At 35.0% G+C, this 72089-nt stretch overlaps 2 protein-coding genes across 3 annotated transcripts; one reads left to right on the top strand and one right to left on the bottom strand.

Moving 5' to 3' along the window:
* Positions 1–46354: 46354 nt before the first annotated feature.
* Positions 46355–58992, top strand: LOC145247268 (prokineticin Bm8-c-like). 2 transcript variants are annotated; one of them, XM_080108873.1, is made up of 2 exons: positions 46355–46459; positions 49261–49580. In XM_080108873.1, the coding sequence occupies exons 1-2, from the start codon at positions 46418–46420 to the stop codon at positions 49489–49491; spliced, it is 273 nt and encodes a 90-aa protein (XP_079964999.1). In that variant the 5' UTR covers positions 46355–46417; the 3' UTR covers positions 49492–49580. The 2 variants fall into 2 exon arrangements, with proteins under 2 accessions (XP_079964999.1, XP_079964998.1); XM_080108872.1 differs by lacking the exon at positions 49261–49580 and adding an exon at positions 58643–58992 and having other exon boundaries at positions 46356–46459.
* An 8326-nt stretch (positions 58993–67318) lies between these two features.
* LOC145247240 (sarcoplasmic calcium-binding protein-like) lies at positions 67319–67942 on the bottom strand. Its single transcript, XM_080108862.1, has one exon. It carries the CDS (start codon positions 67940–67942, stop codon positions 67319–67321), a length of 624 nt encoding a protein of 207 aa, XP_079964988.1.
* Positions 67943–72089: the final 4147 nt, after the last annotated feature.

The raw sequence follows: 72089 nt of genomic DNA, 5'->3' as shown, positions 1-72089 counted from the left end.
GTACGAACACGCAAACAAGCGAACTCGGCCTTTGTATTTATGATTATTTTTATTATTATTTTGCATTCTATTATTTAAATGACACCTTAGACACTTTTATTTACGTTAAGACACGATTATTTACGTTTATTTCCACGATTATTTACGTTAATAAACTCGAACTTATAAAAGAAAATAAAGTTTGGAAAATCATTCTAAACCCCTTACTCAAGCTAAATTTTTTAGAGAGTATCTGGTTATATATATATATATATATATATATATATATATATATATATATATATATATATATATATATATATATATATAAAGAATTTTCTAAAATCATAATTAAATTAAATTTAATTATGATTTTCTATGTTTATTGTATTTAGCAAGTTATGTATAAACCATTATAATATTTGCTAATATTTTCTTCTCTGAGATTGGTTCTAATCGTGTTATCTTGTGCGGCTATTAGTAGGGATTCAGTTTCTCTGTTTATATTTTTAGTAGCCATGTTCAAGTGTTTTCTTTAGTCTCATATTTTTTCAGCCCTATGAATCGCCCGCGTACTTATTTTTCTTTCGTTTTTTTATTTTCTAGTCTTATTCTTTGTTTCTCTGTTTTCTGTCTTGTTAATTTTTCAGTCTCCGTTGCTGCGGTAAGTATTCTTTCGGTATTCTGCATTATGTATTTTTCTAATTCTTTTTTCGTGTCATTCACAGGATCATACTTTTTTCGTGTCATTCACACAGTCTATTATTATTATTATTATTATTATTATTATTATTATCATTATCATTATCATTATTATTATTATTATTATCATCATCATCATCATCATCATCACCATCTTCTTCTTAGCGCCTGTCTATTTAAAACAATTTATTGGGTGTTTTTCTTTTCTGTGTTGTTATATTATAAAACATCACGTTTGACCATGTTTTAACAACTCTCAGCGACTTCTGTTCGTCGATTTCTCAGTATATTTTCTTCTTGTCTATCAAAGGTTAACATGCCGTCTGATGTCTTGATACTTTAATGCTAAAATATTTGAAAGATTAACCAAGTAAAGATGTCGGCCATGAAAGATTTCATCAAAAGAAAATAGATGTTGAGAATATCGGCTCTCTTTTGATCAGTTTAGTTGAACAATCTTATGTTCGTTCATTGCATTTCAAAGTCTTGTAATTTTGCTTATTATTGGCATCAACTGACACCAAAGACTGAATCTGTGACGTGCGCTTAGTAGAGTTATTTTTATAGGACTTCTTCAGGATTTTACCTAGAATCACGCCGACAATTAATATAAATTCGAATAAAATATTATTCTATGTCGAAGGAAGGAAATGAAGGATATTAAACATCGTCATACATATTAAAATGGAAATCAAACAACGATTGTGGAATGTTTGGATCACTATTTCAAAAGTGCTAACTATAAAAAGTCAATCGTGTTTTTTATATTTAAAGTTAGGCTTCTTTTAATAAGGAAACGTGCCAGACTTACGTGTAAACCGAACGTCACTGGCTACCTGCCACACAGCAGTTTCGTTTTTCATTTCTTTCTTCTATCCCTATCTTTCCTCTTTCTTACTCATGATCGTTTCCCTCCTTTGTCGATATTCATCCCTATAGATATATACGTATTTGAGTCTGTTACGTCATACTACGCCACGCCCCCAAATGCTAACGTGCTTATGTTATAGTAACAATTAATATAAAAGAATGATTTACACTATGCAACATACGAATATCTGTGCATGAGGTCGTAAAGCTAATCAAGAACCTTGATTCCAGTAAAGCAACTGACCCAGATGACAGTCCAATTATAGTGTTGAAAAAGCTTCAACCAGAACTTGCCCCCATACTTACAAAACTGTTTCAGCGTTGCCTTAAGAAGTGCTTTCCAACACCCTGGAAAACCTCGTCAGTACACCCTGTATTTAAGAACTCAGGTGATAAGTCATCTTCCTCTAAGTACAGACCAATAAGTCTCCTGTGTGTCATGAGTAAGCTGCTGGAATCCATATTAAATAGAGATGTAGTCAACCACCTCAGCAGAAATAACCTTCTTAGTGACATGCAATATGGTTTCCGTTCTGCTAAATCTACAGCAGATCTGCTAACGGTTATATCTCATAGGATTAGCGAATTTCTCTACAAAGGCTTCCTTTCTAGGGAAATTGTTCTTGACATATCGAAGGCCTTCGATAAGGTATGGCATAAAGGCCTACTTCACAAGATTTCCAGCGACGGTATAACTGGAAATGTTTTCTCTATCATTAAATCATTTCTCACTGATAGGTCAATCCTGGGCCCAACTCTCTTCCTGATCTACATCAATGATCTCCGAAAACACATACTTAACTAATTCGTTGACATCTATGCAGATGACACGACCATCTATGGCAACACATCAAACGCTGTAAATGACAAAGTTCTCTCTGATTCTCTCTCTTCTGATCTTGGGCGCGTGGTACAGTGGGGGAAGAGTTGGCTGGTTACCTTTAATGCATCTAAAACCAAGCTCCTCTCTTTACATCATCAACTCTCCAATCTCCATCTGGCATCAATTGAAATTGATGGCTCTGGTCTTGAGGAGGCTCCATGTTTTGAAAAGCTTCTGGGTTTGACCTTTACTCCTGATCTGAAATGGAACACGTACATCAAGTCTGTTGCCAAGGTCGCTAGGAAAATGGTAGGCTCCTTCTACCGCTCCAGGAGATATCTCACTACTGATACAATTCTCTATCTATATAAAAGCCAAGTACATCCAAGAATGGAGTACTGTTGCCACATCTGGGCTGGAGCTGCTAAATCCTATCCTGTTTTGACAGAGTGCAAAATAGACTTTGTGGCTTCCCTGCAACTTCTCACACAGAAGAGACATTGCGAGCCTGTCTTTGTTTTATCGTTATTTCCATGGCAAGTGCTCGTCCGAGCTCCAATCTGTGGACCCCCTCGCCAAGCTTTCACGAAAAACACGCGTCTAGCTGAAACCACTGTCAGTAATTGTCCCCACTCTTTATCTGTGCCTAAATCAAAATGTAGATTCCATGAACAAAGCTTCTTTCTTAGAAGTGCACGCCTATGGTACTCTCTTCCGTTTTCCTGTTTCCTACCTGGCTACAACTTGGATGTTTCCAAGTCCAACATAAACAAATTCCTGATGAATCGACCCCTTAAGTAAGATACTTTATCAAATCTCCAATACTAACGATCACTACGATACTATCCCATTGATTACTGTGCATGCAATAACCCTTATCCCGAGTGACTTCCGGGCCTTGATAAGTGGTGACCTCCATGTAAAAAATAAAAAAATGACTTGCTGCTAATTTTTAAAAAATAAATATACAGTAATATAAATGAGCTAATGTTCTTTATTTTGACTTTCCATTTCTTGAACATGGTTTTCATCAAGTGTTGTTGCTATACTACTGTTGTTTTAACAACTAGCTAGATTTGACTGGTTGAATACTGACAGTCATGTGTAGTATAGAGCTTCCAAGAAAACACTAATTCCGGACAACAATAGTGACCTTGCTAGGCTAAGACGAAACATATTGTTTTGATAAAATAACTTTAGCTGAAAGTTAATTAAGTAAATAGTTAAGTGATATATTTATAGATTTAACTGTACTTAGATATAAACGTAGAAATTTAGAAATTCAAAACAATAATTGATAAGTGACATTGATCACTCCGCATTTAGTTAGGTGACCGGAGATCACGTTAAGGAGGCGTGTCTTTTAATCGGCTACGTCAGTGGAAAAGAGAAAACAAGAAGTTTAAGACAGTCTAGGAGTTTTCACGTAGTTTGTAAACACACAGTTTGTAAACACATAAGGCAGCTCCTGGGGAAACATGAGACAATTGGAATGAAAATATATATATAATATATAAATGGTTGTACGTGTGGTCCCTTAGAGACACTCGTCAATATTCCAGTATGTTTCATTGTATGTTGTAAACTGTTGTACGCATGCATTTCATCTCACATCCAATAGCTGTGATTGACACCAAAGAAGACGCCGGCCTATATAAAGAAAGATATGAATTCTCCTCTCGTATATTCTGATATGAACCCCCTATTCAACATAGAGGTCCTGATCTATACAAACCCCGATGCTTTTTTAATCTATTTCTATCATTATATAAAAGTCACTTTGTATGTGTGAGAGTTAATTCTTCATAGGTTCAAAAATGGCTGAGTTTATCTTTTGCAAATTTCACACAAAGCTAATTTATATGTCTGACAGTGTTCTTAGATGTGTTTTATACAAGAATGCATCCGATAAGTATCGAAAATCGAAAAGGTCCGATCTTAAAAATAAATTTGTTCTCTCGTAGATTAAAATCATTTTTACGGGAGAATATTTTACGTTACATTGACTAAGCGAGATAATAAAATTTCAACAAATCATTTCATTGAAAAAGCAGATTTGTTATAATCTGGAGATAGTGATAGAGCACTCAACTACATATTGAATGATCCCTTGTTCCAGCCCGGGTGTACCACACCATTTAATTTAATTTTTTTTATTATTATTATTATTATTATTATTATTATTATTATTAATGAGTTTAATTTGCGATAATGCAGCTACCATTTAAAATTGCCGCAAATCATTTCTTCGCTTGTATATTTTAAAACTGAACATTAAGTAGAAGTTACTTTTCTATGGCATTCATCGTTAAGTCCAAATATCAGCGTGGTACTGTGGGGGGGGGGGGGCTTCCCTTGTTCTGTTAGTGTGTAGGAATACGTGCGCGAGATGACAGTGCTTGTACACGCAGTTGCATTGACCAAACCTTTTTCCACAAAAACAGTCATTATCCACTACGTCGCCATCCGCGCAGAGCACTGACTAAAGGCCTCCAGTGGTATCCCCACTTGTCTTCATCACAAGCACTCCATCGACAGGGGGTCTTTGTTAGATTGAAATATTGGCTTGACTACTGTTTTTTTCTGAAAGCAGTGATAAAATTCATTGGCTATGCATACAATGAGTTGTTTAAAATGGTAATAGCTTGTGCAGAACAATACAAACTCACTGATGCAATTAATTACGTTAATTTCTGCAAAATATGCCACAGAATCAATGAACACGTACACGCTTCTGCTAAGAATTGGACTTTTCTTTTTTTAACTTTAGTAACTGTAAAATAGATACTAGAGACATTCAGCTGAGAGTGGAACATTATTTAAACAGTTCGAATATCAATTTACAATAATTGCATTAATTTCTTAATGTTAAATTCTAACTTCCTACATAAAAATCTAATAGTATTTACTTCGTTACCAGAGCATGGAAATATGTCGATTATCATGTTATATAACAGAGTCATAATATTAGAATTTCTTTCTTTAACATTAAAGATAATATTGACGGTAATCCAAGGACCCTCACAAAACATCCTCTAACAACTAATAATATCACCGACTGAACAGGAGAAAACACGCAATTGAAGCAGAAAAGAGAAAACAAATATTAGTTACAGCCCAGTGCAATTCATTTTTTCTTTCAAGGTGTCACTCTTATTTTGATTAATTCTTTCTTACTTTCTCATAGTTTCCGTCTTGGCTTGAACCGATGTTAAGTCTTTTTTTTTTTTTTTTTTTTTGCGACTGCATTTTTCCGTCGGTACTCCGGTTCGGACACTGGTCACAGCACTAAATAATCTTCTGTAACGTACGTTTATACAGGCGTTAAAATGTAGACACCCAACATGTTGTAGACTTCGTGGCAAGACAAATAAGAAAAAAGGGGAAACAACTTTAACTCGATGTTTCAGGTTTTTAAATAAATAATCTTTATTACTCATTCGCAAGCCACGCGTTACCTTACCCATGCCTCTAGCATAACTGTGATCGTGAGCGTATCTATTGTTCAAAATTATAACTCTCGGCCCATAACTCTGTCCCCCTGAAGTGCTTGGTTATCATTCCGTGCATATGTTCGTTTTTTTATAATTTTTTCCTTGCCGTGATGTCACTTTAAACACAGCTCGGTCATTTGCATACAACTGCAATAAGCCCGTCCGTGCTGTGTCACAGTTATTTTACACATCACATAGTGCTGAGTGCATGGAGAGCAGTCGCGGAAGCTACAGAAAGCTAATACGGAATTGAACAACTGCTCTGCAAGACCCCTTATATATATATATATATATATATATATATATATATATATATATATATATATATATATATATATTAGAGGTCTTGGGCATAAGCCTGAAGAATCCTAGAGTGGATGAAACGCGGAATATTCAGTGTAGCTTAATCGGCATACTATGTGTGTGTGTGTGTGTGTGTGTGTGTGTGTGTGTGTGTGTGTGTGTGTGTGTGTGTGTCATACTTTAGGGTAATTGCGCCAAGTCCGTGATAATTGCGCCAACTAGCGAAAAATGCTTTTTTGCCAACCACGCATATTAAGGGCCCTTTTTATTAGCGCAATTACCCCCGGATTTGGCGTACGGTACATATATGTATTTGTATATTTGTTTATTTTGGCAGCAAGGCATTATTCAAGAGTCATTCTTTTTTCGATTTTTCTGGATATCTTTTCGATTCGTCGAGCAGTCTGTTTTATTTCAGCTGGCATGTTGTATAAAATGGCACCAAAAGTTTTTGTTCGGCCATATTCTTCTTAAGCGCTTTCTATCGGTGCATTCGATTATCATCAGGAGCGATTGTTGTTGTTATCGTTTTCTTCTTTTTTTTTTTTTGCTTTGATGCTTGGTGCATTTATAGTTTTTTTTTATTATTATTTATTGGTTATAAAAGGTGGGTTCAGGAAGGTTAGGAGCGAATTACTTTTGTTTTCAATTTTGATTTTCTTATTTTATAGTTTATTTATTTAGTTTCTTGTTGGTTATTAAATACTGTTAGTATATAACATCCGGACAAATATACTAACAGTTTTTTATAACTAACAATAAACTAAATAAACTATAAAACAAGAAAATCGAAAAAAAAATAATAATAATTCGCCCCTAACCTTCCTGCATCCACCTTTGTAACCAATAAAAATAAATAAATAAATAAATGAAACTATAAATGCATTAACCCTCCAAGGAAAAAAAATAAAGCGATAACAAAAACAATCGCTCCTGATGATAATCAAATTCACCGAGAGAAAGCGCTTAAGAAGAATACGGCTGAACAGCAACTTTTGGGTGCCATTTTATGAAGATGCCAGCTAAATTAAAAAAAGACCGCTCCAATCGAAAAGATAGCCAGAAAAATCGGAAAAAGAATAACTGTCGTGTTCAATTAGACGTGCTTGAATAATGACTTGCTGCCAAAATATACAAATATATATATATATATATATATATATATATATATATATATATAATTTATACAATCAGAAAAAACAACACCTTTTTTTTAGTAGTACACAATTTTTGTTTTTATTATTTTTTATGACATGTTATTATATATTTTTTCTTAGTCTGACAGCTGTTTCGAAGGGTAAAAGGACAAACGATTGTTTTAATTATAACATACCGAATTTTCATTATTTACCGTTCTCTTCGGAGACAATTAAAATCAATTAATTACAGTCAAAAAATTGTTTTTAAAACTCACATGGGGATGGAATTTTTTTATCGAGGTTGCCATCTTTAAAAATTTGCCATGGGTTTTTTATAGATCTATATTTTCATTTTGTTAGCCTTATTTTCGTATTTTTTGTTTTTTAATTTCTTTCCAATTTATGTATCTAATATCAATTATGTTAATTCTGCATTCTTATTTTGTTTCTTCTTTTATTACGTTTGATTTATTATTTACGAAATTATTTAATTAATTTTTTAACTTCTTCTTAAGCTAGTAATTTTTTCCTTTTTTTTCCTATCTCTTGGGTGTTTACGTTACATTTTATTTTTTAGCCGTCTATACGTATTTTTTTCTGTTATTGTTTTTTTCGTATTTATTTTATTATTAGGCTAAAATGGTTATCATTATGTACATATTTATTATTTCTTTTTCTTATATTATGTTTTTTGTTAATTATTTTCGTTATTTCCAATTTATAATGTTTAGTGTCAAGTTTACGGTCTTTTCTGATTTTGCGATTAAAGGGAATTAACTCTATCAATTCTTTGTTTCTTATTTATTCAGTCATTAACTTACATCTTTTAGAATTTGTGCATTTACCTTATAATTTAGTAGTCAAAGGGAAATAACTTATTTATTTTTTGTTTCAATTATTAATCTTTGTCATTTTTGCTATTTTTTTTTATTTATCATATTATTATTTATATTGCTCTGAATTCTCATCGAGCTAAACCGAGGTTAATATTGGTACAATAATCAATATAATACCATTTAAAAGGTATTAAAATTGATTGTTAAAAAAATCCATATATATATATATATATATATATATATATATATATATATATATATATATATTAGCATTGATAGGTGGTGACTTATGGGCAAATCCTTCTGAATTATAATAACAACTTTGAAGATGCCGCAAATCGTTAATCAAAGCTTCTAAAATGGGAATTGGGGGTGTTTGACCTTATGGCAGGAGGGGCGGGTGGCAAGTGAATCCCTTTGCAACTGTTCTTGACATTTGTAAAAGTCGCTGTTTTATGTCGCTTCTTTATCCGAGTAAAATAAACATGTATATTTGAAAACTTATGTTTATAATTTCATCTTACTTTTAAAGGGAACTGAAAGAGTAGAAAACTTAAGCAAGAATTAATCATAGCCATGCTTTTGAGTATTAAGATACAGCGTTTTATCCTGATTAGAAATGTTTAAAATTCGCCAAACATTTAAAATGTGTTAATTAAATTTCAACGTGTTATTCAAAGAGAATATAATTAACTTTTTTTTCATTCAAATGCACGTCGAATATTGAAACGCTAGTTTACAATAATGAGTATTTGGAAGATGTTTAAGGAATAGTCTTCTAATGAGTTTCAGATCATGGTATGCAAGACTATGAAATCCCATGCCATGTGGCGCTTCTCAATTTAATATAAACGCCATGGGCAATAATAATGAAATCAATGTCTCTAGGATATTTTTAATGGATTAGATTGCTTCGTACTAGAAAGCGTTCTCTCTTTTTCTTTCCTTTTCCCCGCTTTCTCTTTCCTTGTTTCTTCCTTATTTTCTTTCTCTCTCGCCCCCCCCCCCTCTCTCTCTCTCTCTCTCTCTCTCTCTCTCTCTCTCTCTCTCTCTCTCTCTCTCTCTCTCTTCTTATGTGCAAATTACATTCTGGATTGCATATAATCACTTTAAAACTGTGCCCAATAAACGGACAGTAATTTAAATTAAAGCAAGAGAATACATTTTTTTAATTTAATCTAAAATTGAAAATTCTTTAATCGTTAATGCTTTTTGGTTGTAATCTCATAAACGATAAAAATGCAAATAATCGATATTAAGAATAAACATAAAAATACAAATAAAATGTGTACAACTAATGGAAATTACTTTTTTTTTCCACAGTGATCACCACTTATCAAGGCCCGGAAGCCACTCAGGGATAAGGGTTATTACAAGTACATTACGTTAGTGTGGAGATTTGATGGAGTGTTTACTTAAGGGGGCGGTTCATTAGGAATTTGTTAACATTAGACTTGAAGACATCCAAGTTGTAGTCCGGAGGGAAGCAGGCAGACGGAACAGAGTTCCACAGGCGTGCAGTTCTAAGAAAAAAGCTTTGTTCATGGAATCCGCGTTTTGATTTAGGCACAGATATAGAGTGGGGGAAATTTTTCACAGTGGATTCAGCTAGACGGGTGTTTTTCGTGAAAGATTGGCGAGGGGGGATCAGAGATTGGAGTTCAGACGAGCACCTGCCATGGAAATAACGATAAAACAAGGATAGGCACGCAACGTCTCTTCTGTGAGAGAGGGGTTGCAGGGTAGAGAAAAGGGCATCCCCCACTAAGCCACGAAGTCTATTACTTGCTTATAAAACCCAAGTGAATATGATTTGTCTCTTTTACAAAAGAAACCGTTCCTTATATTACTTAATGATAAAACATTTTAGGTTATTCGATAGGCGATACTGTTAACATGTAATCCAGTACTTCCTTCTGCATGATCGAGTAATCGGCGACTAAAAGGTTTATCCCACTAGATTTTAGTGACGATGAAAATAGCTTGTCATCCAGCAGGATAAAAGACAAGAGCGGATAAAGGGTGAATGATCAACTTTTAGTTTCAACAGCCACTGGAAATAAGCTATCAACACGTTTGGTGGCACACAATAGGCATTAATTTGATAAACTGAAGTTCTAACATCGTAAATATGATATAACAAAGAAAGATTTTATAGTAAAATTAGAACTGAATAAGAAAAGGATTAAGACTTGAATAAAAAAAAAAAGGCTTGAATAAGAAAAAGATTAGAGCTTATGGGGTTTGGATTTTTTATGAATTGAACTGAGAAAAATTGTTTACATACTAACACTTTATATTTCAAAAGAATTTCTCTTTGGTGTGTTATTACGTGTTAAGGGTTTCACGCATATAGGTACTACCTTTCTGAGATGGCCTAGGTAGTGTGCCTTGAAAAGAGCCTGTAGTTAGCTTCTTTATAATTAGTAACCGTCGGTGTGTGGCAAAGAGTCACACCATTCGCTAGGTAACTTTGTTAATGTCCATAAGTATAGTTAGAACAACTGTGTATCTGCTGCCGGTTTTTTCTTGTATAGTAGGCGGCGTGGATAACAATTAGAAAGGAACTCGTTGATAACTGAGTTATGACCGATATGATAAACCAGACGAAGAACCAATTAGAAGAATAAAATACCAAAACACAATATTTGTTGCAAACTATTCACTACTATACGATTGATTAAACAAACTTTGGTATTTTTATTCATAGCTTGGAGAGGATTATAAGTTTATACTATTCGACTTATATGGCTGTGCGTTTGAAAAGCAGCTTTAATGTGATGCTGTCTGTTCAGTAAACTTACGGACTTAATTTTATATTGAATATGGAAAATGGGCATCGTTGATTAACAAGAATAGACAGTATTATAGTTTTGTCGTTTCATAAATACGCTTTAAATAGAAAATGCAATACTCCACACTATATGAACAGATCTTGAGCAAATCAGTTTAATACCGCGGCAAATAAAGAAAATAGTACAATTTCGCGACTAATACATTTCCATAAAATATCTTTTGCGTAAATGGCAAATAGATGAAAACTAATAATAATATTTTAAAGAACAATGTCACATTAATGATTGAATATGGATGGTCAGAAGTTAGAATGAAGAATTAGATCAATTTCTAATCGTCACATGTTTGTGTTAGTTTTCTGCATCGCTGTATGAAACGCACATTAAAAAAATCAACATATTTTTATTATCTTATTGTTTCCACCTTCGTCCAGAAACAATCTTAGTCATGCACGATCATAAAGCTGGATTAAGATTATACTACAAATTACCAATCAATCATAAAGAAATTTACTAGTATTATGGACAATGTCAAGTTCTAATAATGATTAATGGTGGGTGCTGTGAGTGAAGAATTGGATCAATTTGTGATAGTCAAACATTAATCAACTTCTCAGAAAAGGCTATAAATAAAAAAAAATCCATTTTTGATAAGACTTGTGTCCTTCTACTCAAATACAAAGGTATATACATATATACGTGTCCCTATACGTGTCCCTATAAATATTGTGTATTTACAAGACAAGAGTGGATAAAAGGCGAATGGTCAACTTGCAGTTTCGGTAGCCACTTGAAACATAAACTATCAACGCACTTTGTGGCACACAAGTTGTGTTGTCTAGTGTGTATACATATATAGATAGTGTATGTATATATATCCATGCCTGTATGTTACGGGACCATATCATCTAGTATTTCTTTTAATGTATTTTTTTTACACAGTGATCACCACTTATCAAGGCCCGGAAGCCACTCAGGGATAATGGTTATTGCAAGTACATTACGTTAGTGTGGAGATTTGATGAAGTGTTTACTTAAGGGGGCGGTTTATTAGGAATTTGTTAACATTGGACTTGAAGACATCCAAGTTGTAGTCCGGTGGGAAGCAGGCAGACGGAACAGAGTTCCACGGGCGTGCAGTTGAAAGATAAGAATTTTTGTTGTCAAACAATGCCATTTATGAGAAGAAGAATAGAATGGTCAGAAGTCAAAGTAAAGATTTGAATCAACGAACATATTTACTGTCTACCGGATGCTTCATCTCGGCTAATAGAACAGTTTTTAACAAAAATATTATTGTAATATCATCATTTTATTATTATTGTTTTCCCCGCATTTATCCGAAAACCATCTTAAAATTATCTTTTCATTCCAGTTCTTTTCGAATGAATGCGAAACAACTTGGTATCGCTTCTGGTGCCATATTTATCTACGTGCCAGTATATCTTCATGAATTTGAACGAATCAATAAACACACGCGCCGAAAATTAAAATTAAGATCTGATTCCGGACTTCCTGGTGTGGAGTTGGCCTATCGATCGATAAATCTTTCCTATGTACAATGCATCGCGGATGTAAATAGAATAGCACAGGATGGACGACGCATATATTACCAAATAATGAATGCATTTGTTACTGGAACATCTTGTAGAACATTATGTATAAAATAGCATTTGTATTTGGGGGAGGATTAGTCAGACTATTATCCACATATTGGACATTATTCCTACAACGTGTCGGCCGATGTAGCCTCCAATTTTCTTTAGATGCATATTGTCGAATTCAGAAATCCTAACCTAGGTTACACAAAAAAAGATTGGCGAATATAATTCGATGGTGTCGCATCTGGAATTAAAATCGTGTTCGTTTTGACAGTTTATCAATAATGAATTTCTGTAGATAAATTTTTAAAACAAACATTTTTATGTTGTTTAGAAATGAATGTATAAAACCAGTGCAGGCATTTCATAAATACAATACACTCATTAGAAAAGTTAACAGGTGCTTATTTGCTTCGACACGTGTTTTCCGTTATGAAGCCCACTTGACATGCAGAAATGTTCCGTTATGAAGCCCAATTAACATGTGTGTGAAAATAAGGTGATGCTTTTAATCAAAAATAATAAATAACAATGTAAAATCATTTTCGTTTCGAGTCTTCATTCTGTTCAGAAATGCTGGAGAAAGCAATCCTCTAAATTCTAGAAAGATTGTCTGACTGATGAAATCAAGTAAGTGCAGATTTTCGATTTTATGTAACATAGAATTTTAGCAAATTACAAAAAAAAATCCTCTCAACGAAGATAATTGCTACATAACGCATTCGAAATATACTGCACACACTAATTTGGAACGGCAATAATAAAGCATTAAAATAAAAAGGCAACTTAATGTGATAAATACTTGAAGCCATGGTACGTAATATATTTCCTTTTAAAAAGATAATAACTAAGTTACAGTTGTTCAATAAGATTTACCGAGGTAAAATCAAACTTAGTTTTATTAAATTTTGTTCACACCTTTCATACACAAAGATAAGCACGTTATACGCATGTCAGTATATATCCATATATAAATACATGCTTGTAAACATGCACATATACATATATACACAAACAAACACAATGGATGCATGCACACACACACACACACACACACTTTTTCTCTATGCTTATTTATTTATTTGGGGGACAGATTTTTCTTTGAAATAACCTTTCTAATATAAGTATAAACGTTTTACTGCGCTTTTAGAATCTTGCGTGTTTATAAGAATAATCTACAAATGTAAATTCTCATCTAAGTGAACCATATACATTACTAAATAAGTAAGTTTACTATATTTTAAAGGTGAATATTTAGATTGAACTTCATCAGTATAAGTTACCTGCGTGAGCAAAGATATTTAAAGTAGTTACACATGCATGTGCAAGGTTGCATCACCCGCAGACATTCGTAAACATTTATGATTCATTTATTCCTACGTTTCTAGTTTATTTGTTACAGTGCGTTATTGAAAGTGTTATGTATAATTGATTGTTCAATGCCATATAATCCAAGCACACAGTCTCACTGAATATATATCTATATATGCGTATAGAATAACTATATGCTTGGAAAGTTATATACAGTACATAAAGACAGCTTTATAAACACTTGTTACATTGGCTTAACATTCGCAAGCAACATGAATTGGAACAAATACATTGAGGTCATTGCCAAGGCTGCTGCGAAGGTGGGCTCGCTCTACCGTGCTAGAAAGTTACTCACGCATGAGAGTATCCTGTACGTCTACAAGACCACTATTTGCACATGCATGGTGTATTTTTTGCTACTAGTCCCTCAGTCCCAGAAAGGATTCAAAAAAGAGTTGCCAACTTAATAGGTTCTGCACTATCAACTAAACTCCACCCTGTCACATCGACGAAATGTCGCATAACTGTGCTTGTTTTACAAGTATTTTAATGGAACGTGTTCCGACGATCTCAAAGCACGTGTGCCCCTTCAACGTAATTACCCCGACTGGTTCGACAAGAAACTAATTTTCACCGCTACACTGTAAAAGTCCCCAGATTCTGAAAAAACTACTAAAATAGTTTCTTCGTTCGAATATCTAGATTTTGGAGTTCCCTCCTGGTTTCTTGCTTCTCTGACTGTACTGACATGCAGAAGTTAGAATGTAATGTGAACAAACATATCGCTGCTAAACTCTCTACTTAGTATCCCTGTAAATGTCTTTCCAGCTAGTAACCTCTTACGTCAAAGTCGTACACTGTCTTGTTTATGGTGAAATAACGATAAAAAAATAAAAATAAAAATACCGAATATAAAAAGATGCCTAAGCAAATGTGCTATCAAGTATCCTTAGGTTAACCCGGTCATATAGATTCATTTGATTTTGATACGATTACCGGAAATAGGGTTATAGGTACTTTTTGCGTCTCTGTGAGAAACGAATGTTTCCATTTACTTGTTTTAACTTGTTTCTTTAAGCGATAGTATAACACTGTGGTGCATAGCACCCTGAATTTAAAAGAGAATTTTATAATTAAGATATGGATGAGAGAAAATAATAATGGCAAAAGCAATTAAGAGGTTGTGAGCACTTGAACGAAATTCAAACTCAAAATTTACGCAGTAAAATATCATAAAAAGAAATGGAATGAAGGAAATAGGAAAAACCGTACACATTTTTTTTCAAGCCGAGGAAATGGATGTCTAAAATGCTGGGTTAAAATAATAAGTGGAAAGTTTAACTGAGATTTTTTTAACAATAGAATTTAAAGACGGGCTATAGGTATCTTATTTGTAATAGCGATGAGGAACCTGGAGGTGCCTTGGAATTATTGTTGGCAGAAATGACACCGAGTTAGTAATGAAATATTCAGAGCTACATGAGATCAGAGATTATAAGAAATAAACAATAAAAGAGAAAATGAAATACACTAACTGGAAAAGTTTAATAAGGTGTATTTCTGTATTTCAAAACCCATTTCTTCGTCAACATGTTTTGATAACTGGAGTCATCAGCCTATCAGAAAAAAGCCAGATTCAATAAATAGAGAATGGAATTAACAAAAAAGCCCTGTGACTCATTCATACCGAATGTATGTGAAAGGTAAAACGTCAAGTAAATTAGAGTCTAAGTGATAGAATAAATCACAGGCGACTTAAATGTTGACTAAATAATTTTCTCCAAATAAATCTTGAATTTCACAAAGTTAATTAATAAGATCTAGGTAGGAGGATTGGTATTTATATAAGTGATTAAACTAAGCCCAATATCAGCTTATCCTACACCTGCTTAAAGTTGGTCTCAATATAAGCGAGAGATTTAACCATGGAAAGATTTTCACCAGTGTTACTGTAATCCACATCTCTTAGATAACCATCTTGTGGTGAGGATAAGGCAAACCAGTGCCATGTCTACTGTTCAATTCAAAGAAACATGGGAACACGTCTTTCCCCAGCTATGAGTAAACCAGCAACTTATGTTTAAAAGAATCATTTAAATCTATTGTCTTCAATATGTTTCGGCATTAAATATACCAAAAAGAGTTTATATTCTGTAAGACAAAACAAACCTTTAGCGGACAACGTCGTATTCATTTCTTGTTTACTTTTATAATTGATCAAGAAATGCTTTGAAACACACAAACCATTTTCGTTTCATTCTCATGTTATTTTCCACTCCCCTCGCACAGTTTTAATAATTTCAGATGCACATGCCATATCTTCTGCAATAAATTAGCCATATTTGCCTTAACTGGCATTTTTACCGCCAACTCTAATCTGCATCCCAACCGACCATAAAAGGTGAACTCCAAATATGACTGTGAATGCGACTACGTGATAACAGTGAACTTGTCTAAAAATAGACACGTTGATAAGTTCTCTCGTGGTTGTTATAAAAAGCTTTAGTTAAGTGTTATACTTTTTCATATGCGTGGCTGTTTATGCATTTTTTCAACATTACTCGTGTTCTTTTATTCGAGATGGCAGGCAAATGGCGAGCCAAATAATACAGATTTATCTCTCCTTATCGACTTCATATATTACTGTTAGAAATACTCAACATTGCCCGGTTTGAAAAATTGACTGGATGTGATGTGTTTGTATAATATAAGTGAGGAATATGGAAAAATCGGGAGAGGTGAAATATCTTCCTATGTTGGGTTGCTGATTTTATCTCTCCGAACTTTCATTGTTTTTCTCTATGGAACTTTCTTCGTTCGACTTTATAAAAAACAACTGAAACCAGCAAACGCTGCTTAAAAGTATGGACTCTCGATCGAACAAAATCTTCATCGACAACTACTTTCAGTTCATCATATAAGCAGAAATATTTACCACCCCATGTTACGATTTCGCGCATAATATAAACCCTAAACACTAGCAGTCTCTCTCTCTCGCTGTTGTTATCTATCTATATCTATCTCTCTATATATATCTATCTATCTATGTCTCTCTATCTTCCATCTATTTTTATATCCAACGAGCGGAGTGTATCCCAAAATCCAGTTTTGACCTCTGAACCGAAAGGACCTGTCACACGCAATAAAAAAAACATTCACTCAACTACTCACTCACGCACAAGTTCACACATATACTTTCACACTAATTAAACAAGAGAACGTCTAGTTTTACGAATTTACACAAACGCAAATAAAAATATCTATTTGACATCTCACGCATACTAAATCGTATTTCTCTTCACTTGGAAATTTGAACGCTCATTCACTACTAACTCTTTGGTTTTTAGATATATTTTGTGTTGATAAATCGGTAATATTTTTTTATGTTACTTATTCCTCTGCAAACTATATTTGTCATTTATGTTTGTTCATTTAAATAAAAAAAAAATCTACATTTTAAATAGGTATAGTTTTTGTGGTCAGAAGCTAAGAAAAACAGAAGTCTTACCGTGGGTGTGCAGCGAGTGAATTCAGGCCGAGAAAAGGAAAAACAAAAATGGTGGCCAACATTTTATTACGTGCTTTTTCGCAAAATCTCGTGTGCGCGTGAAGCTGGAAACTACAAAACGAGCTTCATTTTTCGGTGCTGGAGAGATTCCAGATCTGGCAGGAGAGTGGGTGCAACGGGAGTGGAAGTTCTACTTTCTCGGATTTATTCCCTTTTGTGTGTTTGAGGTGACCTCACCTCGGGAGGCGCACTGCAGTTTAAGGACCGTGCGCCCCTTTTTTTTTAAAGATAGTATTTTCAAGCTATTTCAGCGATGGCCAATGCTGGCTTTAGCAACATGATTAAGCCTTTTAATGGCGACGGTGAAGTGGCGTGGCTTAAAAAAGTGGACCTTGTGGCAAGAATTTAAAAGTTGGACGATGTGGCCGCAGTAATACCGCTGTTTCTAGAAGGGGACGCGCTGGCCCTCTGTTTGGAGCTCAGCAAGCGAGATCAGGGTGACGCAGACGCCATCAAAGGTCGACTGATCGAAGTTTTTGCAGAGAGGCTTTTCGAGGCCTTTAATAAGTTGAAGGAGAAGAGATGGACTGGTGAATCTGTTGATGTCTACGCGAATGAGATAAGGAGATTGGTTGAGTTGTCGAGCATCAGAGGACACACCACGAGTCACGTAGTCAAAATGACATTCATTACCGGGTTCCTGGAAGAGATATCGAAACGTTTGCAGCAGGTCTCGGGAGTGGAGACGCTGGATGTAAGTGAGCTGCTCAAAACTGAAAAGATCTTGGTGAGCACCCAGCCCATGGAGTCTGGAGGGATAACAGCAACGGTACAGCAGGATGTGGGCAGGAGTCTGCCGAACCCGAGGGTGGCATGCTTCGAATGTGGGGGACCACACACGAGAAGAGACTGCAGGAAGTTCTTGCAATGGACAGTGTGTTATAAATACAATCGGAGAGGCCATTTAGCGGTGAAATGCACGAGTTCGGGAAACTGGTAAGGGGAAGCCGAAGCGCCAGCGGCCGCCCTGATTCGCGAATAGTGGCGTACACGGAGCAGATGCCCAAGCAGAAGATCGCGGTGGAAAGACGGGGAGTTATGGCTCTGATCGACACTGGCTGTACCACACGACCCTGGTCGGAAAATGGAAAGGGAAGAGTGATGTAGTGGCATTCGATGGGTCGCGAGTGAAGTGTCGAGGGAGGAAGACCGTCACTATTGATATTGCTAAACACCGGATGAGGTCCATGCAATTGTCACCGATCATCTGGTGCCTGGCGTCCAAGCCATCATTGGAATGGATGTGATATGCCGACTTGGAGGCGTTACCATCACATGCAACAACGTGAGGTTCGGACTAGCTGAGTGCGCAGCGACAGAGCAAGCTCCCGGAGGGACCATCAAGGCCGGGGAGGAAAGAAAAAATGTCGATCAAAGATCAGGACTTCCGAGCCGAATTCGACGGAGAGCAGTGGACTGTGGAGTGGGCATGGAAACAGGATGGCGTGCTATACTAATTTGCTCAGAGGAAGGGCAAGAAAGGAGTTTGAACAAGAAGTGGACCGATGGATTGGGGAGAGTATACTGCTGCCTTGGATGTATGACGTTGAGTCAGGCATTTTGCCGTTGATGGCCGTTCTGAAACCAACTAAAGAGAAAGTAAGACCGGTCCTAGATTTCCGAGAACTGAATCAACATGTTGAGTGCCATACTGGAGGCGACACCGTAGATGTGGGCAGTGAGACCATTAGAGAATGGAGGCAGATGAATGGAGCGTCTACGTTGGTAGATCTAAAATCTGCCTATTTGCAGCTACGCATCGCCAAGAAGCTCTGGAAATACCAGTTAGTCAGGTACAAAGGCAAAACCTACTGCCTTACGCGAGTGGGGTTCGGGTTGAATTCGGCACCCAAGATCATGTCAACCATCCTCAGGAAGATTCTGGAAACAATGGGAAAAGGAGATGGGGCAGTGAGTTCATACATAGACGACATTCTTGTGAATGAGACTCTAGTAACTGCCAAGGAGGTGGTGGCTCATTTGAAGACGTTTGAGTTGGTCGCCAAAGTGCAGGAAAAAATAGACGGAGGGGCTGCTTTGGGGCTAAGGCTGGAACGAGCTTCGAAGGGGACGAGATACCGCAACAGAAGCAAGAGCTCAACAGACGGGAACTTTTTTCCATATGCGGGAAGTTGATTGGACATTACCCCGTTGCTGACTGGCTTAGACCAGCATGCAGCTACATAAAGAGGCATGCCGAAAGAAGAGGATGGGATGATAAAGTGGGAGGAAGAACGGTCGCCATGATGGAAGAGCTCCTGAAAGAAGCAGAACGGCAAGACCCAGTCCGGGGAACCCAGAACGTACCGCGAACATTGGATGGAGTCGTGTGGTGTGATGCAAGCAGCATTGCAACAGGGGTTATCTTGGAAGTTGGAGGAGTGGTTGCAGAAGATGCGGCCTGGTTAAGGAAGAAGAATGATGTCAACCACATCAATGTAGCAGAATTAGATGCGATAATCAATAGGGTAAATCTGGCCATGAAATGAGGACTGCGTGACATCTGCATCAAAACAGACTCTGCCACTGTGTTTGCTTGGCTAAAGTCCCTTATTTCAAGCGAAAAAAGAATGAAAACGAAAGGGGCAGCAGAGTTAATGAAGCGCAAGCTTGGGATGCTAGCTGAGCTGATGCAGGAGTTTTGTTTGAAGCTTCGCGTAGACATGGTGGCTTCTGAGAAGAACCGAGCAGATGCTCTCACGAGAGTGAAGAAGAACTGGCTTGTGCCAAGAAATATATTGTTGCTGCATCGGATCTAGATGATGTTGGCGTGCGAGAGCTGCACAATCTGCACCATATGGGGTAGAGAGGGCGTGGTACTTGGTGAAGAAAGTCGACCCGAGTGTCACCAAGGAGCAAGTGAGGCAAGTGGTCAGGACATGCGCAGATGTCAGTCGATTGATTCTGCTCCAAACACGCATGAAGCTGGTCAATTGGGGGTGAGTGGGACCTGGGAGAAACTGCCATGCGATGTCACCCATTACAGGAGTGGACTTTACCTGACCATGATTGACTGCGGGTCCAGGCGATTTGCCCTATGGAAGAAGAAACAGGCAATGAAATAGCGGCAATCCTCGATGATATGTTTTTGGAGCGAGGTCCCGTGGAAGAGCTGTTAGCCGACAACGGGACCGCATTCAAGTCAGTAGCAGTGACGGAAGTAATGAAGAAATGGAATATCCAACAATTTTTCAGAGCTGCCTACAGACCCAGTGGCAACGGGATCGTGAAGAGAAACCACCGCACCATAAAAGCAGGTGTCGAAAGAGGAGGCACCTCACCTGAGCAGGCTGTCTTCTGGTATAATATGCCGCCTAGATTGGGACAAGTGCCAGAGAAGGTTCCGCAACTGTCAACGTTCGCATATTCCTGGAGACATCCTAGGGTTGAACCGGCAAACAGAGAGGAAGAGGCCACAGGGACCATTAAACTTGGGGATGAGGTATGGGTGAAGCCACCGAGGTTGCGCTGTGCCACACAATGGAGTAGTGACTGGGAGGAACACCAGAAACAACATTGTGGTGGACGGAGTACCGAGGAATATTCTCGACATTAGACCAGGAGGAGGACAAGACATTTCAGAGGCCAAGTAGAAAGAGGCGAGGTGGATGAGAGACTACGAAATATGATCTTGAGATCAGGGGGGGGAGGCGTGTGGTCAGAAGCTAAGAAAAACAGAAGTCTTACCGTGGGTGTGCAGCGAGTGAGTTCAGGCAAAAACAAAGATGGCGCCCAGCATTTTATTACGTGCGTTTTCGCAAAATCTCGTGTGCGCGTGAAGCTGGAAACTACAAAACGAGCTTCATTTTTCGGTGCTGGAGAGATTCCAGATCTGGCAGGAGAGTAGGTGCAACGGGAGTGGAGATTCTACTTTCTCGAATTTATTCCCTTTTGTGTGTTTGAGGTGACCTCACCTCGGGAGGCGCACTGCAGTTTAAGGACCGTACCCCCCCCCCCTTTTTTTAAAGATAGTATTTTCAGTTTTTATTTTGATTTTATATACATATCCTTAATGCATAGGGAAAAAGTGTAAAAGAAAAAATGTGTCTTTTATTACAAGGGATAGATAAAGGTGACATCTCTTCTGTCTTTCCCTTGATATCTGTCTTTAACTTGTCTCCTGTATGGGATATTTTTATTCCCGAAAGTAAGCTCGATTTTCGCATGCCATATCTTCTGCAATAAATTAGCCACGTTTGCCTTAACTGGCAAATTGGACTAATTCTTGAATATAAACGTTGAAACTTGGAATAGTAGTGACAGATTTGGATGAGAATGGAAGCAAGTGTATATAAATTTTACTTGAGAAAATAGTAAAAATTATATACAGTAGAAAATGCTGAATGTTCCGGATGATGAAGTTTTGCGAATATGTGACTTCGCCATAAATAATCTGTGAGAGATTGTTCATGTAAATTTTCGTAATGGAAAGAATGGTTTACCTGTGAACTGCCTTATGAGGGCTCCTATCGAAATGCAGTCAGATCAAAGTTAACCAAGGTAGGAAAACTTGACACCATAATTGAACCAGCACGTTTGAGTATAGTCACATGATCACTAAGAGACCAGTGATTATGTTACCTGCTGGCCAATCTATATGACTTATAACTTTCAATGCGTGATGTGTCACTAACTTATTAATTTTCTAACTTTTCTACACATGTACATCTGACGTTGTAATTACTCATTCGAATATCAGTTGTGCTTTCAACTTACAGTTGTCATAATTTGATTTGCCCGAGGCATCCGGAATTCAGAAGGATCTGTTCTGCCCTAAAAATCAATGAGGACACATAAATCACTATAGCATGGATATTGATAATAAAAAATGAATGACATCACATATATATATTTTTTAATTCGTAAATTTCCGTAAGAAAATAATTTCGAGATTGTTTTTATTTTTAATAATATTTGTCTCATTCATATTTTCTTTATTATATTTTTGAACTAGTGTTTTTCTGTATTCTTTCTACAGAAATCCTCTAATAGAATCTACAGTTTAAATTATACCTTTACCGGAGTTTTGTCAGTCTTATGCTAATTATTTTGAATTTCATATTTGTTGATTGTTATTGAAGTGAGTCTTAGTGTTTATTTGCAATTACAGCGTAGTTATTTTTCTAAAATTATCCAATTTTGGGCAATAAATGAAGAAGTCGAATGCAAACTTCGAAAAGTTCAATGTCTTTAAATTAAGAACGTAAACAGTAAAAGATCAATATTAGACTTCAACTTAAATTTTATTTTAATATATAAGAAAGAAAAATAATGCAAATATCATATTATGTAAAACATGGTTTTCGTGTGATGGAGTGTTTAGATGCAACACTTTTTGTAGTAATAGTTTCTTATTTATTGCATATAAATGATAAGTGAGTGTGTTAAAATTTAATTCAAGTTTTATTATTAAAATTCAAAAATATATTAAGATAAAAATCATTGTTAAATAATTTATTTTAAGTTTCAGAATTTTTTAGATTAGTTTATTTCTTATCGAAATTTACCAACGTGTTTATACCGTCAACAGCTAGACTACCTTTTCTTACTGTTTTCTTGCTTTTTTTTCTCTCTTTTTTTCTATAGAAGGTTATTTAAAGATGGGCAGACTTATGCAATCTGACATTTGAATGGATGTGAAGCGTTGAAACGATAAAGAACTCGTAGAGAGGATGTCGACTGAATAAAAAAATTCGTTCAAGCGTTGTACGTCATTATAACTTAAGTAGCCATGTTGCTAAATTTTAAAGAACGGTGAGAAATATTCAGGTCTAAGTTGTTATTGAAAAGAAAATCAATATGACCGTATCACATTCAGTCCTGGAAAGTCGGGAAAAAATTGCACTTTAAAATCCAAAACAGTTTCAGCTATCCTAGATTTTTTTAGTACTCTGCCTCAATTATCTATGATAAACTTACCAATTATTAACAGAAGTTATTTTATACAGGGTGTTAGAATAGTAAGAAAAGGACGTATTCTAATTATAAAGATAATTATAATAAAACAATATTAAACGCAATATCAGATTATTTAATCGTTAGTTTAGTATCCATTCTTTATGGCAGCCTTATATTAACAAATATGAAATGTCACATTTATAAAATTCATTAGGTTTCAACCTGAAAGAAACTTATTTATTCATTAGGTTTCAACCTGAAAGAAACTTATTTTAGACTACTTTTAAAGTCAGTGTGTATCTACTTCAAACTTCTAACTAGGTGTAATTTATTGGAGTGGTGTCTTCTGAATACGTTGGGTGATACATAATTACATAGACAATTATTCTCTGAGTATTTTAGTCTTTAGTGAAACGCGGGGTTTAGGATCATCATGATGAATAATAGTGAAAGATCATCCAAAACACGTTTTCAAACATTTCATAATTTACCAATTAAGAATATTATAGCCCACATTTAAATCTATGCGATCTGATTTCAATCAAAAAGGGTTTCCAATACACTAGAACTAAATATCATTGAGTGCTGTTTCTCTAGGTTTATCCTACAGGTTGTAGTTTCCGTTTTTGTAATTTCAGAAAACATCTCATGCACGTACTTTCAGTCTCTACATTTGAAAGATCTATATAAAACTCAAATATAAGAAATTGTCGAAAATATTATTCTAAATTTTAACTTAGACCGACAAAATACTATTCTTACTTTTAACTTAATCGACTGAACAAAATGCTATTCTAAATTTTAACTTAATAGACTGACAAAATACTATTCTACATTTTAACTTAAATAGACTAACAAAAATACTATTCTACATTTTAACTTAATAGACCCACAAAATGTTATCCTAAACTTTAACTTAACAGACCGATAACATACTATTTTTAATTTTAACCTTTATTAGACGGACAAAATGCTATTCTAAATTTTAACTTAATAGACCGATAAAAAATGCTATTTCAAATTTTAACTCAATAGACCGAAAAATAGCTATTCTAAACTCGAACTTAATAGTCCGACAAATATGCTGTTCGAAATTTTAAGTTAATGCTAATCTAACTGTTAACTTAACAGACCAACGAAAATGTTATTTCAAACTGGAAGCTGACAGATTGTCAGATATACTTTTTATAGAGATATTTGCCCATCCATCATTCTTGCTAACGAAAAGAAGAATTCTTCTTTGTAGTAAGCATTCTCGATTATGCTTATTTGTGGCCATCATATATCGAAAGAAAGGTGTGTGAAAAAGGGGATCGAATGTGTCCTTTAAAAACAAACCTGTGCTGGTGTCGCAAACTTGTTCATGAGATTTTTCTGTTAAAATTAAATATTGACTGACGATCAAAGAAAGATTATGGGAAATAACAGGTTTTGAACTCTCTAGACACACTCAGATGATAGTTTCCCCTCCATGGCTTAATCTTATCTTGATTATACTTAATATGAGTATATCTATTGCCATGATGTCGAGATGTCGTGATGTTTGTGTATCTATATGTATTCCTGTCCGCCTGTCTACGCAATCACTATCACACAGTATTATTATTGATGAAATAAAATGTTCGTTTCAATAATCATGTACGGAAGAGTCTGAGAGGCGGGAACAATTTTTTATGGTTTAAAACTTATCACACATACTTATTTTAAGTAAGATTTAACTAGCGTTGTTGTTTGTTTTGTTTTCATTTTTCTTTTTGTATAAGTTTTCTCTCGATTATTTGTTTCGATTTTATAGTCAGATTCACATGTAACAACAATAGGAAATCAATTTTTATTGACAAAAATAAATTACTTACTACTACGCTGGGCAACAGTACGGCACAATCACGTTGACACACCGGTTCTCGCTAGATCGCCGAAGTTAAGCAACGTTGAGCCTGGCCAGTACAGATGGGTGACCATTTGGGAAGGCTAGGCGCTGTATGTACCTTCTGGGAATGATGGGCGTGGGACCAGCACCCTCAACCTGTAAAAATAATTCCTCGCTACAAAAGCATCTACAAGGTTGTAGATGGCCTATGCCCATCCAGGAGCTGAAGGCTATGGATGGGATGGGACTCTGGGCAATGCTGTGTAGCCCTGCTAGTTGATAACAGGTAAATGGGGCATGAAGAGATTGAAAAAGGGTAATAGGAAAAGTGGGTGTATCATAATCTGAGTTCAATTCCTATACAGGACAGTACATTTTGGTGTTTTCTTCAATCACACTCAAATGACCTTACTGAACCTTTTGGTAGTCTGCTATTTTACGTTTCTTCTCATCATCCTCATCGCCTATAAGTTCCTCCAGGAACAGATGTTTAAGCCGTCTAGAGTTTTAAAAGTCACCTGTATTTCCTGTTTCCTTTTAAAAGTCACTCTGCATTGTCTGTTTCCTTGATAGCATTAATAACCTTTTCTAAATGTTTTATTGTATACAACCAATTATAAACTTTTGGATCAATTTTACAGTAACATTTCATGTTCTCACACGGGTACTGATTTTTTAACAATGAAATATGAACCATATCTTCAAATAAAGTTAAGAAAATTCTAACCAAGGACACAGCAATATTAATGCGGGATATGTTAAAAAAAAAAAGGTTAAAATAGAACATTTTACATAATGGTTAAGTTACACAGAAAATTTAATTTTCTTTTAAAATTCGAGTTTAGAGATTAAGAATACTTGTCAGGATATGATGTCACGTCCAGGAAGTCAGTAATTACACATTGCGAAAATGCAAGAAATCTAACTCTTTGGTTGATAAACTGAGTGGATTTGTTGACTTTTTCGGAAATTTGCCTTCGTTCTCTCTTTCAAATAGAGGATGATGAAAATATGTAATTTAACAATACTTTTAAAAAATTAAACTTCAAAGGGCATATAGCCATTGAGCAAGAATATTGGTGCCGTTTGATAGATATATATATATATATATATATATATATATATATATATATATATATATATATATATATAGTAAAACTCCTTTAATTTGAACTTCCTCTAAAGTTGGACTTCCTCTCATTTGGACTCTCTTCTAAACCTGGGATTTCTCTAAACTTGAACTGTTTCGTCATTGAAATTGTATTAGCATATTTGATGCGGAGTTGCAGTATAACTGTTTACATGGTTTAGTCAGATATTGCGCAGAAATGTTAATATTGATACTATGTAATTAATGTAGATTAGCTATTGATAATTAATTTACACTAACTGTAAATTTTTTTTTCAGATTGCTATATTTGAAATAGTGTAAAACAACCCATCACAATGGCTTGCAACTCTAAAAGAAAACAAGAGACACGAAAAACGTCAAATTATAGAAAAATTAGATGCTGGAGTTGAAAACAGCGTTATATTGAGAGATTATAAGATTGGAAGAAGTACACTGTTTTACATCAAAAAGAAAAAGGAGGAAATATTGAAGGCTGCTTCTTTCTCTCCAAATAAAAGACATGTCAAAAGAAGGACTCTTCGCAGACCAAAGCAAGTTGAATTCGATCGAATATTGCATGAGTGGTTTGTAGCAAAACGGAATGAAGGTGTAGCAATATCAGGGCCCATGTTAATTGCTAAAGCAAAGGAAGAGTTGAATATTGCAGAAGATATGAAATTCAGTGAAGGCTAGCTTAGGCGCATTAAGAGTAGACATGATATAAGACAGTTAACAATGTCAGGCGAACGACGGTCTGCTGATACACACGCAGCATCAAATTATTGTGACAAATTCAAGACGATAATTGCCGATTATGGTTTAACACCAGAGGATGTTTACAACACTGATGAAAGTTGCGTAAATTGGAAGTGCTTACCTACAAAAACATTAGCCGGATTCGAGGAGCAAAAAATAAAAGGATTCAAATTAAATAAAGAAAGACTAACAGTGATGGTATGCGCTAATGCTTCTGGAACTCATAAGCTTAAGCTTCTTATCATCGGCAAATCAAAGTGTCCCCGAGCATTGAAAAGAGTTTCGCTTTTGCCAGTATCCTATTATTCTTCACGAAATGGATGGATGAGTCAACAGTTGTTTAAAAAATGGTTTTTGCAACAATTTGTGCCAGTTGTCCAGAGGCGTTTTCTTGAATTAGGTAAACCTGATTCAAAATGCTTGTTTCTATTGGACAATTGTAGAGCACATCCTCCTGAGTCAGAACTAGTGTCATCTTGCGGGAATATTTTTGTGTGCTACTTACCACCTAATATGACTTCTCTCATCCAACCTATGGATCACGGGATTATTTGGAACTTAAAATGTTTCTACATAAATGATTTCATGATGAATATGATAAATAGTACCGTGTGTATAAGCGATTTTCAGTGCCATTTTACTATCAAATATGCCATATTTTCTCTCGCAAGTGCATGGAATCAAGTTTGAGCAAGCACATTAACAAAAGCGCCAAAGGCTTTTGAACTGAAAGAATTAGAGAATACATCTGGTCTAGAAAAAAATTCTTGAAACTAAACGGTTACCAACCAACCACGCTGTTCTTAAATCACTTAATGCAAATGATGTTGAAATGTGGGTGCAACAAGATGAGAAAACTACTGATCAATATCCTGAAGGCAATAATGGTGATGAAAATAGCGATAGCTCCCATTCTCTTGACCCTAATGTAAATAACCAATAACATTCTGATGAAGCAATATCATGGGATGATGCAGAAAAGTCTATGGAGACGGTTATAAAATTTCTAGAAGAAAGTCCTTACTTTAGTGACAACTATATTTTGCAAGCAATGTCACGCCGAAGAGATATAATCACAAAGAAGCTACAGAAGAAAGAAATTGTAGATTTTCGTGATCGCTTACGGAATACAATGGGAGTGCCCGAGAGCTCAATCGATTAAAATAGAAACTGCAATGAGATAATTCAATGAATATATAAAAAAAACTGTATTTTTCATAAATGTATGATTTCTGTAGATGATAACTGAGGTAATAAATACCTAACAAGTAAGAGTAGATTTAATTCATTTTCAATGTTTTTGTTCCTGGTTATAATATTTTACAATTCTTACTTGCAATATATCGTAAACTCAACTTAATATATACTTGAAGTATCATATAGCAATGAATTTCATTTACTATTTCTTAGTTCTTAGAAAATTAACGTTAACTGCAGCACATGTTTTTATCACGAAACTAGAACAGCATCCTCCAATTTGAACGAAGCGTATGTTAAAATTATTGGCGTTATACTGTATATATATATATATATATATATATATATATATATATATATATATATTATCCATTATTACAGCTACCAGGGAAAAGAGGGAAAAAGCTGTTGCTATCGTCGCAGTCAGAGAAGAAAGTGAAAATCCGTGTTGTATTTGTTATTACACCACAACGGTGACGGCATTATTGAGAGCCATCACTATTAACAGGGCTACTGTTTATGTCTCAGAGAGACCAACAACTGCTTCTGTCAATAAAAAAGACGAAATGACCTGTTATCAACAATACAAAAAAGAGTTATATTTCCTTTTATAATCGTGGCTGTATTTTAATATTAATAAAAAATATATAAAATAAATATATATATAATTATCTACGGACGCTCACGTGTTTCATTGTCTATGACTCATCAGCGTAGCTAGACTTAGCAAGATTCGAAATCATATATATGCATATATGTATATATATATATATATATATATATATATATATATATATATATATATATAAGCGAAATAAGACACTGATAGAATTCAGATGAAAAATCCTGATAGATATTACTTGAAGTAATACTTTCAAGGTGATCCTAGCCAAAAAGGAAAAGCTCAATATTTAAGAATAGAGCAATATATAAGTTTCGTTGTTAAACTTTAAATTCTGGAAAAATATAGAGACATATATTCAATTTAAGAATTTATTGTTTGACAAAAGGAATATATAGAAGGGATTATTTTAATTTCCTTAATCCATGGATTTTCAACAATGGCTCATATCATGAGAGGAAATGAAATGCAGTTAGCAAAATGTTGCGTTATGATATGTATATATGTAATTGAGTGCACATGTGCTTTAGTACAAGGATGCGTGTGTATATAAGTCTGTATTTATGTATGCATGATATGGATCAGTGTTTGTGTACTATGTATATGTATATGTGTATGTCTATATATGTATATGTACGTATATATGTGTGTCTGTGGGTATATATGTGCTTATATCTGCACTTATGTTTAGGTTTGACAGATGGATATACAAGTAATCATTATATAAATAGTTAAAATCAACCACGCTTGGGCGACCCCATACCCAGCCCTACATTTAAATCAATTATTCCCATTATAAAAATAGCTAATTAACCACAGTATATAAAGCACTTACTCAAACATCAATTCCAACTCAACAAACAACAAAACAAACTCATCCATAGATCGCCTCCAAACAGAAATATATGAATTTAAATAAAATTTAAACCAACTGAATTAAATCAGATCACACTACGACAACAAGCGTAATGAACTGACTTATCTCAACTAATCAAGTCACCTTTAAATATACACTCAAAATTAAAAGAACACAACCTTAAACTGACTTAAATAAGTAACCCTCCAAACATTCTATATTTTCAGACCATGACTCGTCATAACTTCATCTCATCCGCTAAGCAAAAACAGTACACCCACCTCTTATCACGCACACCCCCATTGAAAATCACAAGACTATCCATTTCCCATTTGAACTTAAAATCAAGAGGTCAACCCTTTCAAAGAATACTAAAATACAATTCCTCCCCCCGCCGAAAAAATTCCATTAAGAACCTGTATGCTCGCCTAATTTTAACCCTCCCCTCCCTCTTTACCTTCTCTACTTCACCCCACTCCCCTCTTTCGCTCATCTAAAAGGCTTCCCTCACCCACTATCAACAAGAAAGCGAACTATCTTTCTACCGGGACTCACACCAGAAGCAAGCCGTCCAACGCACCGTTCTGAATATCATCTCCAGGATTATTTTGCTATTTTGCTACCTATACTATTGATTTTGAGGTCCATTGCATACTTAACTCAATGCTAAAATTCTATTACTCACGGGGATAATTACAACAGAATTGTATATCCACCCAATATCGGATACACTTTGTCAACACCGAGAAAGCATTTGAACTACATTAACCAACACACACTCAACGCAACAACGAATAAAGCTGCCCCCTATACTTTTCGAAAAATCAATAAGGAGCAATACGCTTTCGCGAAATGGGAATATTACTTTCTCCCCTCGGCCTATTTTCTGCCACCTGGATTTATAACCCCGAGCGACATTGGACTCCTTCTGATAATGGATTACCCAGGTTGTATCAACTTCTCTTTTCGTATAATTTTTTCCATATAATTATCCAAAACCACTCAAAAAACTATTTTCAATAATTGTGCTGAAAAGCAAAATAGCGTCCATTCGCAGCTGAATATTTGCTAACTTCATTTCATTTCCTCTGATGATATGTGCCATTGTTGAAAATCCACGGATTAAGGAAATTAAAATAACCCCTTCTATATATTCCTTTTGTCAAACAATAAATTCTTGAATCGAATATGTTGTTTTTTCAGAATCTAGAATTTAACCACGAAACACATATATATATATATATATATATACATATATATATATATATATATATATATATATATATATATACTTAAATTTATTAGTAACTAACAGACAATCATACAGAACAAAAGGGGACTGTCCTTAACATATAGATTCTAAAACATTTTACTCCAAGTAACAATTTGACTTTTTCCTCGAAGGGTAAAAGCTGTTGAGTCCTCTGGTATCACCATAAAATCCAATCTTTCCTAACATCGTCTGCTTTATAATGAAAAAAACATGGCGGAACGGAAAGTACTAGAGAAGCAATTTAATGCGTGCAAATTCAGAAACGAAATCAGTTGTTGCGATATCAATTTCATTGCAAACGGACATTTATCTGAAATGAAAAGCCAAAAGAAAATATCGTATCACTTTTTGAGACAACTCGTGTCATTCAGTTCGACAATTTCGTTCCATTTCACTAGTAATTGAAAATATCATTCATAAACAACCTTCATTCTGACAGGAAAGAAAACATAGGACCAGTTTTAGAGGGTTGAACAATCATCTCAACTTGTTCATAACGAGAAAAAGATTTTACACAGAACAGTTAAAAGACTGCCTTGTTTGGGAGTCATTCTACCATCCGCTTTCTTTTGTTATTATTCAACTTAATTATCTTTCATCATTTTATCTATTTAATCGAAATGGTTTCCTGCATTGTTTGCAACGATTTCTATATACAAAAAAAAAACACATTTATTACAAAAATAACAATTATTTGAAAAAATCAACACATAATGATGCGTTACTTGTACACTTGTACATATTTATGTATATGCGTGTGTGTGCGAGTGTGCGTGTATGTGTGTTTAATGTTCGTCTACCGTTTACGAAGATTACCGTGATCATTCAATTGTTCTATGCGCAGCAGCATAAACGACTGTTGTTGAATGTGCCTTCACGTAGAGAACTGCCTTTTCACATGGCGTACGAATCTTTTGAGGAGCATTTAAACTTATACGAAAATGACGAAAAGCACTCCAAGTGGGGGGTAATGTTGGAAAGACTTTTTTTTCAGAACAGAATTAAACATTTTTTTTTAAACATCACCCCTGCCTCCTCTCCCAATGTAAACAGAAAAAGGTGCTTCTGCAGTTTAATTAACCGTTTTTCCGTAAGTAACGCACCGACATTTACCGATTACCGGTGCGCTCCCCAACACCACACCAAATTTTTTTTAATTCTGTTCTGGGGAAAAAAGTCTTTCCGACATTACCCCCCCCCCCCACTTGGAGTACTTTTCTTCTTTTTCGTATAAGTTTAAATGTTCCTCAAAAGATTCGTACGCCATGTAAAAGGCAGTTCTCTACGTGAATGCACATTCAACAACCGTCGTTTATGCTGCCGCGTAGCGTAAACGGAAGCTGTAAAATGGTGGAAAGTAGTTCATGGGTTCATGGGTTAATACCATGCAAACGGTAAATTTGCCCCGTGTTTGCTTATCAGATTCGTTGTCAGCGACCTCGATTACCCCTAAAAAAAAAAACAAATTAGAGTGATCGGTGTTCTGTTGATATAAATGCGGGTGTTCCACAGGCCTAAATCCTCGGATCATTATTATTCCTGATATTCATAAATGACCTCCCTTTAAAAAAATTCCTCTAGGATGGGAATATATACTCGATAAAATACCCAGGGGGAAAACGAATGAACACATATCTAAGGAAATGGCTAAAACTTTAGAGAAAGACCTCCAGTCTATAGTGGAATTGGCCGAAACTGGATAGTAACGTTCAGTGCTGCCAAACTTGCAATTCAATAATTGCAAGAAACCCTCTTAACCACTGTTTGTCATGGCTAATAATACACGACCTGAAAGTGCTTCCCTCGAGATTCTAGGCACTCACTCACTGACAACATAAATTGGAAAAAATACATTGAGGTAATGTGGAGATTCGGTCCTCTCAACTGAAAAGGATCGTGAAGGCTCGAAAAATCGCAAAATGAACACTTACGTTGAAGTTGTAACTTTCAGGATCTGTGTTTCGCCTACTTTGAATTTGGCGCGAAAAACAATTCAGCAAAATCTCGCCCACGAGACTCGTCTAAAAGATCAGTTTAAAATTAACAATCACCATGCAATTGCAAATTATTCAAAAGCGAAATCATGACAGTAACTGCCAATGTAACTGCAAAGGAGATGGGTTCTCTGTGCCACGCTAAAAGGTTGCTTACACCTGAGAATATCCTGTATCTCTACAAAACCCCTATTCGCCTATGCATGGAGTATTGTTGCCACATATGAACTGGTGCATCTGCCACTAGTCTCTCACTCCTAGACAGAGTTTTAAAAAATTCGCCAACCTAATAGGTCCAGCACTGTTAGCCAGACTCCAACCTCTGCCACATCGCCAAAATGTGACATCCTTGTGCCTATTTTACAAGTATTTTAATGGAAAGTGTTCTGACGAACTCAAAACACTAGTACCCTCTCGACGTAAATACCTTTGACAAACCCTACAAGCAGCAAAATTCTACCCCCTACATTGTGTTGGATAATCTAGATCCCCATAGGGATGACGTCAAACAAAAGTCGGTCAAAAGTCTGGATGCAAGGCCCAGGAAATGACGTCAAAGGGGGGGGGGGTTAAAATCTAGGACTGAAAATCCCTAGTCAGCGAGTTTGACTACATTTTTGAAACAATACATGGTTGGAATGTTGACGTCATCAAGGCCAAATAAAAAGAGATACAGAGAGACAGTGCAGAGTTGACAGAGCGACACGATAGGGAACAAGCAACACATTCTTCTCCACCACCACCACCATCACCACCACGTTATGCACGCCATTAGACTTGTCAAACTCTCATTCGAAAACAGAAAGGTTATCTTTACAAATAAACGAAATAGTTTTATAATCAGCTGTGTGTGCTTTATTATTGCCAACGAATATATAAATCGAGAAATGACAAATATTGATTTTTTTTAGAAATTTAATAAACTTAAAACACATTTAACGATCGGCCATCAGTGAAATATAACACACGAAATATAATATAACAGTTAAATGACATTCGATAGTCCCATGTGTGCTTCTGCTCGAGTCAATTTCTTTCAATCTTAGCTTTTTACTATCCCACATACTATGTTGAAACAGGAGTACGCTACTAATTTTTCAAATATCACTCGTGAATGAACCAACGGAGAAAGAATTCTTCTTTTTATTTTAGGATGGAGCTTCATAGTTTTGTTAAAAACAGAATATAGTCCTTCCTAAACAATTACCTCTCTCCTAACCCTTTTTCATGCTCCCCCTCTCCATACCAATCCTATTTATTTCCGGTTGAACCCTTCTTCTTTCCACCAGATCCGCACATGACGCAAACAGGAGATGACTTGCCCCTAAGTCGATAACTTCTAGCACCGTCAAGCTCCGTGAACCTAATTTTCTCTCTATCAACGTCATCCTCTTCATACAACCATTTCCATTTATGTCAACACTTCTGCAGTAGCCTGTTTCTAGACTCATTCGGTCTCTTTGTAATACGGATCTCTCACTTCTCAATAAATGCTGCCATGAGATGTTCAGCGTGACCCTTTGTTACAGAGCTCGTTAATTGATTCCTAATTCCATACGCGACAGGATCTATTTTCTCTATTACAACATACTACGGTTTCCAGCGTGCATCTAATTTACCCCTCTTTTGGTGTTTTTTTTTGTGATAAACTAAGCCACTAATCTTGAATTCACCGTCTAGTGTGACTAACCTCCATGGGTTCGACTTCATATTAATGGCTTGCGTCAAGGCGGATCTTCCATCTTACTTCTGCTAAGGCTCTCTGATAATTATCAGAGAGCCTTAGCAGAAGTAAGATGGAAGATCCGCATTAACACTGTGCAACAAATTTGAATTGAAAAAAAAGTACAAGACATATAAGACCTGTTCCGGTGTAAGAAAAGTATGCTGATTCCAAATCTGACATTTATTTCTCTGGATTAGGTACCATTTTCATGTACTTTATTATTAATTATTTTGAAAAAAAAACACCGAATTCACCAGTTTAAACAACATTTGTCCTCTTAACTCTCTTGTGTAGAGTGTCGTCATCCTTTTTTAAATTCCAGCAGTAGTCTGCCAACATACCAGTGTTCTATTTTCCTTTAAAACGTTTTTCTATTAATGAAATATCTTGATGGAATCTTTCGCCATGTTCATCACTCACATGGCCAAGATTCTCAGCAAAAAAAATCCAAATGAGAGTGGAGCACATGAACTTTTAGAGACATGTTACATCCCATATCATGAAAATAATGCAATAGATCATTCACAACTTGCACATAGTCTTCTGAACGATGTTTTCCCAGGAAGTTATCACAAACTTTCTTGAATGACTCAAAGGCACATTTTTCTTTTCTCGTGAGATGTGTGTTAAAAGTTTCATCAAGAACAATTTTTCGAATTTGGGGGCCTATGAAGATACCCTCTTTTATTTTAGCTCGACTTAATGAAGGAAACTTTTCTGCAAGATATGCAAATGCCAAGGAATCCTTGTCTAGTGCTTTCACAAACTGCTTGAACAAACCGAGTTTAATATGCAAAGGTGGTAAATGGATTCTATCACTTTGCAGAAGTGGTTTGTGTTTGATGTTATGTTTTCCTTGCTCAATTTCATCTCTAGCAGGCCAGTGCTTGCGTACATAGTGTTCAGCTCTTGCTCTAGAGTCCCATAAGCACAAGAAGCAACAAAATTTAGTATAGCCTGGCTGAAGGCCAGTGAGCATGGCTATAACCTTGAAATCTGCACAAACATGCCATTTATGTCATAATGTATGCTTGCTAAAATCGTTTTTAAATTTTCATATGATTCTTTCATGGTTGTGCTGTAAGCTATAGGAACAGATGGCATGGTGTTCCCATTGTGAAGCAAAACAGCTTTTATGCTTTCCTTGGATGCATCTAAGAAAAGTCGCCAGTTGGTGTTATCATATTGTATTTCCAGCTGTTCAAAAAGTCCAACAATGTCATTGCAGAAGCATAAATCATCTGTCAAAGTGAACAAAACATGCAAGTTTTGTGCACGTTTTCTGTACAATGTTATTTTCACACCTTTTCTAAGAAGATTTCGTTCTTTAAGCCTTGATGCAAGAAGTTCACTTTTGTCTTTGGTTAAATAAAGATCTCTGCATAAGTAATTTAGAGCATCTTGAGAAAATAGTATTGGTTTATTATTACTTTCTGAATTAGAAAATTCTACTGCTTCATCACTGTAATGTTCATCCCCATTGCTTGAACTTCACATTTCCTGATCAGGGGGTTTTGGTACAGGTAATTCTTTTGAGTGCTCAACTGGGCGCATTGCTGATTGCAAATTTGGGTAAACAATGTGTTTCTTTTTTTTTTTTTTGCTGTTGTACAGCCCGTATAGTCTTGCTGACAAAAATAGCAATCATTAGAATGATCTTTCTGCTCTCGCCAAATCATTGGCACACCAAACTTCATGTGAACATTCTTTTTTGCATACCATGCGCTCAATGTTTTCACACATGTAAGGCAACAGGCATGAGGAGCCCATGACTTGTCTTGGTCTCCTATATCAAAATGAAAGTACGCCTTGTACAATTTCTTGATATGGCTGGTAATGCTGCGCCTTTCTTTAGCAAATGTTAATTCGCCACATATGTAGCAGAATTTGCTTGGATCATTTTTGCACTGTCTTAAAGTCATCGTCAAAGCCTATACTGCATCTAAAGAATAAAGACAAGAAAAAAAGTAAATTGTTTTATAAAGAAAAATAAGGATTCCATAATGTGAACATGTTAAGCCATTATAAACGCCCACTAGCAAGTTACTAGATTCTTTCGTACATAAAGTAAGGGGTTGATAAAATTTAATTTCTATTTTTTGCATTTAATTTAGTAAATTTTCAGAAAAGAATGTATAAAATGCCCCTTTATGTTTAAAACATTAAAATACACAATAATCCGGTCTTTATTGTAGTTTTTAGTTAAAAAATACTTTATTAAATGGATATCTATTTTTAACCCTCAGATTTTTCCCGTGCCCTACAAATAAGGTTCTGAGGCAGGTTTTAGCTTCTTTTCCTTGATTTTTTTAGCTAACATTAAAAAAATGCCTTTCTTGACGAATACCATGGCTTTTCGGAAGGTGGTGAACACCAAACCATGTGCTACAGCATTATGTTTTTACTTTTGAAAAAATTAGCCCTTGGTCTAGAAAATATTATGCTAACCAAGCTAGCTCTGTCATCTAGTTCTCTTAAATCTGGAAAAATAGCTCATTTCGGCTGACTTTAACAAATAAATGATTCAAATAAATGATTTAACAAATAATGTACATAAAATGTGTATATTAAACTGTGTTTTTCTCTTAAGATTTATAATTTAATACACATAATATGTGACTGCAAAGTCGTCAGTAACCCATTTTTGACGTTTTTACTGAAATTTACGACTGGCAATTTTGCACAAATTATACCTAATTCAACAAAAAGAAAGCCAGAAATAAAATCTCCACGTTACTAGGTATACAAAAATTGCTGCAGATATCCTGTACTTTTTTTAGTGTTGCACAGTGTAATCTGTTGAAGATCCGAGGTTCATCCCTCATCACATCCTAGAATTTGGTTTCTAACTAATGCATTACCTGCATCTATCGCACTATATGCCCCTTTTGATAGTCGCACTATTCTCTGCATATAGTCTTGAATTTCTTCTGCTCTACTCTGTCTCACATTCGCTAATTCTATTATATACTTGTTGAGATTTACAACAATCCTGTAATAGTCTTCTAAGGACTGTTTTAATCCTAGTCATGTTAAACTTTCATTGTTTAACATTAATCCATTTATTATTTTTTTTTGTCTTGTTACTTACTGCATACTGAAATATGAGTTTTACACACACACACATAAATATATATATATGAATTGTTTTTTTTTTCGTTTATATATATATATATATATATATATATATATATATATTTTTCAAAAGTAGAAACACACAGTAAAAAAAAATATCGAATGTCACTTACTTTGTTTGTTTTTTTTTTGTTTTTTTTTCTTTTGTTTTGTTTTTTTTGCTTTTTTGTGTTTTTCAAGGACTCGTTTTCTTGATTGTGTTTTCGTGGTGCTTGTTCTTTTCATTTATTCTTTCAAGAATAAAATTAGTCACGGCGTCAATACTGGTGTGTTATATTTCGCTGATGGCCGATCGTCAAGTGTTTTTTAAGTTTATTTAATTTCTAAAAAATCAATACTTGTCATTTTTCGATTTATACACTCGTTGATGATAATAAAACACACACAGCTTGTTATAAAACTATTTCGTTTATTTGTAAATATAACCTTTCTGTTTTCGAATGAGAGTTTGACAAGTCGAATGCGTGCGTGACGGAGTGGTGGTTATGGAGAAGAATGTGTTGCTAGTACCCTATCGTGTCGCTCTGTCAACTCCGCATTCTGTCTCTGTGTATCTCTTTTTATTTGGCCTAGATGACGTCAATATTGTCGTTCTCCCGAGCCTAACATCCAGATTTGGCCAATTTTGTTTTACGTCACCACCACCACACCCCCGGATCTAGATTATCCAACAACTGTAAAGATCCCTAGGTGCTTTAAAGCCTTCTGTTCAAATAGCTTCTTCCCTCAAACTGCTAGACTTTAGAATTCCCTTCCAGGCGCCTGCTTCCTTGACTGTCCTGACATGCATAAGCTTAAGTGTAATGTTAACAAACATCTCACTGCTTAACTTCGTACATAGTATCCCTGCAAATTAGGTCCCAAGTAGTAGGCCTTACGACTTAGTAGCATTGTGCCTTGTTTGGATGAATTAACAGTAAAACGTGAAGCTAACTTACAGGGTCTTCTGTGTTGAATGCAATAGTCAGCACTGCTGAGAAAAATATGCTGAAGAGCATTGGCACTAGTATATATCCCTGTTTTACACCGCCATTCACTGGGAAGTCATTGGAAGCCTCTCCCTCATCTGTGAAATTGTGTGACAATTGAGATGAATTTATCAGGACATTCAAATTTGGCCATGATCTTCCATAGACCTGCTCGGCTTACACTGTCAAAAACCTTTGTCAGATAAACAAATGTCGTGTAGAGGTCTTGGTTATGTTCTTGACATTTGATGAGCAACAAATACCATGTCAATTGTCCAGCCATATTGACTTTCCGGGAGGAGGCTATCTTCCAGTTACTTAGTTAAACGATTGAGTAACAACCGTGCAAGAATTTTACCGACTATACTGAGAGTAAAGATTCCTCTGTGGATGCTGCAGCTCTGTCTGTTTCCCTTCTTCTTGTATATATGCACTGTGGATGCATCTTCGAATTCCTGAGGAAGTACGCCCTTAACCCAGAATGAAAAAAGAGCTCATGTAGCCTTTTTGTAAATATGGGGCTACTTGTCTTATATATCTCTGAGGGTATGCCATCAAAGTCTGAAGCTTTGCTATAAGAAAGTTGTTTTATAGTTTTCTCAACTTTCTGAATGGTGGGCAACTCATCAAGGGTTTGGTTTGTTTCGATTTGTGGAAGTTGTGTCATCGCCTAATCATTGATTGATTATATAAATATAAACTATTATATAAACATAAACTAGAAGAAAACCCATTCCAGGATAAGTAAAATTAATTCCTCTCACCACTTTTATATTTCCTTATGAACATAAAAATTAAGATATAAATGTACTCAATCTATGTATAGAATAATTATTCCCATTTTGAACCAAAGAGTGTTGAAAAAGCTTCAACTAGAACTTGCCCCCACACTTACAAAACTGTTTAAGCGTTGCCTTAAGGAGAAGTGTATTCCAACACCCTGGAAAATGCCCTGTATTTAAGGTGATAAGTTGTCTCCCTCTCAATACAGACCAATATGTCTCCTGTGTGTCATGAGTAAGTTGCTGGAATCCATATTAAATAGAGAAGTAGTCAACCACCTCAGCAGAAATAACCTTCTTAGTGACATGCAATATAATTTCCGTTCAGCTTAATCTTCAGCAGATGTGCTAACGGTTATATCTCATAGGATTAGTGAATCTCTCGATAAAGGCTTCCTTTCTATGGCAATTGCTCTTGAAATATCCAAGGCCTTCGATAAGGTATGGCATAAGGGCCTACATCACCTTCACAAGATTTCCAGCTACGGTACAACTGGAAATGTTTTCTCAATTATTAGATCATTTCTCTCTGATAGGCTCATAATAGTGGTTGATGGGCAGAAATCAGAGGCCCACAGTATTAATGCTGGAGTCCCTCAGGGGTCCACTGTCATTAATTTTACCCACTTTTTATCTGTACCTAAATCAAAACGTAGATTCCATGAATAAAGCTTCTTTCTTAGAAGTACAAGCCTGTGGAACTCTCTTCCGTTTGTCTGTTTCCCACCTGACTACAATTTGGATGTCTTCAAGTCCAACATAAACAAATTCCTGATGAACTGCCCCCTTAAGTAAGACACTTTATCAAATCTCAATACTAACGATTACTACGATACTATCCCATTGATTACTGTAAACGCAATAACCCTTATCCCCGAGTGGCTTCCGGGCCTTGATAAATGGTTATATCCATGTAAAAAATCCATTTATCGATTATAATTTTTAAAAATGTCTTAAATTTTAGACTAAGTAGAAAAGACCTTTATAAAATGAAATTTAGTGAATCTTGCTTAATTAGTGTTTAATGACTATAGGTGAAATCTATATCTATAAAAGTAAAATTTTCTGTCTGTGTGTGTGTCTGTATGTGTACATTTCCTTTCCAAATAACTCTGTCAATTTTCAGTCTACAGACTGGAGATTTGACATAAGGGGTACCGAGATTTGGAAAATATTTTTAATCGGTTTTCGGCCAGAAATTTGGCTGTCAAGGGGTCAAAGTTAAACGATTTGACCTTTGAATTCAATTTTGGTTTGAAACACTTAAAATTTTAGATGCAGGTCACTTGGATATGGATCAAACTTTTTCATTTGATTTGAGCCCAAAACCATAAATGTTAAGGAGTCAAAATTGGGGTCAAAGTTTTAAAATATTTTACCTCTGCGGTCTCTACCAAATTACTCGGCCAATTTTTAGTCTAAACATTTGAAATTTTACATAAAGGGTATTCAGACATAGGACAAGCTTTTTAATCGATTTTTGGCCGAAAATATGGCTGCCAAGGGTTCAAAGTTTTAAAAAAATTACCTTTGTAGTCTCTAGCTCATTATTCAGCCCATTTTGTGTCTAAACATTTGAAATTTTACATAAAGGTAATTTAGACATGCAACAAGCTTTTTACTCAGTTTTGGGGCGAAAACTTGGCTTCCAAGCTGAAAGAGTTGGCCTTTGCAGACTTTTCTAAACTCTTCAGCCAATTTTGGGTCTAAACACTTGAAATTTTAGATGTAGGCTATGTGGACATGAGTTAAACTTTTTAATATATATATATATATATATATATATATATATATATATATATATATATATATATATGCACATAAAGTTACGAACAGTACATAGGGCCCGAGCAAAACCACGCTGAACCGCTAGTTTGATATAAATCTGAAATACTGGAAGTTCCAAACGAAAATTGTGTTCATATTATGCCTTTTAAAAACTTTTTACATTCTCCAAAGAAACTAAAATATTGGGATCATTTATTAATTGATGTCTAATACCTAGTGTTAAAATTTTATAAAAGTCGAAAAGATGTGAATTTTCACAAAGAGCTTCCACCTCATCTTGTATCTCTTTTACATAATACTAAATTAAACTAAATACTACCCTTATTCCTAGCAGCTGTGTTTTAAATTCATAATGATTGGTTGATTAGTTTAGGAGTAAATTCTATATATAGAAATATATATACATACCTAACTTTATATAAGTAGATATTGATAGTATTGCAATGCTTACTGGTGTCCACCTTGGACTCGGTGTGGCATGATCGAATTCAGTCTGGAATATTGAATTCATATCTCCTTCGTAAGCTATGGGTGAAATAGTAGAATAGACTAAACTCGCAAAAGAAGGTAACTAATCTAGAAGGAAAACTTCCAAATCACATAAGCTACTAGGAGTGGCACTGTTTCGGTATTCTTCCAATACACAAGGAATCTAAGTTTCAAACTGCTATTGGAACAGAAACGCAAGTGGACATTATCATTCAGTATGCAATGATGATGATGATGATGGTGACGACGATGATGATGACGACAATGACAATGATGATGATGTTGACGACGACGATGATGTTGACGACGACGACGACGACGATGATGATGATGATGATGATGATGATGATTATGATGATTCCGTTATTTGTATTGAACTTAAATAATGGAAAGATTACAATGCAATGAAATCTTGTGCAATGCATGTATATGTGAATACACACACGCATACATGCACACATATAAAAGATGGCTATAGCAGAACATAAGCGACTACTAAATATAACAATGAATTAAAAGGAAAAACACACACACACAGTTTAAGAGTATGACAAACACATACATACAAACACACATGAGGGATGACAAATAAACAAAAAACACTCATAACCCATATCCGATAATCACTCGCGTTTCAAATTACGGAGAAAAGAAACAAAACAAACTAAACAATGGCATAATTCAATAAACTTCAGTAATTTACTTCTGAATGTAACAATTACTCAGAAGAAGAGAAGACACACACTAACCTTTCACAGTGATTGTAACTTACTATATAAGTAAAAATACACAGACAGACACGAGCGGACGGAAAAATTTAATAACTTCGACATGTTTTGACATCTGATTCTGTGGCAATGCTGAGTTAGAAACAGGGGTAAAGGAAAATTAGCTGTTTAAATGTAGGAAAACACTTTTTAAAATTGTTGGTTTTGTGTAAAGCTGATTGTTGTTTTAAAATCAGATCACACATACAGATGGCTAGCTTTATTTATTAACGAAAGTTTAATTCTGCTGGAAAATTAATGAATCAAGTCCGAAATAAAATGAATTAATTAGATTTTTTAATCTTTGAAAGCATTTCTGCTGTCCTCCTATGGCCCTTTATCTTTTGGATAGCTCACCGTAAATGAGCTCTTTAGTGAGTCTTGATTCTGACATGCGACATGCACGACCCACACAAACGAACTCTACACTGCTGCTGCATAATGTATGCTGACGGAAACATAATCGAATTAAAACCTCTACGTCTGGTATCTTGTCCTCCCACTTTGTTTTCATCAGTTTACACAACCACGTTTATGTGGAAATGAGCCAGTTTCTTAGTATGTACGGTCCAAGTCATCATTACCATTACACGATTGAATAGACGTAGAAAATGTGGAGTTATCCTCAAACTACAATCTAAGAGAAGCTTGAAAGATGCCCATGAAAGAGGATAATTACTTATCTGAAAAAGAATTAGTGTATTTTTCAAAAACACAAAATAATATTACGATGAAATATGTAGAAAACTCGTTAAAAAAAACCCGAATTGTTCCGAAACACCCTTACCCTAACCCACCCATATCTTAATATGAAAAGGAAATTTTATTTATTTATTTATTTGCGGGCTATTATCCTCATCTTTATAGTTGTTTCACGGTGTTTCGGCCAACTATTCTCCTGTCCTTTGTCAGGTTGTTAACTGCGACGGAACAGGAATGCTGAATCTTTAACTGCATCTTCAGTAATTACTGCCTTCCATAGTTATTGTTGTCTCACCACGTTTTGGCGAACTAATCCTCTGGCCGACATTGCGTAGGACTGAAACCGCTATCTTCAGACAATGCTCACCTGGAACTGTAGAGATTCAACGTTTCTATTCATTGCGCTACGGGCCCCGAAGAACGATCATGATTGGATTTTTTCGTCTTATAATCCCAGGGTTTTTGTTTGTTTGTTTGCTTTGTTACCCGATCTTCGATTGTCAGGTCCGTACTGGTTGTTATATATTATGAAATTATTGGAATTATTTAGAATAAATGAATAAAATTTACAAATTACTAATCTCAAAAATAATTCCAATTATTAAATAATATATACGAAAAAGAAAATTTTGGCGATCTTCAGGTCAAATATAAGTGCGGGTGAAACTAACAGAACCTTTTAATTATTTCAAATCTTTTTCAGCTTGTTTGGGCTCCGATCCTCGATAATCTCTCGCCGATATATGAGCGATTGTGATTGTGCCACAGAAGAGTGGGCTACAATTCAATCGTCGTATTATTTGGATTATTCAGACTGCTGTTCTCATCTAGGATACAATCTTACAATGTCAGGACCGATGTAATTTCCAACATTATTCTTATGAGGCGTATTATCGAAGACTTGAGTTATTCTTGATTGTATTTTTAGTATCGCTTGTACTGGACATTGAACCATCAACTCCCAGGAGACTGTCACTTGGAATTGATTAATATTTACCAATTATAAATCTTGTGTCACAGAAAAATGTCAGGGTGTATACAGATGTTACTAAAGGAAATCAGATGAAAGATGATCAACCGAAACTGTCGTATATCTGGTGGTAGAGTAAAAATAGAACTACTTTAAGAAATAAAGAGTAACAGACACAAAACGGAGAGTGATTAAAAAAATACTCGAAATATGAATTAGTAAATTTAAAAGTACTGTATAGTGGCTTTGGAAAGAAGATTTATTATAGTTTCACTTATCACCTCGGTTCTTGTTTGTCTGGACACAATCCTTCAGAAGCTGGTGTTTAGTTTTTTTAATAAATAGTATATTAGAAAGAGAAAAACAGTCACATAAAATATCAGAACGAAATGTTACTTGCGTACGCGTATGAGAGAAAAATAAAGAGAAAGACGGATAGTTCGTCTCTCTACACCTAGTTACAGTGTACGTGAACCTCCCTAATATATGCACCCATTGTGAACAACGCCTTAGATGTATTCTCTACTTAAATTATCGCTTGACCAGCAATCGGAAATGTCCGTCTTAAAATGATGTAGATTAATCTACTTCCGTCTCGAGTCACCTTTGATGTTTAAGGTGTCACTCAAAAGTTTTACTTAAAACAGGTAACTTAAATAATATGATTCGGAAATTCAAACTGAATTAACGTGAAAGACCAAAATTTACTTATTAGGTTGGCATAGGTGTTCCAGTATTATTGAACTTTCTTGACTGGAGCAATTTCGTTATTGTTAATTTGAATTTTGTACAGTCACTTCTTGTCGCTCTTAAGTAAGGTTTTGCACCTAATAATTAATACTTTCGGGACACTTTTTATATCAATATTATTTCATAGTCGTTATTATTTTTGCATTCCAGACGTAGCCTGCACTATCAGATGCAAACACTAAGCAGACACTAAGCAGGGGCAGCGAGAGGCAGAAAACCAACGTAAATCTGTTATATATACATCTATAGTGAGTTTTTTTTATATTCTCATTACTGTAAAGATTCCGAAGTGATGGAAGAATTTCTACTGTAATAGTTATTTTTCTCGAATGGTTCGCCTTTGAAATTCACTTCCTGCTTCCTGTTTCCCTGAGTGTACAAACGCGCAGAAATGCAAATTTATCGTAAAAACGCATCTTGCTGTCCAAATCATCATTCAAGATGTTTCTATAAATATGGTTCTTATCAGAGTAGCTCCTTATGCTTCGTTGACAATATGCCTCTGTTGGGTCAATTAAAGAAAAAATAAATAAAATAAAATTCGTTTACAATAAGCACCGTTTTTTGTTCTACTCGTAAGTTCGCCATTTAGCAAGGCCCAACGGCCACTTGAGAATAACGGTAAATGAGTGTCACGTGGACAGCGAGACAACGCTGTGATGATCGGTAATGATGGAAGAATCAAGTTTTTGAAATTTAAAATCTTATTAATACTATTACATACGCAAGTGTAACGTACTTAGTAACATTGGCCGTTGTTTTCGTAGCAATGATATAATTGTTAAAGCTCGCATCATTATTGATGTTTATTACTCTTAATTTAAGATTAGCAGCATCACCATCAGTAGTAGTAGTAGTAGTAGTAGTAGTAGTAGTAGTAGTACGGCTCTTCCGAGATTATAAGAGACCAACATAGAAACCGATAAACAAACGCATAATACTCAAATATGATAATATAAATATGACCTTAGAGAAATAGAAAAGCATAAAACGGATCTTCTCGTCTTCAATTACTGTGAAGTCACATATTTGGAAATAATACAATATACACAATTATATCATTCTATGAATTATACTTGATTGATATAGATTGTGTATCCAGATATAATAAAGATATGAATAAACTATAAGAGATAGACAGACCGAGTGGACGAATGCGAAAAATAGAGGGAGGGTATGGGGAGAGGAAATAGTTGAAAGATAACTAAGATTAACACTTATTAGATAAGCGGCTATGGTTTCTGTGAATTTGCCATATGTTAGCTCGAATGAAGATCGTATAAAAGTGGTTCATTTTGCGTCTTTGAACTGAGCAACTTTTTTCAGCTTTCCTCTGATCAACATGTTTGCTGTACTTTCCTTGTGTGTTTTTCTGGCCGCTCAGGTAAGTCTCTTTCTCGGCGATAAATAACATTTATTGTATCTATGAAATTAGAAACCTATATGCTAGAAACCAAAGGATGGTATATTTTTTAGATGTGGTAATAGTTCATGATAACATTAGGGGTAACCTCCTTATTATTATATTCCTTTCATAAATTTTAATTTAAAAAGATTCATTGATTTTATGTTTACCGTGACAATGTGAATATGAGGGCACGTGGTGTACGCAACAATCAATCACTGAGCGAATAAAAAAATTCCGATGAGATTTTATAAAGAGATGAAATTTGATCATAGAGCGAGTATTTTGTTCCATTAATATTTATTTGATAAAAACTTTAACAAATAAATCAGGCATTACTGGTAAACAATAACTAGGGCTATGACAACAGCATATTCTTTTCATTGTTTTGGCTCTCGAGTGTGGATCCGTTGGTATTATTAGAGTGATGTGGTTCTCGGTTGATTAACTGTGTCTAACTGTGTCGGATATAGACTCGAGAGTTAAAACAATGATAAGAATATGCTGTTGTTATAGTCCTAATAATAACTTGAAATTTGACCGTGATCTTTATAGCAAGATCCTGTTTGTTTAGTTTAAGCCTTTGTTTTTATTTATATGAAATGTGTAAAGTTACAAAACCGTTATAATAAATGCTTTTTTAAAATAAACATTTGTCTGTTTATGATCCAAATTTCCGGTAATATCTCGCTTTCAACGGGGATTTTTTTTTTCTTTTTATTATTCCTCTATGTGACTAGCAGTCACACAGAATATTGAAGTTCGCTTGTTTCAAAACGGTGACATCTTGAATGCACAAACCTCGAAGAGGTCACGTGGCAACGTGAATTAGTCAAAAATATTTTTTCTCTTCGAAAGCGTTGCTTAACTTTGAATAAATATGTAATATCGAAAGCCAGTGCAACATAGGATTTCTGAAAATAAACATTTATTTTTTATGGTTGCCACGAATGGGTGAGCACACCTAATCTATCATGCGATCCGTCGACATATACGCAGACGATACTACAATCTATGGAAACACTTTAAAGGTCAACAACGATCACGACTTCTCTGTATTGGTTCTCCGATTTTGAACACGTAATGCAATGCGGTACAAAGTAGCTGGTTAACTTTAAAGCATCCAAAACCAAGTTTCTATTTTTTCACCACCAACGCTCTTATCCCCACTTGGTCATAATTGATATGAATTGCTCTTGTCTCAAAGAAGCACCGTGTTCGACAAGCTTTTGGGACTGACCTTCACCACTGATCTGAAATTGAAAACTTATATCAAATCTGTTGCCAAAGTCACCGGAAAAATGGTTGTGTCATTCTACTGCCCCCCAAAATATCTCATTCTTGACGCAATTCTTTCTCTGTATTAGAGACAAATATTTCCTAAAATGGAGCACTGTTGCCACATCTACGAAGAAGCTGCTCAGGCTACCCTAAGCTGCCTTGAAAAAGTTCAAAACTGTCTTCAAAGAGGCGATAGCCTTTTCTCGTCCCTGCAACCTCTTTTCTACAGAAGAGACGTTGCGAGCCTGTGTCTGCTCCATCGTTATTTTTATTGCAAGATACCGCCTAAGCTTCAATCTATGCTTCCCTTGCTAAACTTTCACAATAAGCATCCGTCTAGCTACAACCACTATCAATAATAATAATCTTTATCTGTGCCTAAATCTAAACGCAAATTCGATAAAGCTTTTTTTCTAGAACTGCCCGCCTGTTGAACTCTGTTCCGCTGGCTGCTTCCCATCTTACTATAACATGGTCGTCTTTAAGTCCAATGTAAACATGTTCTTGTTGAGCGTCCCTCTTAAATAATCAAATTCTTCCTAATTTCCTCCACTAACGATCACCAAGCTGTTGTCTCAGTGATCACCTTACACCCGTTAACCCTTATACTCCAATGGTCTTCGGGCCTTGATAAGTGTTGATTCTCTTGTAAAAAAAAAATTACATAGAATCTATAAAAGACGTTTTCTATATTAACAATAGTGGCATCGGCAAAGGTATTTTTCTCGGGTCGATGTTTATTACAACAACGCAATATTAAACGCTAAAAACCAAAGCCTCAAAATTCCTATCTAGTATTCTTGAATGTTAATCATTTAATCATCATTTGTGATTCTAGCTATAAAGAATTGTCGGTTTGAATCGTCGACCTTTTTGGAGATGCTAGCTGTTTCATGCACGATCAAATAAAGTACAATAACAATCTATCTTTCTCTTTTTCTTTTTTTCTCTTTCTTTCTTTTCTTTCTTGTAATTATTGCAAACTAATCGGATGCAAAATATACGTACGGTTTCGACATAAAATGACCAAAGGCAAAATCAAACTGCCAACCATTCTATTGCAAAATAGTAAAGAAATTTTAATTTAGGTTTTAGTGAAAACACGTTACAGTTTGAGATATGTCTGAAAATTACGAGATTGGGGATCACAAACAATTTCTTTCAATTTCAAACAAGAAACTACACGGACTAAACTCTCCTCCCTTTCAAATCTAATTACCTTGCCTATCTTTCTCTGCTGCACTTCTATCAACGTTTTTAAAATCTACAACCCTTATCGGTAACATTTACACATCCGTTCCAACTCTCTCTGTCTCTGTCTCTGTTTCTGGCTCTCTCTCTCTCTCTCTCTCTCTCTCTCTCTCTCTCTTCCTATCTTTCTCTCTTTCTCTCTCGTTCTCTCTCTATCTATCTCCTTCCACGTACTCATATTTAGACCGGAAGTGTGACTATATCGGTCGACTGACTTGTTGCTTTTCTTTCATGCTTTTCTCCGACAGGCCTTCGCCTGCGACATGCAGCACCGTTTCCCCGGCACATGCGCGCCCAACCACTGTTGCGCCATGACAGGCTTCCCTGCCACCGGAATATTCTGCCAACCTCTACCAACAGCTGGTGAAAAATGCGCTACCAGGGACACACCTTTCATCTGTCCTTGTGCTCCGGGATTGACATGTAAACCGAAAGTCAGGCCCAACGGATCCACATCTATGTACGGCAAATGTGCTTAGAGAAACCCAAGACTTCATTAAAGACAAAAATCTGCTATGCAGAAGTAAATGATATCTTGAAATTAAAGGATTTAGTTATTATAAACATAGCATTTGTGTCTGTTCTATTTATTTACATGGTATTCATTGACGACATGTATTTACGGTATTTATTTACGAGGCATTTAATTATAAGGTATTTATTTACCGTATTTTCACGAGGTAACTAATTATATGGTATTTATTTCAAGTATTTTATTTAAAAGGTATATAATTACATAATATTTATTTAGGACATTTATTCCCGGTATATATTTAGGTTAAACTATTGTTTGAAGCAAGCGATTTTTGATTTATTGAATCGTTTCAAACCTAATATCCCAGATTTAGAATGCCTTCATACTGATCGGTGTATTCACTGCACATGCTCACATGTCTTTGTTGAAGTAACTCTCACCAAGATTTTGCCGGGGTAACCAAAGTCCAAAATAATACAATTCTAGTGTCGATCTGAATTTGTAGAATAATAAATCATAAAACGCTAGATTCCTTTTCTAGTCTCGCTTTTCCACATATATAGCAGAAGAACTAAACTATAAAATACATGACTTCCCCAACGATAAACGATATTCCTCACACATACTTTTTCAAAACGATAATTTCTTCAGTTCAGTGGTTTGATGATATCATAGACCGAAACCTTGCTTTATCGATATAAGCCGAACAAACCATATACATATACCCGCTCTACTTACAACAAGTTTCTATCATGCACTATCGAAACATACCAACAGATTACACTGTCATATAATTAAATTACCCCCACATATATATATATATATATTATTATTATTATTATTATTATTATTATTATTATTATTATTATTATTATTATTATTATTATTATTTACTCACTAGGAGTAGTCACACAAGCCATAATCAAAGATTTCTCTTTGAGAACAACTTGCGGTGCTCTATGGAGTCTGAGTAACAATAAGTCTCCCAAGATTTCCAGTACTCTCCACCTCTTTCGATAATAATTACGAATGACTTTGCGTTATCGCAACCGCCGCTTTCACCGACTTTATTGGAATTTAAATGGCAGGTGAAAATGTCAAATTTTGTTTAGAGTTTTACCTGTTTTGGGATTTAGGTTTCCTTGTTGATCAACGCTACTGGTTTTTAAAACGTTTTCTGGAATTCTACAATTTGCTTTTGAGGTTGATTTTATCAAATGCATGAGTTTAATTAAGTAAAACTCACAAGGTTTGGCGCAAGGTTTATTAATCGTCCGATACAAGGACGGGTGTCTGATTGATTTGTTTAATCATGTGATATAAAAAAATATTTGAAAGAAGATTAACAGTTGCTGGATATATTTTAGTCGAGACATGCGCATAAAATCCAGATAGGCCGGAGCGCTCACATCCCTGAGTGGACTGTACTATCTGAGGCAACTTTTAGTTAAGCAGCATGGTTATCCAAATTGTGAGATTAATTACAATATTGAGTGAAAAATAGTCGTCATCTGCTTCGTCATGTATGAACATATAATAACTACCTAAATGAAGAAGAAACAGAACACCTTCTACACTGACTCGCTAGAATGAGTGAATAACGACCTCCATATATCCCAATCGAAACGTTTAAATTCGGTACTATTTATCACTTTGTATGGGTGACATAATATAACAAACTAGACGCTTAAACCTTTGTCAAGTAGATGTCTTAGGAGGGGGAAAACTTTTCAATGATACCCACAAGCACGTAAATGTCTGACATGTTGTAAACTGTACACCTGTACAATAAAAACTCGCCGAGTAAACAGAGTGAATTGTGTTCACCACCGTACATGTGTCATATATCATATTTATCAAACACGATACAGTCTTATAAAAATTAAAGTCTTTCTTAATCCATTGTAACTATATCAGGTTTGTAACTTCGCATTTAATCTATATATTATTAAAAAGTTATAGTGTTTTTGGAGTTTGTTCGTACGTAAATAGAAACCTCTGATTGGTTGACGAAAAGGGATTAGATAGAGTAGACATTACTAAGATAGTAGTTTTTAGGAAAATCGCTTAAAACAAGGCATGAATCATCTCGATATTAGAAGCTATCGAGAATTTATGATGATTATTGAAAAGAAAGGAGATGTCTATTCACTTTAGTCTGCAAAAGACCATGGCTGTATACCGAGCTTGCAGCTTTGGGGAAGAAATTACAGGAATAAGAAGCTGTATTACAAAGAGGAATTAAAACAGCGAAGAAACAATTAACTTACAGATACGTTTCCTTATCAAGAACTCTCAATTTGAACAAACATTCACCAGCCCAAACATGACAACAGTACTCCATGAAGGTCTGAGAGCAAATTTGTATATAGATAGAAAGTAACTTTAGATGTGAGAGTGTTTAGAGCGATAGACAGAACCGACTTTACGAGAAGCTAAAAAGAGCAATGGATCTAATGCATGCACTCCCAGAAAGATTTCATAAGAACGAAATTCTAAGAAGTTTCAGAAACGATTTCGTCCTCAAGATCAGAGCTACTTATGAGAATCACAGGAAGAAAGAGGACACACCTACGATTGAAAGAGATGAGCTAAGTTCTTACAAGATTTAATGAAACAAGCTATTTCGCCCCAATCCACAACCGAACACATTAATTGCATATTTCAACTTATCCCAGGGAGATAGGCGATAAACAACACCAGAAATAAGATTAATATCATCAGTATAGTATATTCTGAAGTTTTACGGTGTCGGTTGGAATTTCACCTAAGTCTAAAGGATTTTTAAACTGAATACGCGTTTTATAAATTAAAAGAAATTAACACAACGTAATAAAAAATATTACATAAATATTTCAACTAAGTAACTATTTTTGATAATCTATAAAGAAAGTACGCATAAAGGTTATTCGGCATTAGTTCAAAGCGAATTATTTTTGCTTAAAAACAATTTCTAATATTTTTGCCAATAAAAACCATAAATACGTAAATACATTAATCGTAGTTACTTACTCTCTCATAATGTATTATTTCCATGAAATCTAACATATATTTATCATGCTAGCTATAAAGCGGTAGTAGGCAGGTAAAGATGAAAATTGACATATCCAGGTACTGTACCAATGTTGCTAGAGGAGCGAGTAGAAACTAATATTGTTTTAATAAAATATTCATTTTATTTTATTTTATTTATTTATTTATTTATTTGCGATCTTTACGCAGATAAAATATGTTATTCTTAGAGTGATGCCAACTTCCTCGCTTAAAGTTGAACAAAAAAAGCTGGGAGTGTCTAGCACCAATGCGCACTTTGTCCCCCAATCTGTGCTCTCCCCTATTCTGGTCACTCAAGAAGAAGAATATATATATATTTATAAAGATAAGAGTTTGTATTTATACAGATACAAAATATAGCATTTTTGTACGTTAAAAACTCCGTCAAAAGATGTATTGAAGGGAACGTGAAATGAAGACGGTGAGAATGAAGATAACTTCATAAAATTTTATATGCAGGTTCGTGAATCACATCTCTTGGTGCGTTATGCATTTGGCTAGGTTTAGCTGAATTTCTCTGAAGTTTCTAGGGAAGATTAATTAGTTTAAATGAAAATACACGATAATTTAAACATAGAAACAGACAACAAATAAGTTCAAACAAAAGCGAAAGATATATTTCAAGAAACAAAAATTGAATTCTAACAAATATTTTAAATATGATTTTTCATTTTTTTTGTTTTTGATTAATTTGCCATCATTACGATCATTATTTTCCTTACCACAAAAATTATTTAGTATATAATTTGAAGAGCTCCAGACAAGCATTCTTTCTATTTTTTTTCAATACTGTGACCCTCATCACAAGCGTCAACATGAAAAAGATTTTTACTAGTTTACTATTAACTAAATAATTGTATAGAACAAAATTTTTCGTCATGTCATTATGTTATATATTCGGGGGTGTCATAAAGGAGATTTTGTCAAGGAGATTCGTGTACGTGATCGTCTAGTTTCTAATCTTATTGTTCATGTCTTCGTGGGTGTGTGTTTGTGTACATGTATTTCTTAACATACCTTTATTCATGTGTCGTCGGTTGTTCCTCTGGTTTTCATTGTCTCTTGGAGGGGAGCTGGCCTGTTGGATGAAGAATTCACTCCAAGATGACAATTAAGGTTTTTATGTTTTTATTCACCTTCCAAAGGTCGACACAGAATGGAGGTGAACCTTGCTTGCTTGATGATACACGTCAGCGTCCTCCCCAGCCCAGGGGGGGGGACAGCTGAAAAGCCGTCTGTCTTATTCAACACCCGAAACCAAACTGCCAAGAAAGAATCAGCTAACCCCATCACATGATACCACGTCATCTGGTCAGCTGACCCCTCTTTTGCAAACGTGTCCACTGTCCACGTTATTCACCTCTCTCTCTCTCTCTCCCTCTCCCTCTCTCTCTCTCTCTATTCTCTAATAGAGACACACAGAGAGAAAATAGAAAGAGTAAGAAAGCCAGAGAGGGGGGGGGAGATGCTCTTTAACAATTACGATATAATAGAGAACCTCTGAAAATATTTGTTTGTTTCAGGTAGTTTCCACATCATCTCTTCCAGATACTTGCAATTATTTCATTTCATTTTCTAAAAAAGTGCATAAAAGCGATGAACTGTCCAGTATAACATAACAGGGAGTACATTTCTGCACTGATCATCATCATCGGTTTTGTTCACGTTAAAGTTATACTGTTGACTCCTTGTCATTTCATACCAGTTAGTTTCTTCTAAATTCTTCAAATCAATAGTTCGTTTATTAAGGTACAAGTTTAATTTTAATACTGACAACATTCTGATTTTTTTTAAATCCAACACTTGACGTGTATAGATATTATACCGATTCCCGTTAAGTTGCCAGGACTGGACAAAGATTGCTTCAAGGTGATCTGTTTGAAACTTGCCAGGTAATATATATATATATATATATATATATATATATATATATATATATATATATATATATATATATATATATATACTTCAGATGCCTTTTTTATGTAATACTAATTCAATTGTAGAATTGTATATCTGGAATGATGTAAAGTAGTGTATGTTTTGCTTGTTCATTTTCCAGTTCTTCCAGAAATGCTATTCGAAGATTCTAATCAGTTACAAAATATCGAGAGAAATCAATAGTTTCCGACGCTTTATTAAAGTGGATTAGCATATTTTTGGCGAAGTAGAAAACCTTTATATGTTTTTTACATTTAGTAGTGTTCACCAAATATAATGTATCTTTATATTTTCTGCAATTTCTGAAAACTTGGGTAAGTATTTCTGTTTTCTTAAAATCAGCAATCTCTGAATAGTATATTGATGATAATTTTTATGGTGGCATAGGCATCTTTTACGAAAATGGGTTGGTGTTTCTTCACATAATATATTTGAACGAGGATATTAAATAAACTATAACTTTTAAAGTTAAAGTTTATAAATTATGTTGCTTTTGTTTGAAATAACAATCATAACTTTTGTAAATAGTTAAGTGAAAGTTTATAAAATATGTTGATTTCACTGGTCAACAACAAATTTGTTGCCTGCGTTTTTTCAGCTGATTTAGGACGAATTTGATGCACTGAATCACAAAATCATATTAGTTTTGCTCAATCAGGTCAAGTTTGTTAGCTATGGCTACATGTTTTTTTACATTTTTGTTCACATTTATACCTGTGTAGAACATTTTAGAAGTTGATGGGAGTAAAATGTAATGTTGAATGATTGTTTTGATTGGAAATGATTATTTTAATGACAATAAGTATTCAAGTCTGATAGTTCTGGGTGATTATCTTGAAAAGGGATTAATTTGAAGTCATAAAACCTCGAAATCTTCCAAAATTTGGTGCTCAGCATACACGAATGAAGACTGGTCTGTACAGGAGGAATTAGTGCCTTGCAAAGAACGGAACATCCTCAACGACAGTTTCGTGGACAGAGACAGAATACGCTTCCCACCGCCGCACATCAAGCTCGGCTTAATCAAGCAGTTCACCAAGATTCTAGACAAGAATGGTGACTGATTCACTTACTTGTGTAAGGTTTTTCCAAGATATGGAGAAGCTGGAAGCTGGCATCTTTGATGGTCTTCAGATCTGGCAGCTCGTCAGAGACCCAGAGTTCGAAGACTCGATGATCCTTGAGTGGAACTGGAAGCGTGAAATGTATTTGTTCTGGTCGTGAAGAATAAGGCCAGAAACCACATAAAACTTGTCAATAATGTGCTGACTGCTTTCAAAAAACATGGGCTGCAAAATAAGCGTCAAGATGCACTACCTATTTTCACATATGGGCCGGTTTCCTGAGAACCTAGGTTCAATGAGTGACGATAGATTCTATCAGGACCTGAAAGAGATTGAAACCATGTATCAGGGTAACTGTGACGCAGTCATGGTGGTTGACTACTGTTGGAATTTGAAGAGAAACCTTCCTACCACTGAGTATTCCAGGAGTTCAAAGAAACGGAAGTTCAAGCTTTGAAGTTTGAACAATGATGAAGCAACATCGAATTTACGTGTACCTAACTTTGTCTATATACACCATTCAGTTTATAGTAATCGATGTTTCTATCAGGTAATCAATATATTTTATTGGCAAAAGATTTTTCTCTGGAAAATATATTTAGGATGATATGTGTTGACAAAATCTGCTGATAATGTCACAAAAATGTAATCGATTTTGTTAGAAAATCTGATTTTTTTTTCAAAGCAATTTAACAAAAACTTGAACTGATGGAGAGAAACTGATGCCAGTTTCTGATTCAGCGGCGCCATAATATCCTAAATCAGTTATCAAGACAATTTTCAAAAAGTAAAAAAATTGTTGATCAGTGTTGTCATTGATTTTCTTTGAAATAACAATAATAACTCTTATAAATAGTTAAGCGAAAGTTTATAAAATATGTTTGCATTTTCCCTTCTTTCTTTTTAGTTTATACCCCGACAAATTTTATACGAACATTTTTTTTTAAATTATATTACACAAACACTATATGCAAACATTATTTTACAAGCATAATTGCATATTTTATGACCGCCATCATAAAATATAGTTTCAAAAAATGCTAAAACCAGCAGATTCTAGCTCTGCGCTATATATATAATCTGCTAACCAGTTTCTATCCTCTGACAAGAAGGACAATACATTCTTTGAAACACTGCGGAATAAGGATATTTCACCACCCCTTTTTTATTGGAAGTATTCTGTCGAAAAATAAATCTGTACGTGTAAATTTCTGATTTACGGTTTTTTATTTATACTTATGGCATATATATATATATATATATATATATATATATATATATATATATATATATATATATATATATATATATATACATATAACAAGTGGGAATAAAGAATTCGGATAAATCTCTTATATGATTGTTTTTCTTATTGAAATGACAAATAAATGTATATATATACCTAGATATACCTAGAGAGAGAGAGAGAGAGAGAGAGAGAGAGAGAGAGAGAGAGAGAGAGAGAGAGAGAATGTAACATGATATTTGGAACTTGGAAAACATTACATATTACATTATTAGTGGCCTGGCAAGTCCACAGAGGAAATAATCAAGCAAAAAAAATCGTAAGCAAAATTCATCCCAAGGCTTGCTAGGATACTATATATATAAATGTACGCTAATTGGGACATATTTGAAAATATAGGTTCTTTTTAACCAATTATCATTAAAAAAAAAAAAAAAGTTTAACTATAGAATAGTATTATAATCTTCTAAAATCTTGCAAATCTTCATGTAATTTGGGCCCATAGAACCAAAGATATGAGCACTCCAATGTTCAATTTGGCGACAAATATAGATATAACCATATATAAAATAACACTTTGGGCAATTTATCAGTGCGAAATATACGCAACTACTGATCAGAATTTTACAAATGAAGGCTTGTTGGAAGGCTAATGACTTGCCTTGTGTAGTGGTCTATGTGATATTTGTCCTTGTTGCAGATTATTGTTTCAATAAGTGGGGAATCACTTTTTTATATTAATTTAACGTAAAATGACCACCAACTTTAAAGACTTGGTTATATAGTGGATGTTTATTTTACGTTAAATTGATATAGAAAAGTGATTCCCCCACTTTATAATTTCTTCATATCTTAGAAACTACTCGTTTCCTGTGATTTCTACTGTTGTTTTCGTTTTCAACGCCCTCGAAAACCTATATTAGAGATAATGTTAAAGGATTTTTTGCGGGTGAAAAGATACTTCACCTTTACCAATACTTCAATCATAGCCATTTGTTTTCTTAGTTTTGCATATGAATTACAAAATATCTTATATTTCCCCAAAACCTCTGGCCTTGATGGAGGGGAGACTAAAACTTGCTGCTACGGTTTCAAATGATCTGAAATAACAGCAAGGGGAGAAGATATTCATATCGTATCCTATTTCCAAAAGAGAGGAGATATAACATATGAGAATTATTTGGAATCAAGTCTCCCCTTGCTGTTATTTCAGATCATTTGAAACCATAGCAGCAAGTTTTGTCTCCCCTCCATCAAGGCCAGAGAATTTGGGGAAATATATATATATATATATATATATATATATATATATATATATATATATATATATATATATATATAGTAAGTTATAAAATGTATATGGCGTTAACGGCCGTTTCCAGTTATTCCTGTGATCTGCCGGATACACCTGAGTTACTTCGTGAAAATCGCGGGTCGGTAAATGCAGAAGTACCGAAGGTGTCTTTCATTGTGTTTTTTATTCTTAACACACACACACACACATACATACACACACAGATATATATATATATACATACATATATATATATCTATATATATATATATATATATATATATATATACATATATATATATATCTGTGTGGAGGGGGAGGTGTTAAGAATAAAAAACTCAATGAAAGACACCTTCGGTACTTCTGTATTTACCGACCCTCGATTTTCACGAAGTAACTCAGGTGTATCCGGCAGATGACAGGAATAAATGGAAACGGCCGTTAACTGTTATAGGGCTACGAGCAAATAATATCTAGTAGTGACCGTAAATGCAAAAGTACCGTAAATTCTTATGACTTTTTATTTTTTACATTTTTCTTTTCTTCTTTACTGCAGGTCTTTGCAGCTGACATTAGCTGTGACATGAAAAATCGTTACCCAGGTAATTGTCCCACGGACAACTGCTGTGTAATCGAAATATTACCTGTTTCCGGACCTTTCTGTCGACCACTCCCAACGGCTGGAAAGAAATGCTCCACTGTCGAAAACACTTTCTTCTGCCCTTGTGCTCCTGGATTAACCTGTAAGGCGAAAACCAGACCTGATGGATCGAGATCAGTTTACGGCAAATGTGAATAAATGTTTATGTGCATGTACGTATGTAAATGTACAAACGGATTTCAAAAAATGCAAAATATTTAACTTAAATATTTTGATTAAAGTTCTGTTTTGTTTTTTCTAACAAATTTGTGTTTGTTGTATTTTATTTCAATCTGCATCTTTTACACCAAACGTATTATCTTTACAAATGCTTTTATACATACACTTACATTATATCTCTACAATCATATTTTTCTGAAAATCAGAAACCTATAGTTACAAACAGCCTAAATCTAATGTATAAAGTAAAGCCAGTCGCTAGTGTGTTATATTTAGATTGACAATAGTTTTAAAAACATAGAGAAGCGTACAAGATTATGTCCTGTCACAGAAAAATTAGTAATTAAAAAAAAAAACTTCCAGACAAATCCATTTAAAGTATTTAGGGGAATTGAGAAAGCAAATCTAGTTTACTATTGAAAAATTTACTTTATTTTTCTTTCCATATCGATACATACTGTTTTATCCCTTTCGTTTTTTTCTTTCTTTTTTTTCTTCCTTTTTTAAACTTTTCAGTAAAACGATTTGTTCTATCTTCCTTCTTTTTTATCTTAATCAATTCAGACGTTACCTTATATTGTTACAAGAAAGGTCCCCTTTTCTTGTAAGTAAGAAAGACATTAGATAAGTAAACATGAGATTAGATAGACCGAGATTCGAACCTGGTAAGCAAGGTTTGGAAACAGATTCAAGAAGGAATTCGCAATGTTCAATTTAATATAAAATAGTATATATGTTTGAATAAAAGGAATTTGATTGTTCAATTCTTTTTTATGAAAACTGAACAAAAATAAGGTCAGTTAGAAGAACGAACAATAGCAAATTTAAATATGTTGATAAATAAGTTAGGTCGAAAAATAGGTTAGAAGAATACTTTGTCTGCATAAATGGTTTGGACATGTGCGAACCATGTATGTTTAACCCACGTGAGTGTGGCACGTGTTTGAAGCCATACATACGTCATAGCAGAAATTAATTCCCAATACAATTTGCTAGTTTTAGGAGACTAGAGAGAGTTCGACAGAGTTGGAGACAGGAGGCAGTCGAGTCTGGATTGAAGCGAAGGGTTAGAAAGTTTTAATCATGTAGTCGACTTTCGATTCATGGAAGTCAACATCATTGCGACCAGTCGAATGTAATAAAAGAACACGTCATACTGCGTCTTGTGTCATCTTTCTACCAAATTGAAGGTAATGTGAACTAATCGTTAATATGAACTTTGTGTCCTCTCATTTTATATGAACATTGTCTCCCTCATCGTTATTAATGAACATTGTATATAACTCATCTAAGAAATGTGTCCCCCTCTCCACCTAAGGTATGACTGTCCCCTCTTCTCTGAGTTAAAGAACTGATCACCACCTCTCTCCTCTCTACAAAATATGCAATGTCCACAGACTGTAAAAGGTATAAATGTCTCTCTCACTCCTCCCTCTAGAGGGGTGTACACTCGTATATATAGAATTATTAAAAAGTAACTCTTCATTAAGTATTCGTAATCAGTACGTCATGTTGTAAACGAAGACCTGTGCGAGAAACCCAGAAAAGAAAAGAAGTTAGTCGATTGATATAGTCACACTTTCGGTCTAAACACGAGGAGAACTAGGAAGAGGATGCGCAGTTGCTGAAAGTTTTATCACTGCGAATTATAAACTGGACAAAATGAGTTTATTTGGGTTCGCATGCAATTAGTACTGTTGGTCAAACGACAAAAATAAATCTACAAAAGGAAACCTTTTTTTTTTGTTGTTTATGTTTAACTATATACTTATACGGCACAATCACATTGACACACCGGTTCTCACCAGATCACCGGTTTAGCAACAATGAGCCTGGCCAGTACCAGAGGGGTGATCATTTGAGAAGGCTAGGCACAATATATACCATGCTGAGTCGTAGAAATTTCCAGGTTGGTATCTGGGGGCGCGTTTAACTCACGGGGAGAGATACACCCCCGAATCAAGACAGAAAGCAGCGGCAAACTACAATCTTTGCTTATCTTCCCGAGATTACCATGGCTCTACAATTTGGAGAATCGTGGTTCTTGACGCTGTTTAAACAGCCGGGTAGCTGTATAGATTCATGCATATATTTATGCTAGTTAAACTATCTCCTTTGATGAGTTTGTAATGCTAAGATACATTTGAAACCTATAATACGAGTAAATTAAAGAAACCAGTACCCTCTTTATTTTGTGTGACATATCACCCTACTAGCGGGGATGGGGGCGCCCGTCTTTGCCCGGGCGTAATATACGCTTAAATATGATAGTTTAATTTGTCCAGATTTTGTATATATTATTATAGAGTCGTGATTTCCAAAGTAAAAAAGTATTTAAGTGTCATCAACTAGAATCAAAACTGTAGCATTTATAGCTGGTGACTTTATCACTGTACCAACGTGACACGCATACAAACCGATTAAAAATGAAAAATAAACTAAGATAAATGTACAAAATGTTTAACGATTTTTTCAATTTTCCTATTTTTGGGCCCCTTAAAATCTATTGTAACCGTTTAAAGACCCATAAAAGAATGGCCCCTAGCGCCGCTCTGCAACTTTTAGTTTCGGAGGAGAGAGAGTTTGAAAATATGAAGACAGACGGACATATAGCTTTTGCTATATTAGATTTTGGTTCATTTAATGGCAAAACAATGATTGCCAGTTGAAAAATGAAGAAGCTTATGCGAGGATTAGGAAAAATTGATGGAGTGAATCAAACCCGAGTTATTAATAGATACGGTTCATAACAGGAATCTGCTGACAATGGATTTGAGGACGTCCATGTTATAATCTGCAAAGAAGCAGTTAATTTGTTCCAGAGTCTGGAAGCCTAGACAAATTAGCTTTTTTGTGGAAGTTCCGCTTGATGCTAGGCACACGGAGAAAGATTTTTTTCGTTGTGTTAGCAAACGAGTTCTTGCTTTAAATGGTTTACAATGAAGGACCAGAGATTGACGTTTGGTTGAGCATCTTCTATGAACAACAACGGATTACGGTAAAGTAGAAAGAGACAAGCAACGTTTCTCCTTTGATAAGGTGGCTTTAGAGAACAGAATAAATCATCTTTCACTAGATTGCAAAGTTGATTTTGTACTCTGTCAAGACAAACAAGAATATCCTGAGTAGCACCTCCCCAGATGTGTCAGCAGTACTTCGTCTTAGAATGTATCTAACTCATATAGGTAGGGGGTTGCATCAAGGACCGGGTACTTTCTGAATCGGTAGAATGATTCATTTCTTCAGTAACCTTACCAAAAAATTGAATGCAAGTCTTTTATTTTATCTCTGGAATAAATTCAATCTTAGGAGTTTATTAAAGTAAATGATTTAAATGCATATACAAGATCGGTTTAAAAAGTAACAGAAAAGTGCGTGCTGTGTGAGTTATGAATGGAAAGAGAATTGATCAAATTGTGTTATCATCTAACCAGATATAAGCCAGTGATTTAGAACGAAAATCAAGTGAAATAAACGTCGTACATCATCCAAAAATTTTGTATTGACTTAATCAGTTTGAAAAATTAAATAAGGAGTATTTGATTTTAGGGTGGCAAGCCGTCAGTCTGGAAAAATTACTTAAGTCTCTTAATAGAACAAGCAGCTAATATAGAATGCTTTAGATAAAAGGCAAAAGGTGAATGAGACAGAAACTGGCAAGAAAAGGGGTGATAGAATTAAGGAATTACGTAAATAACATTTATATGAAGCAATAAGTGGTGAGCAGAAGAAATAACTAATTAATTATTATAATTAATGACGTGAATGAAAAAGAAAGAAACTTCTAAAAGATTTTGATTTAGACGGGTCGTCGTTTCACCTATTGATTCTGTTGCATTTGTTTAAAACTGTTGAGTCTGTCTAACCATTTACTTTTCTTTCTTTGGATTGATTGGATTTGAGGCATTCCACAATGAACAATCAAAAGGATTTTGTTAACACTGTTTTGTATCGTTGTTTTTTACTTCCAATTTTATTTCTTAGGACAGATTAAAGATTTTACACCGAAGAAGCCGTCATTAAAATCATTTTTGATACATATTTTACTCTATCCCCGGGTGAAATATACCAGAAAAAAATAATATAATACGAAAACTTACTTCTGATAGAAAAATAGGGTTTACCAAAAATTTCTGAAAAATAATTTCGTAAATTTATAATTACATAAGAAATTAACATTTCGACAATATGCCTGGATTAATTTCGATTGACGCCATTTATATTCTATATTTCAAAAGAGTTCTGTCATAAGATGTAGCGGAATTATTAACTTACAAGCGGAGAAACTATTAATCTTAACCCTAACTCTGAACTAATCCTAACCCTAAAGTAAGTCTAAGGTTCTGTTATTATTTCATTTAAAAAAAAAACATTTTGAATAATCTCGCTTGAAATTGGTGATAATCACAGAAAATTGGCGGCGATTAAAACTTAAATTTCCTAAATAATAAAAAATATACTGGATTGTTTTTTGTACATTGTGATGTACACTAATATACTTATATCGCAAGTTAGTATTTCGTAAAGAGTTCCTGTTATTTTAATATTATTAGCATAATTATCTCTGGATTAAGCTGAAGAAGCGCCATTTTTTTTAATACACAATAATGTAAAATATATTAACGTTGGCTCGGTACTTATTATCTAGTAAAGGTATTTATTTGCTTACCCTACGTAAGCAAATGTGACACAAGGTTGTTTTATAATGTGTGTGGAGGTGAATCCAACTCCCCAAAAAGGGGAACTCTGAAAGTAGGACAAATATCTTGGCCTTATTATCTAATAAATATTTAGAAATTAAAATTGAAAATTTTATCAATTTAGGATTAAATAGTTTTTATCTACTGTTATTACGACTAATAATTATAAACCTTCCATTTTCTTACCTACTGGAGAAAAAAGTGCATGGTGAGGCGATATTAATGTCTATTTCATACCAACTACTCAACAGCCCCATCACCCAAGGAAATGGGTAAATGAAAGAAACAAAGGAGATAATAGGCAAAATAATGCGTGTGGTTAATGCTGTCTATTAATACAATTTCTAAATATATTAGCACATGCTCTTGGAAACGCAGTTTTTATCTTTGTTAAGTGTTATTTAAACTATGAGCTTTATAGATAGATAGATAGATAGATAGATAGATAGATAGATGCATACATACATACATGCATACATACATATATACATACATACATACATACATACATACATACATATACATACACATTTTAAATAAATATGTATACAATATATTCTGCGTTTTTTGGTCATTTTTAGAGTGTTTAGTGTTTTAATGTAAATGTAGATGATGACTTAAACCATTTTAAAATCATATTCTAAATATTATAGTTGTTTGCGACTCTTTCAAGACAATGTTTATTTAAGTCATAAACATAAACTTTATCAAAACATTGGATAATATTCAAAAGAGAATTTTCGTACCTACTTAGAAACATAAAGCTAACAATAATGCCTTAAAAAATTACATTTTCACCAAAAACAAAGCAAAATTCAGAATAATAGAGTGATTGTCAAATACCTCGGTAAATTATTAAATTGATTCCATATCACAATGCAACTAATCTTAATCCAAGAGAGAGGATTAAGAGACACCAATTCCGGTAGTTTTATAGTATATATCGCAAATTAGTTGAGAAAAACGATAAAGTACTCGACCATTGGTTCTTCAAGAACTAATATGTATTATTTTATTTAAAAATTGCAAATTAGAATGTCTGTTGGTGGGTACTAGGATTTTATTGCTCTGATAAAGTCCTTAATCCAGCATGACCTGATTGATGAAATCCGGATAGCCTAAACAGACACCGTAATGTGTAGCTTTTAAATAAAATTATATGTAGGCATTTAATAAGGCAACGGGGAATAAGTCAGAAAGGTGAAAAAGATTAATGGAAACAAATGATTAAAGACAAAATATATGCGATATTTTTCTTAAAAAGATGTATTTATTTTTCAGTAAACGATTCACATACAGTTTGTATTTATATATATATATATATATATATATATATATATATATATATATGTATATGTGTGTGTTTGTGTGTGTGTGTGTGTGTGTGTGTGTGTGTGTGTGTGTGTGTGTGTGTGCGTGAACATCATAGAAACACTGTTTTTTTTATATATTTTTTATTATTGTTCTTTTTTTGTTTTGTTTTGTTTTGCTTTTCCCAACATTGTATTATTAATACCGGTTGCAGTAATGAATGATGTAAACAAAACCGGTGGGCATATCTTCTGATTAATAGCTGCCTCGTTTTTGTTTGTCGATTTACGACTTTAACATTTGCAGATTACTGTTGCTGACCACACATAGCGTATGATTAGCGAATCAAAATTTCAATATTTTTATGCATCGCTTTTATGCGTTCACCGTAAACTGGAGATTTACTTTATAGCCGATGAAAATAAAATATAAAATGTCGTTTCCACTGGCTTTACGTAGAAATTACTGCTTTCTGTTACATCAACTCTATAAAGTATCGTCAACGGGGTCTACTTTAACATTGGAAGCTATTATTCTATGTCAACTTGTATTTTTTTAAATAAGTGAGTTTTATTTGTTTAACCGCTAAAACTCGGCTGTAAAATATGTATGATACATTACAACTGTAAAAAGTTTTATGTTATGTTAATCCAGTATAAGAAATTTTTGAAAATGTAATTGTTAGCATGCTTGAGGAGTATATTTTTCCATTGTAGAAATCATCACAAAAACGTGACCAAATATAACTTGTAACAGTCCTTTCATCGCGTAACCTTGCTGATTTACATTAATTTATGTCTGGTGTGAGAAAACGCAAAAATGCCAGTAGTTATTGTGGTTATGTCTACTTATCGATTCCTCTCCCGAAAAATGTTTATATAATATATGACGAGGCTATTGTGATTATATATTATAAATTGCATTTAGTAGCCCTATCGCAGGTGTACTAGCACTTTTTGAAATAGAAAATCGTATTAAAAAATTTTGTTTGCTTGTTTGTTTGTTTTTTGTTAGTTTGTTTATTTTGTTTTTGTTTTCTATTTTTTTTTTTTTTTCAATTTCTTGAGAAGATCAAAGGCCTAAATTTTCAGGGATTAGGTTTTTGGAACAAATGCCGGGATGCCCCTAATCCTATCATATTAGTTCATATGATGAAGTGTGTCAATTTTCCAATGAACGTTGTAATATCAATTTATCCCCTCAGTGCATAAAAAGAGATGAAATAGTTGTTTACATATATATGTGTGTGTGTGTGTGTGTGTGTGTGTGTGTGTGTGTGTGTGTGTGTGTGTGTGTGTGTGTGTGTGTGTGTGTGTGTGTGTGTGTGTGTGAGGAAAAGATATTAAGACTGTAAATTAAAATGTACAAGTAAATCTTTTTGAAAATTGCTTTTGGAATATTCTGTCGAACAATAAATTTACTTGTAAATTTTAATTTACAATCTTATTTTTTTTCGTTTCCTTATGACAAGCTCTACTCTCTATTGTGTTTGTATTGAGCGTTTATATTTGGTTTGAATTAATATATTTATATAAAAATATTAATATCTATTTTAGTTTTTTCACACGTGCTTGTATCGGTAAACATTTAATTCCCATTGCCTTTGATATATGTATATATATATATATATAAAGTTATAAAAAATATATATGGCAATTAAGCTACACAGAATATTCCGCGTTTCATCCACGCCAGGATTCGTCAGGCTTATATATATATATATATATATATGTGTGCGTGTGTGCGTGTGCGTGTGCGTGTGTGTGTGTGTGTGTGTGTGTGTGTGTGTGTGTGACCTGAACTTGATAACTGACAGCAATTTAGCAGTTTTTAAAAAAATGTTTAATATTACAAAAATGAAAGTCCCCTCCTGCAGTAAAAATTAAACAAATTATTTTTTTTAATAAAAACCTGAAATTTTATGTTTAATCCAAAGCAAATGTTGTTTTCTCTATACAGCCATTTCAAAGAGGTGGACGCAAAAAACACCGCACCTAATCAATATTTCAATCCACCAGAATACCTTTCAGTTTACTCCTAAGTAAGTCAGTCATTTTGATTTTTGGTTAATAGCTGCAAAAAAAAAGAGAATTAATTTTTTCGTAACATTTGAAAATTTGAAAGGAATTTGGAAGCATTTAAAGTATTGAATAGAAAATTATCCAGTTAATCTTTTGATGGTATAAGTTTCAGGATGTTCCGTTGGTGGGAATTGTACTTAATCTTTTTCCTTTTATTTTTCCTGTAAAGTTGAAAAGTTGATGTACAATAATCTATGTAGTAATCCCAGAACTTTTAGTGTTTGATTAACTAATTTTAGAGAGAGAAAGAGAGAGAGAGAGACAGAGAGAGAGACACAGAGAGAGAGAGAGATTCACTATCTTTGATTTTTTTTTTTTTTTTAAGCAAGGTGTGGAGCAAAGAATTTGACCATAGGATTATTTTTGTCATTTCCGAAGATAAAATCAAGCCAGGCAGTCACGTATTCATTCTCGCTAACCTTTCCCTCGTGACCGGTTTCCATGATGTTAAACACGTTCTGAACGGCTTCTTTGTTGTCGTATCCAAAACAACAGAGGCCCTTCTCCAGCTCGTCACACGTGATAAAGCCGTCCTTGTTAAAATCGAAGATCTTAAAAAAGAGGGCTACCATCTGTTGGAGGCTGCTCCGGGCTAACTCTGGGTTAGCGGTCATCAGCTGCCCCAATCCTAGGACGTACTGGTCTTCACTTATCTTCTGTCCATTCTGGATCGCCTCAGAAAGTTGTTTCATCATCGGCATCTCATCACCCGAATGTTCCTGGTCTGTTTTTTCGAATCCATAGACGAGCCATTGGTAAATCTCCTTAAGGCGGTCCTCGTCTAGATTGTACTGAGACGCGAAACGTTGGGCTATTAGTTCAAAGTCTTCTTTTGACATGAATCCATCTTTTGTGGTATCCATCATCTTAAACCAAATCCGTATTTTTTCTTGGACAAAATCGGTAAAGTTCATATCAGGTGGTGGAGATACAGTTTCGGACATTTTTTTTTCTCTCTCTCTTTTTGAAAGATAAATAAAAACTAAGTACACGTAGGAACAAATGAAGTTATAGTACGTCCGAACGAAATGAATGTTCAGTGGCAATAAGGTCTTACATCTAAGCAACGACGGTTTCAACTAACCACGGAATTAGGGACGAGGCTGATTAAGTTAATGATTAAATCGGATATTATCAAAATTAGAAGCTTTTCTTTTGCCGCTCAATCAGATTATATTGTAAATGATATTCTAAATACTTAGCTCGCTGTCGATAATCAGTATAGACTTAGTTGTTAATCATCGATTAGCGGCTTGTGATTGATTTATCTACTTTTAAAAATAAACTGGCGGAATCGGTAATTTATAATGGAAGAGAGTTGTAGCGTGGCTCCTGGCTCGGTTGGAGTATAGACGAAGGTATCGTCTTTGGAAATGTACCAGGAGTAACGATGACATTTAATATAATGTTCAAAAATGCTGACGGCGAAAATAGATGAAAACACGTGTAAAATTATCTACTCTTTTCTACACATTCATACATACACACGAACTACGGTGTGTTTAAGACCTGAATTATCATTTTTTTTTCGGTAATAGAAGAGGCAACAATTCGTGATATAAAATTGGGTGTAGAATAAAAGTCACGATTTTTCATTCAGTCTGAACTACGATGAACGCACTCACCAACACACGTATGTTACACACGTATTTCACGGTATGTATGATATTTGCTTAACTTACTTACACACACACACACACACACACACACATACACACACATTGTTATGGGGGACCACCCTCCAAATGGACTAATCCATCGTCCATATAAATTATAACATATGACGATCCCCGAGGAGGGACCTAATTCCAGAGCGACCCTCGCATGCTCGGTGAATTACTAACACTTTCCGCTTATAACGTTTCCGTTGTTTTCATGTAATACATATTTTAAACTGTCATCCGCTGTTCTTTTCATCTTGTGACTATTTGCAAGCCATAACACTGGCGACATTGGATTCGAGAAACATAATTACGTCTAAAACAGTGTTCTTAAAAACACTAACGACATTAGATTCGAGAAACATACTCACGCCTAAAACAGCGTTCCCAAAAACACTGATGACATTGGATTCGAAAAACATAATCACGTCTAAAACAGTGTTCCTAAAATCACTAACGACATTGGATTCGAGAAACATACTCAGGTCTAAAACAGTGTTCCTAAAAAACACTAACGATATTGATTCGAAGAAAATACTCACGTTTAAAACAGTGACGACATTGGATTGGAGAAACATACTCACGTCTAAAGCAGTGTTCCCAAATAAAACTGATGACATTGGATTCGAAGAACATACCCAGGTCTAAAAATGTGTTACCAAATAAACTGACGACATTGGATTCAAGAACATACTAACGTTTAAATAGTGTTCCCTAAACACTGACGACATTGAATTCGAAGAACATATTCAAATCTAAAACAATGTTCCCAAAAACACTGAAGACATTGGATTCAAGTAACAGTATTCCCTAAAACACTGACGACATTGGATTCGATAAACATACTCACGTCTTAAACAGTGTTTCCAAAAACTCTGAGGACATTGGATTCGAGAAACCTACTCACGTAAAAAACAGTGTTCACAAAAAACTGACGACATTGGTTTCAAATAACATACTCATGTCTAAAACATTGTTCCTAAAAACACTTACGACCTTGGATTCCAGAAAAATACTCACGTCTAAAATCGTGTTTCCAAAAACACTGACGATATTGGATTCAAGAAACATACTAACGTCTAAAACAGTGTTCACAAAACACTGACGACATTGAATTCAGGGAACATACTCACGTCTAATACAGTTTCTAAAAACACTGACGAAATAGGATTCCAGAAACATACTTACGTCTAAAGCTGTGTGTCCAAAAACACTGACAACATTGGATTCGAGAAACATACGTCTAAAACAGTGTTCCCACAAATACTGACGACATTGGATTTAAGGAACATATTCATGTCTAAAAAAGTGTTCCCAAAAAAACTGACGACATTGGATTCGAGAAATACTCACGTCTAAGAAGGTGTTCCCACAAACACTGACGGCATTAGATTCGAGAAATTACCATACGTCTAAAACAGTGTTCCAAAAACCTCTAACAAAATTCGCTTCGAGAAACATACTTACGTCTAAAACAGTGTTCCTAAAAACACTGACACATTGGATTCGATGAACATAATCACGTCTAAAACAGTGATCCCCCCCAAAAAAAAACTGACGACATTGGATTCGATAAACATACTCACGTCTAAAACTGTGTTCACAAAAACACTGACGACATTAGATTTGGGGAACATACTCACGTCTAAAATAGTGTTCCTAAAAACACTGACGGCATTGGATTCGAGAAACATACTCATGTCTAAAACAGTATTCCCAAAAACACTGACGACATTGGATTAGAGAAACATACTCACTTCTAAAACAGTGTTTCCAAAAACACTGACGACATTGGATTCGGAAAAACATACTTACGTCTAAAAAAGTTTTCCCAAAAACACTGACGACATTGGATTCGAGAAACATACTGACGTCTAAAACAGTGTTCCCACTGTAATGTGCATCCAGGAGACAAGCGCCTGCGTGTTTGTGTGTTGTGTGGGTGCGTAAGAGAGACGGACGAAAAGGAAAGACTTACCTCGGGGCCGGCTCGGCGTCGCCGACCGAAAATAAAGAAAGAAAGATCAAGATGGCGGCCGCCGTCTTTTGTAAAGGATGATATCTCGCAAAGTCACATGAATTCTCACAATATGCAAATTTAGCCGGCCTGCAACGGCCATAAAAGCGGGTGATTGAAAGACGTTGAGAGAGCGATGATTGACTTGGTCGGGAATCGTGTTGCCGTTGCTTCTCGTGCCGTGTGGGTGTGAGCATATTTTACCGTTGTTGGGACCGTTCTGAGTAACCGATTGTTGGGTCCGTTCTGAGTAACCGTTCGCGTCCGTCTAGGTACCTTGCTAGTTGGATTCCGTGCAGAACCGGTGTTTACTGGTTATTGAATTGCTTAAGGAGTAGATAGGCCCTGTCTATCGCCCGGCTTTACGTTGCTGCAACATTATACATCTACAGAGGGCGCAGTACTTTTAAAGGATTTTCCTTATACATCTACAGAGGGCGCAGTAATTTTAAAGGACTTTCCTTACACATTTTCTACAAGCTATTTCGGCTATTTGCCCTCTAGGACTATGACCGAGTCGAAATTCGACTTAAAGCTCATACCCGAGTTTGACAGGTCCACGTCCATTGTCGACTGAGTTGAAAGGGTCGAGCTGACGTGCAACCTTTGTGAGGTAAAAAGGGTACACACTGTGATTCCCCTGAGATTGGCTGGGGGTGCCTTGAGTGTGTATCAGCAACTCAGTGCTGCCGAAAAGGGAGATGTCACCGCAATTAAAGCTGCGCTGTACAAGGCATTCGCCATGGATCCTTGTACAGCCTATGAAAATTTTGCTTCCCGAAAACTTCTACCGGAGGAAAGCGTGGACGTTTTCTTCGCGGAGTTAAAGAAACTCGCAGTCCTATTCGGTGGAGGGGTGTCGGAGCGGACGCTCACGTACGCGTTTGTGACGGGCCTTCCCACTCGGGTGAAGCAGCTACTGAGAGATTCAACCAGCGTTTCAACAACGCCCATGGAACACTTGATGGAACGTGCTCGAGCCATCATCAAAGATGAGGAGGACCTGGGGGAACCAGTTGTGATGGCGACACAGACAGGCCAGATTGGCGCTCGGGAGATTCCGAATCAGAACCCTGCAAGCAATGGGCATCTCTGATGTGATCTCTAAGGACATCCCAGGCTGCCTTATTGTAGTACCTTGTCGTTTTGAGCAATGGCTCTTCAACTTGAGGTCGAGAGTTTAGAGTAATGTCTATCATTCTTACAGTATGATCAGTATTCTCGAATAGGCAATAGGCATTTTTTACACACTCCTCAGGAACGTTATTAGAAATAGATCCAGAAGTGAGGCTTGCTGGTCCTGACGATCTAGGAGTCAAGTCGGGAATGTTACTTTCTGTGTCAAGGAATGGGATATAGAAAAGTTATAGATGATGCTACTAGCTGTTTCTGTGTAGTTAGAGATACCAAGTC

Source organism: Euprymna scolopes, chromosome 25 (genome assembly GCF_053919585.1).
Source record: "Euprymna scolopes isolate OS-2025 chromosome 25, ASM5391958v1, whole genome shotgun sequence".
In the NCBI taxonomy this organism is placed as follows: Eukaryota; Metazoa; Mollusca; class Cephalopoda; order Sepiida; family Sepiolidae; genus Euprymna; species Euprymna scolopes.
This window is presented reverse-complemented; position numbering and strand designations above follow the sequence as displayed.

Excerpts from the sequence above, each read along its gene's own strand:
- LOC145247240 (XM_080108862.1), bottom strand. The coding sequence starts at position 67,942 with ATGTCCGAAACTGTATCTCCACCACCTGATATGAACTTTACCGATTTT.
- LOC145247268 (XM_080108872.1), top strand. The coding sequence starts at position 46,418 with ATGTTTGCTGTACTTTCCTTGTGTGTTTTTCTGGCCGCTCAG. Across the intron at positions 46,460-58,642 it reads GTGTTTTTCTGGCCGCTCAG|GTCTTTGCAGCTGACATTAG; the intron begins GTAAGTCTCTTT and ends TCTTTACTGCAG.